This window comes from Fringilla coelebs, assembly GCF_963513975.1.
Source record: "Fringilla coelebs genome assembly, chromosome: 5".
NCBI lineage: Eukaryota > Metazoa > Chordata > Aves > Passeriformes > Fringillidae > Fringilla > Fringilla coelebs.
In genome coordinates, this window is record NC_140033.1 from 13,923,959 (window position 1) to 13,988,347 (window position 64,389).

General features: G+C 43.1%; 1 protein-coding gene across 1 annotated transcript; it reads right to left on the reverse strand.

Moving 5' to 3' along the window:
- Window positions 1-50,911: 50,911 nt before the first annotated feature.
- Window positions 50,912-52,693, reverse strand: CCDC71L (coiled-coil domain containing 71 like). The gene has a single exon (XM_084206386.1). The coding sequence runs from the start codon at window positions 52,515-52,517 to the stop codon at window positions 51,663-51,665; it is 855 nt and encodes a 284-aa protein (XP_084062512.1). The 5' UTR covers window positions 52,518-52,693; the 3' UTR covers window positions 50,912-51,662.
- Window positions 52,694-64,389: the final 11,696 nt, after the last annotated feature.

Consider the following 64,389-nt stretch of genomic DNA (forward strand, 5'->3'; position numbering starts at 1 on the left):
TTACAGCCCCTGTTGCAGGCAGAGTAGAGGAATGGGTCAGATGATCCAAACCAGCACAGCTGTTCTTAGCTGGAGTGAAAATAGGTAAGATAGACTCAAGTAAACACAAGGATCCCAAAGTGAGCTGAGGTGGCAGCATGCAGCACTGCAGGAGGTAAAGTCAGGGGTTTGGGTGAAACTAGCACAGTTAAACTGCAGACCAAAGGTGTAGATGAGGAGGCAGAAGAAAAGTTGCAGTTTCAACTTCATCCATGCTTTGGCTGAGCCTAGACATGCCCCACTATAACCAGGAGCAAAGCTTCCACTGAACAAGCCCTCAAGACATAAAGACAAGCAGTTAAGTGAGGAGTTTCAGGGTCAAAGAGTATCTCCAAGATAACAGGAGACATGGCACAGGTGAGTCTGTACAGGCAGAATATGCAATTTATCTGTGTTAGTTATCTATCAGCCAGATCCAATTATTTCAGTCCTGATTGGATCCAAGAAAATGTTGAATTCAGAGATATTCCTTTGCAGAGTCTCCATGATATCCTACATAATAACTACTATGTAGGTATTGCCCACAGCACAGGGTTTTTTTTTTCAATCTTTTTAATAAGCACTTTGAAATAAGCAGGATTGCCTCCACTTCAAGTGTGATATAATCGAGTAGTGAGATGTTACAGAGTCATGGCCCCAAGGCAAGGTACAAAGCCCCCCAAAAGGCCAAAAGTTACCATTTTTCTTTAAGGGTACTTGGGTTTAAGAAATATCCAAGTGGAAGGAACCCACTATTCATTAGTTACTCAAAGCACTATTCCATCAGCAATAGTCAGCAAAATAAATATGTTTCTTCATGGAACTGAAGAATGTTTCACATTCTAGAGCATATTCCTAAATACCATGATTTTTTCTCATACAGACAAAACTTATTTGGGTAATGATTTTGAAATAAGCCTTTCCTGTTCTGAGGTTGTGTTTTCCTGAAGGGCTGATCTTCATATGTTTGGTTTACAACTCCTCCAAGAAGTTTCTCAATAAGTGCACACATTATGGTCAGTATTTTGAGAGAAGAGTCTTTTATTCTTTCAGCAGAAGTAGACTGCTTTTCCTGGAGTCCTGAAAAAAAAAGCATTTTAAGAAGCTGATCTGATTAACTGGGTTAAACTAGAAATGTGCCAAATTGCTCTGCAGACATGGCATAGCTGCTGACCTGCCCCGAGACTGGAAATCGTTCCAGGCTGTGACGTGCCATGTCTGCTCACGTCAGCTGTGCACTGGGAAATGCACAAGGAAGCAGCTTGCTGAAAATGTCCTTCAGCTTAGGGGTCAAAAAAGATTCCTGTAAAACATACTGCTGATGAGAAAACCAGCCTCTCAGACCCAAGGAATGTAATTTCTCACAAAATTTATTAGTATTTTTCAGTTTTTTTCCAGTGTATCCTGGACAGCATGCACAGATGGACACACAGCCCTTCATGAAGAACTTTACAAATATCTCACCCCACCTGAATCTGTTCTTCAGCCTGATGCCACTTGCCCTCAGCAACTTGAGCTGTTTATTCTTTGCACTATTGAGATTTAAAAAAAAAACCAAGAAAACTTGCAGCTATTTGGTTCTGACACTGCAGTTTGACATCTCTGTGTGAACCTTTATATTATGTTTGTTCCCCTGCATGCTGCTCAGACACACAGTTTGAAAAGTTGGGCCTCTCCACATAGACTAGTCCTTGATCCCCAGTATTCAAGGATGCATTTTGGCAGCAGGATGTCACATCTGTGGGTCTCAACCGCCTTTTCAGAGTCCATCCTCCTGTTTGTCTTCCTTAGCACATCTGCTCCTCTTGCTCATATTCAATGGGGAGAGGAAGCTGGCATGTGAAGACAGATGTTGGAAGAAGAGCCGACCTTCCCCAGTGCAAAGCCTCAGGATTGCTGAAGACATTGCCTAACAGAGCTTTTGTTAACTGTTGGGAAGGAGGAGCCTCAGAGGTCACTCAGGCTGCATCTGGTGAGCATTGTTGGAAGAGTCTCTTCCATCTGTGTCTTCAGTCTATTTTTGTGCTGTCTTCATATCATGCCATCACAACTCAATATGCAGCTGCATCATGGACTGGCCCAGGGAACTGATCTGACTGAAAACTCACCCAGCTGAAAGGAGGAAAAAAAGGAAAAAAAAAATCTTTTCCAGCCAGCTCAGATCTCTGATCTCATTTACCACACAGCAGCACTAACAGTTGTACCACCACCGGGGAGGTAACCTCTTCCCACAGCTGTGGTGTCTGCTGCCAACTCTTCCTCAGGCAGCAACCCAAGCCTTTGCCCTATGGACCTGCTCCTTAGGAATTGAGTTTTCCCATTTCATTCCCACTACTAAGGCAATTCTAGCGTGTGTAGGCAGGCAGTAACATGGATGCCCAACATGGGATTTGAGGAGGTCTGGTTAGAAAGCTCACATGGGAAAGGATCTTCAAGAGCTCTCTCCTTGTAAATACAATGGCAGTAAGAGAAAAATTTCTCTGAATGTTTCTTGCTTCATTTTGAGCTCTCCTACCCCTTGGGGAATTTAAGTAAATAGTTTGTATAGGCAAAATCTTTTGGTCGCTTCCCCCCTCTCCTTCCTGTTCCTGTTAACCAGTGGATGGAAGCAGCATTCTCTGCCTTGAGACCTCTAGTCCCAGAGGAATTGTTTGACACTACAATACTTCCCTTCTAGCATGAATTAGAGTGGAAACAAGAAGCTGGTAACATGTGACCCATTTGCCACACACTTCAGCTCTGTCTGTTAGTAGATGTGACCTTTGTGGCACTGGGAGGGTGCATTAAATCCCTCCCTCCAGCACAGTTGTCATCCTCATCATCTCATCACCTATCCAAGTAAGGAAGCTGCAGTTTCAAAGTCTGCCAATTCCTGCAAGACACACAAAATGCTGGACTGGGTCCAGAAATCAGCCACAGGATGGGGGAATTAGTGTCAGGGGGTGAGAGCAGAAGTCAGACAAGGGCTGCGTTCTCCTCATGCCCGGGACTAGGCCCCCACGGGGGTGGCAGCCTGCCCACAGCCCTTACTGTGCATTCAGCCTCCACCAGTGCCAGGCTGCAGGACACCATCCCACAGCTGCAGGACACAGGGCTGGCAGCTGCAATTGCACCATCCCAACTCTCTGCAGAGCCTCTTCCTGCCCTCTGCCCTCTGCCCGCAGATAACAGCCCCTGGGCTCCAGAACAGACAGGATGGCTTCCTATTTGCAGCATGTGTGGGTGGGTGCCAAGGGCCTTGCAACATCTGAAGTGGCAACTCCCAGTGAAGAAAACTTGTTACAATACATTGAAACTACTCTGCTGCCGGACCAGAGGCCAGGAATTTTTTTCCCTCAGGTCTCTGGCCTGGGTGATTCTGTTACAGACCCTCCTGACATAGCCCCTTTACCCTTCTTGCCCCCCTCAAAGCACCACCGACCCTCCAAATATTCTCACCCATAATGTCCCACACCAACACTCCGCCCTCCAGCCTCTCTCCCCTTCCCCAAAGCCTGTTCTACCCCCGTCATGCCTCAAATCACACCCTTCCCTTGTGACCTTGCCCCAGCCCCTGTCCTTGCCCCGTGTGCTTCCTCTCCTCATTCCCAGAGCTCCTCCCTGTCCCTCCTCCCCATTCTCTGTGGAGCCACATCCTTGGGGCAGTGCGTACCTTGACATGGGCAGATAGGGGACATCTCCCCAAACTCAGCCCCATGTCCAGCTCTGCAGACCCTCGTGATGATGTGCTAAGCTCAGCTGTCTGGCTGTGGCCACCCTTGAGAGCATTTCTGTTTGCGGTGCCTGTGGGCCAGCACCAGGCTGAGGATGCACCACAGACCCCACTTAAAGCAATGGCCCAGTGATCCCTAAAGGTAGAAGAAACATTTGCAATCAGACAGGTCTGGAAAAATCAGCAGACAAGGGAAACTTTTATCTTGGGTATCAAAGTGCATAGTCAATTAATGTTTGCATCTCCTTCAGGGAAACTTGCAGGGAATTAGCAAGCTGTAAATACTGAATTTGGAGCATGTTCTGGGAACTGCGTGTGCAACTGGCAGAGGACACACAAGCCTGCAGAAAGAAACAGGGAGACAGGGCTGTAGCCTTAGCCCTGAACTTCCAGATAATGCTAACAAGACAAACTTGGAGACAGAAGGAAAAATCCCTACAGGAGCAGTGTGCAGGTGACTGCTTCCTGCTGCAGCACCTGGGCCTCTGGCCACACCCAGCACAGGGGCAACACAGGGCTTAGAACGGTTGCCAACAGCAATAAAGCTGTGGTGGGATGACTCCTACCATCCTCGCAGTAAAATCTGCCAGTCATCCTATTGGATTACCTGTCCCTCCAGCATTTCACTCACAGTGAATTCACTGCCCTTCATTGATTTGTGGATGTTTTACCGTCAACCTCGCCATTCCTTAGTCATCATTGTAGCCATTGTCCTCTTGCGACAGCTCTCATGTAATTAGAATGAAAAAATCTCTGGAAAACTGTAGGTAGAAAGTATACAAACCATTTAGCTGCCAGACTCAAAAGTTAAAAGATGTTTATAAAAATTTGAGAAATAAAGATTTTGTCTGATGATGAGCTTTGTGCTTCTTTCCCATGCGCATGAGAGGGACATTAGTTTTCCAGAGCTACTGGCTTTTGCTCTTCAAATGTAGCACCCCCGGGTTACCTCTGTGTGTGTGCAGTGGGCTCAGCTGGGCTCTCCATACTCAACCTGTGCAAGGGCTTCTGCTCTGCTAGCACAGCCTTAGAGCAAATCTGTTCAGATGGTCAATCTGGCTGAAAAATACCTACTGGGTTTAAAAAAGAATAAACAAGAAAAACAAAAAAAAAAAACCCATGAAAACCCAGCCTTTTACTGAGTTTCATCCTCTCATCTGATTCAGCACATGGAGAGCAGCTGCTTTAGCAGAAGGAGAAAATGCAGGAGCAGCAGAGTGATGGAGAGGTGGTGGCAGTGGCCACACCACTGCCTTTTTCATTGTTGCTGGTGAAGGTGAAGCCACTAGATGACTCTGGCCCTTGACAACAGCCGGAGAATGCAATCCAGCCCTTCTCCAAAGCTTTGCTGCTTTGTCCTTCCCCTTCCATGCACACTCTTGCCCTCCAACAAGTAATTATGAACCAACATGACCTACATACATGTTCCTCCCTCATGTGCCTCTCAGCACTGCATGGGATCCTGCTCCCTCCCCTGCCCCCTGACAGCCTGGGCCAGAGGGGCTCCCCCACTTTGCCAGCCAGACCTGGGGCTGATGGTTGAGATTCCCCTCTGCTCCCACACATGGGCTGAATGCAGTGATGAGGAGAGCTGACTACCGCAGCTTTGCAGGTGGGAAAGGCAGAGGTGGTGTGAGTTGCTCTCTGCCCATGTCCCTTTCCATCTGTCTCTGGTGTCCCACTTTGGGCAGCACCCCTGAACTCATCCCCAAGGGATGGAAAAGAGAGATTACAGGCAGGGGTAGGAGTTTTCTCTCAGGCAGGGCTGCCTTTGCAAGAGATGTGGTGCTGTCTTGGGGATTAGCCAGAGAAACTTGTGCTTCACTAGAAACGTGACTAAGAACTTCAGTCATCTCTGAACTTTGTTCACCTCTGAACTTCATCCACCTCCATTCCTAAAGAAAATCTCAGGTCCTTGAGTACCACAAGAATTGTGCTGTTGCCTTCAGTGAGGTCTCATTTCAGCCTTGATTTGGCCTCTATGCAAAACAAGCTTGTGCCACTAGTTTGGGTGTATTAATACACACCACAGCTTTAGGTTGCAAATCTACAAACTCCAGCTGGAAATGCAATTTTTCATCTAAAATTAAGACTTCAGCTCCTTTTGCCCAAACAATTCTGTGTATAGCTTTTTGATTTGCAATTAAAAACTCCAGGGGATAGAAAGCCAGATCCCAGTTTTCCTGAACCACAAACCCACATTTGCTTCATGGAATAAATGTCTTATGGTCTGGCACTGCAAAGACCTCAGTTCCCTCCTCCTGCCATGGTGCTCTGTCTGAGCTGTGCAGTGCTGGGTGTGCCACAGTGCCCCTCTCACAGCAGGAGCTGGGGAAGGCTGGGGGCTCAGTCTGACAAATCAGAGGCTCCATGGGTTGGTTGCTACCTGGAAGGCTCGAGGGAAGGATTATACTGCTCAGCCTAGCACAGGAGTTGAACCAAAGGATGAGCAAAGAGTGGCACAGCCATTAATGTTAGTGTTTCATTCGCTACATTGGACTGTAGTACTAGGAATGGAGAAGAAGCATCATGCAGTTCTCCTTGTTAAGTAAATATCAAAGTAAATACAGCCACGGTTCAAAATAAACTTGGGGGGGGGAAGTATGTATTGACTGCCCGGAATAAACTTTATAAATGAGCTATTAAAATATTTATTTTATGCAAAGGTCTTTGCCATCCTTGAGCCTTAAGGATAATTTTTGAGATTATTATTTTAAATACTAGAGATGAACAAAAATTTCTGATTGGCGTAGTCTATTTTTATTACCTTCAGCAGGCTACATGGGAGCATGATAAAACTGGATTTTGTCCTTGATGCTGAGCTCCTCCTTTTAGTGCCATCAGTAGTTCTCATTATTTGAACACACTGGAATGTTTTTTTGTGGCATACTCAAGGCCAAGGATTAGCTGGGGGAAATGATCTCAAAATGTTGAATTATTTTACTATCGAAAATCTTAAGAGTGAGGTCGTAGAAAGAGATACTGCTGGCATTTTCATTTTTTTACTGCAAATCCAAATAGCATTAATTGAGGAATTTATCTGTGAGAAATATCATTGTTATGAGATGCAATTTGCTTCTGTAACTCCATTTTTAAGCACACGCTAATATTTTTCAGGGTCTATTTTTTGACAGACTTCAAACAGATACATGGGAGAGTCCCATATTGCACATGTGAGCTGCTTAAAAGTTCCTGAAACAACGTTCCTACATGATGGATGCTCAGATCCCAGATCCAACCAGGGCCACTCCAGGGTCAATGTTAGGATCAAACCATGCTGCATCACTTCTCCATATTTCCCACACCTGCTGCTGGACCAGCAGCCCTATTTTCACCAGCTTCTAATTCAGAGTATAAGGGAACTCTGGTGTGACAGGTGTCTGGCCAATGGCTCAGAGTATCTGGAGGTAGCTGTGGTGTCAGAGGTGTGACATGATGCAGATTGGATGAAATTGAGAGATAGGGGTCTTACAAACAGCCATCCTGAAAGAGACAAAGAGGGTCTCTGCTGAGGAGCACTGGAGCAGGACACCAGAACAGCTGCACCCACCCTTCTCAGAGTCCTCACGTCAGTCAAAGATCCAAGAGCTGGGACAGCATTTTTGCTCTTGATACTAATAGTAGTTTAAAAATGTAAGGAAATTATGTTAAAACTCTAATGAGTGTGTAACTGATCCTTCTGGAGGTGGGTGGCTGGGACTGCTTTGGGCTTGCACAGGGCTGCCCCAGCTATAATCCACATATGGAGGAGCTGGTACGAGGCAGACTCCTTCCCACCTCCCAGCTTCTCTGCCAGAACTACAAGGGGTGATGCCCACAGCTTATTCAGCATGTTTTGGAGTTCTCAGAGGTATGAAATGCTGAGAGATGAACCTGTGGGCACAGCTGGCATTTGAGGCAGCCAACCATCCCTTTCAGCTTGCCATTCATGTTAGGGAACATCCCACAGGACTGTACAGGGTGTCTCACACTTGAATCTAGGCTGTCTGTGCAAGCATGCTTTCACCAGCTCTCCAGACTTTATCACAGTTTCACAGTGTTTGCTCTTTCCCTTAAATCTAGTTCACAGAACCACCTGGTGAATATAAACATCATTTAAACATTTCTTGTTTGAAGTAACAAAGGTATAACAACTCACAGCTCCAACAGTTCTAAAAGGTTAACAATATCTTGGAAGATATTTTCAGTGCTCATCAGTTGTGACAGATAATTATGGATTTGAAGAAATTTGCTATTTGTTTATAAATACAACTTCAAAAACTTTCTACTGAGATGTCTTCAGCAAACTGCTCAGCTTCATTGTTGATTAAGAAATCCCATTCACACATGCATTTAAATGTGTCAAGAAATTACAGGAGTACTTCCACTTCCACTTTAGGTGTTAAACTTGATAATCTTCTGGCTGGGGAAAAAAGAGGAACCTTGAGGACTCAGCAAACAAAGAGCATATATACTGTCACACTGGCTGTGTTTTATCTCATTCTTTTGAAATTGCCACAAATTTGTTGTTAAATATATGTTGTATATATCTGACTGAGTGGGTCCAAGGACTGGTTTGCCAATCCTGACTGTATGTCAGCTTTCTACCTTAAAATATATAGTCCAATAATGGCTGATTTCAGTTTTGGATATTGTAGTCTGTTTCTGACCAATACATTATCTGATTAGAGAACCTAATAGAGTGTATGTGGAGGACATCCAGTCTATACCTTCTCTTTCTTCTTTCTTTTTTAAGTACAACAGGCTTTTCAAGACGTACCTGTGGTGTTTCAGCATACACATGGTGAGAAACAGCTCCAAGCCCAGTCTGCCAGCTGCTCATCCCTCTCAGTACCAACTCCCTCCCTGTGTGTTCAGGGCAGATATTTTATTTTGAGGGGCCATCTTCCCAGGCAAGGAGCTGCTCAAGTGGATCAGCATCCTGGAAAGCTGCATCCTAAGTCCTTTCAGGTGTTTCCTATAAAAGGTGCCATTCCTTTGTCGTTGTTAACCAGAGATTCTGCTACATACACTGTATCAGGAATATGTTTCATGCTCCCCAGGCAATGACTGATGGTGCTTCCCTTATCAAAATCCACATTTTGCCTGCAGGGTGGATTCCTTCCCACATTCCTTCCTTTCAGCTCTGATTTTCAAGGTTAGCCTTGTGCAGAAATGTGAGCTTCACCTTTCCATACGTGCAAAAATGCAGATCCCACAAGCACTCATGTAACAGCTCCTCTACAAATCTGTGCAGATGAGGCTGCACCCAGCAACCTCACAGTAAACACAGCTTATTAGAGATCCCCCAGGACAGCCAGTCCCCTTGTGTCAACTCTGCAAAAGGAGTCTAAGGATGTTCAGCTGGAGCACTCTGCACAGAGAAACTATTCAAATCCATGAACACACTGTGCCTGCCTCTTTTGGAAAGCTGGGAACACCCATTCTACGTGTGCTGGAGCTGGAAACAGGGATGAACCCAGAGCTGCACCACACAGTTTCTAACTCCATCAATTATTTTTTCTCTCTTGCATACACATTTTTATCCAAGCCCTTTATCTTCTTCCTTGTTTCAAAGAACTTGTATTTTCAGCCTTGTCCATGACCATGACTGAATATTCAATCCTTGACCATGCAGCGTGGTTTGGGTTACTTTTAAGTTCAAGTTTACATGGGTTTGGAAATCCAGCTCAGATCCATATCTGGTTAGAAACACTTCTGACCATAAACACATAGTAAATTATATCTCAGTATATAATAATTATTCTGTGAGCAGATGGTCTTTTCTAGCTGTTATGCCCCAATCACATTGAAGAGTCCTCCAGAGACCACCTCAAATAGCACACAACTCCCTAACTGGAAAAAACTCCAGAAAATGAAGTAGAGTAAGCAACCAAAATTTCCACCTGGACCCCACCAACCTGCAGCACCCTTAGGGCAGTGCAAGACCACCCTGAGAGCAGCATGCACAGCCTTAGCTGTAACTACTCCTTAGCACAGTTCACATCCCACAGACAGAGAACAAAGTTACATCCAGCTTGAATCAATGCAAGGGAGAAATCTGGATGTTGTTCTGTAAGAGCAAATTTATGGCTTAACATATAGAACAGGGGACTAAAGAGTGCAGCTCAGGGACTGCTGGGTGCTGACCCCCTTTGCTTCATGGTAATTTTTTTTTTCCCCAGTTCTAGGGCCAAAGTCCTTGACACCAAGAAAAGAAACTACTCGAGGTTTTAGGAAGAATTTATGTCTGTATCTAACAGAACAATTTAGCACTCAATGGCTACAAGGCCATCCAGCCCTGAAAGCTCTGTAAATTCAGCAGTACTTCCCAGACAGTTTTCTTACCTGCCCACCCTGCTAAACTCAGCAGAGTGCCACAGCCCATAATTACAGGGGACAGGTGTCTGGAGGTCAAGGCATGGAGAAAGCCCAGCACAGCAGAGCCTGGGCTGTTGGCATGACCCGTGTGTGTGGTCAAAGGCCACTCAACAGAGGACATGCACAGAGAGCACAGATGTGCTTCTTTCCAGCACTTCCAGACTCTGAAGAGTTTAGCATTATAACTTTAATAATGTGCAGGGGCCACAGTTTTTAACCTGTGGGTTTTTTCCTAAGTTTTAAAAGAAAAAAACTCATCCTGAAGTCCCATAAATAACATCACACAGTTGGTATCAGGGTGTCAGGAACAGCATCCATAGGCAGTGCTTGCTGTCCACATGAGCCATGGGAACCCTTTAAAGCTTACATGGCTCTGTTGGGGTTTTTTTCTCATTCAGTATTTCAGGGGTACAAACATTTTTACTTATTTTCACCAAGTTTTCACTTCAGACTTGTCTCCTTCCAGCGCTTTCCTCTCTTCTGTCCCTTCCACTCCACCCCCCTTTTCCCAGTTTGCTTCTCATCTAGGCAATTCTGTATGCTTAAAATAAATCTCCAGGACAAACCTAAAGTTTTACCTGGACCAAATGTTTTAAAATAGATATTTGTCTGGCTGTTTTGACTAAATCCTCTATATTGGCATATGGTAAACAGAGTGATACTTACCTGACTATAGCTGAGTTATATTGGATTTGCTCCAGTTGAATCCATATTATCACTTGCTCCTTTACCCTTAGTTTTGCAATGTAATGGTATCTCAGGGAACAACTGAAACCAGCTGTTATCTGCTGGAAAGCTGTTATCTCCCAGCCTTGAACTTGGACACTTTGGCATCTATCCACACTCACAAGTTACATCCTAGTGCAATTTTCTCACTCTCCAACTACTTCAGCTTCTAAAATGGTTTAGTAACACCCCAGTGGGAACAGGTACAAACCAAGTTGAAAGTAGCTGGTATTGAATCTGCTTTATATGAGAATGTATGAACCAAAGTCAATGTGCTTCCTTAGGAGAAAATTTTGTTGATTTATGCAATCAATTTATAAACTCAGCTTGTGTAATGGGCTGCATTTCTGTAGAGCTGTCCTCACACTGGAGAGGAAGAAATGTCAGGTTTCAGGGAAGGATCAGCTGCTGGTCAGACCCACCCTTGCAAATGCAAGCAATCTTCAGCTGTTTCTCCTGGCTAGCAACTGCTGAGGGTCTTCACCCTCCGACTCCTTCATTGCAAGGTCACACGTGTCTGTTGAGCCTTGACTCAGATGAAGCTGCCTAAAACCCACATCAGGGAAGAAACACATCCCTGGGTAAATTGGGCAGGCTCTTCTGGTGTCTGCTTCAGTGGCTGCCAGGCCCTTCCATTGGGCTTACACCCTGCTGTTGTGACCCTCTGGCACAGGACACAGCAGAGTAAACCTCTGTGCTTGGAGAAGCCTGGTCCTCCATGGCAGGAAGGGACCATTTCAGAGCCCTGACTGCAGTGCCCTACACCCAGGCTGGTGTCTTGCTCCTGTTAGTCCTGATGCTCCTCAGAGCTTAAAAGCAGAGTGCCATATGCTTGAAGAAAATCCATGGGCAGCCTGTAGAGGCACATTCCTGCTTCCCATCAGAGCTGCTTCTTATTTTCACCACCCATCTGCAAGTTAAAGTTTTGGCTAGTTTTGCTTGTTCCTCCCTATGAAATGTCATCACTTTGTTTAATTGCAGAAGTCAACCACTATATTCAAGAGATGAATTATCCTACTGCTGCAAGAAAGTTTGACATTTAGTAGCTTGAAAATATTTATGGCCAAAGTAGTTGTTATTCTGAAATATAACATTAGTTGTAGAAATTCCCTGTTGGGGAAAGAATAATCAATGATACATAGAACGTGCTAAAGCCCCACCAAAACAGCATCTTAACTGTTCCTTAAAATGGTGACTTGTTCACAAATTATGAAAAACAACTCAGAAACTTAACCAGTTTAGTCCTGGAGCAATGTAAGCCTTTAAAGATGGATTTACTGTGCACTGAAAATCTGATTATGTAAACTATCATAAATGGATTCAGTGTGTTAGAGGCTAACACTAAATCTTCATCTGTTAACTGGAAAAAAAAGGCAGTAGGGAGCCATACATTAAAATGAAGATTGATTTCAGAAAGTGTAGAAGAAATGAAATATGCTGACATAATGAGTAAGCAGAAAGAAAGAAAGAAAGCATAAAATTAACAATCGTCAGCTCTTGTTCCAGGATTAGAACTATAAACTAGACAATGACATTTATTGTAATGCTAGTCCTTGAGATGAACTGCAAAAGTTTTGATAGAGCTTCTCGAAACTTTCCAGGTACCTGGTTCAAAATCTGTGCTGCAATTATGCCTGGTCATTAAAACTAAAGGAGACATTCCTGAAAAATTATATGCACAAGCTCCTGCCCTTCCTGTCAGGATGCAGCCCTGGAGGGTATAACTTCAGATGTCAGAAATAAATCTGAGGGCCTTTGGCACCACTCTGCTCTTACCTTGGTGCTTCTCACCCACAGCCTCAGCCAGCCAAAGTACTTGGTCAGTCTCATCACATTGTAAAATGTTATTTTGATGCTATTGAGCAGTGCATCATTAGCAGGCAGGGCTGCAGCTCTTCCAAGGTGCTGTGGAGACAGGAGCAGGGAGGGAAATCCTGTCCTTGGTCACCAGCTGGAGCCGGGAACTTCCACTATCATTGGGAGGCAAACTGCAGTCCATGGATATCCTCATGTCTGAGACTGGATCAAAGAGTGAGGGACACAAGAAGAAAGGTTTTGTTCCAGAGCATGAAGGTGAATAACAACGTTGAGAAGGTTGGATTACGGAACATCTTGTTCTTAAAGGCCTAGAAGGAATAAAGCCTAAATAAATATGCTCATGAAATACACTCAAAAAAATTCATCACAAGTATTTATGATGTAAAAGTAGGTTTTCACAGCTTCTTGCTCAAAGCCAGCATGGCCATAGGTTGGTGGTGTGGCATGGTTCAGAAATGGAGGCTGTTCTCAGCACAGCAGCATCCATTGGGATTCACCACGTTCAGGGTACTTTGTTTGAGAAATCACATCACGTGAGGGATTTTTGGGTGTTCCTCAGTAAACATACCTATTGTTTGGTTTAGCCCAAGGCTTCACAGAAAAGTTCCTGGGAATGCTGTAGAACTTTTAATCTCTCTTGTTTACTACCTATCTAGACTGCACTTTTATGACAGTATTTAAATTGCCATAATCCTTCACTGAAGAAAGTATTCGGTGAAATTTATTTTCACTGAAATTGATTATAATCCTGAAAGGGCTTATGTGTGATTTGATAAATGTTTTTTGTTAAAATTGTATGGCTTTTTATTTGTTACTAGGCTCTTCTTTTTCTCTCTCTTCCTCCCGAAAGGATTGTTCAGCAAAAGCACTTAATTATAGTTATATTTAAAAAGTAGCCAGTGGCATTAGAGTTGGGATTAGATACTATCCTTTCACTGGATGTATACATCAAAATAAATAATGAAAAAGAAAACCAGGGAAACCATCCAATGGAGTACTTCAGATCCTGAAAAGAATATATTATGCTGCCTCTTTTCAAACTAGGTCTCTAAAGCTACAGCTTGGCAAATTAGCAATTACTTTTTGAAAGACCAAATCAGTGCTGGTGGGCACCCAGGTGCACTGCCTGCAGTGCTGGGCTGCTACACCGACGTGGAAGTCACAGCAAATCAGAAGGTCAGATTAGTCTCCAGTCAGTTTTCAGGACAGTTTCTGAAGGTTTTCTGACACCTGCTTGTGCTGCCTCCTGCCACCACAGGGCAGAGCAGACCCTGCCATCTGCAGAGCAGGTGTTCCATACCCTGGGGACTGCCAGGCTCTGCTGTCCTGGGCTCTCCCGGGGTTTTCCCCTCGCACACCGCTATGGGAACAGCCTCGGCACGGAGGACCAGCACAGCTGTATCAGCACAGAGAACCTTTCCAAAGCAACTTGAGGCTGAAGAGTGTCCAGCTTATTCTGATACAAGTACAGATTTTTGATTGTGCATTATTTTAGACTAGAAGACTGTTGATTTGAGGGTGGGGCAGAGAGAAAGTCTGCCTAGGGGATTTTATCTCAACAAATGAGGTGTTCTTTCAAGTGGTTCTTAAAACAACCTAATTTTGTCCTCTATTTGTCATGCCAATTAATCCAGTGATCTGCCCAAATATTATCTATGCAACAAAAAATACAATAAAAGAAAGATCAATAAGTCATATAGAGAGGGGTGGGAGACTATGTCTGGATAACAGAGCAGGTTATTTTATCACATCTCAAAATGCAGATTTCTGACTCACCCGGAGCAGGATGCATCACCCATCACTGCAGGTTTTCTGCAGCGTAGCCATCAATGCTTGAGCATGCCTTGCAGGCTGTCTCAGGAGTCAGCAAGGGAAGCCACACTTTTACAAAAGGAGTCACCTTGTGCTAATGCTGATATTTAATCTAGTGAAGGTGAATCAGGCCTGATTTCCCTCCAGTGACTAAAGGGGAGCCCAAAACAGCCAGCTCTGACACAGATGGGTGCACACTGGCACTGTGGTGAGGTCTGAGCCACTTAATCTGCCTTACAAGGTAATCAGGGGATTGATTTTCCCAGATTTTCCTGGACATACAGAGCAAAATTCAAAGAGGAAGGAAAAAGGAGGATCTAGTGTGAAGAATCTGATGTGACCCAGTACCCCAGAGATGAGTCCCTCCCATCTCTCCCCCATAGCCAGGAGACAGGCAGATGGATCACGTCACTGTCAGCACACAGACACATCCATTAGCTGCAGTGACAAAGTCATGAAACCTCCATTTCTGCTGTAGGTGTATAATTATAGTATGAAAAAAATTTGAGTCATGGGTATAATTCAGCCTCCCTTCAGGTATGTGATGAATAAGGTGTTAATCAGTGGAAGGACTGGAAAATACTGATCACTGTTCAGTACTGGTGAATCAGAAAAGGAAGTTTCTTGGATGTGGCATATAGACAGTGTGTGGTTTGAAAATTAGGAGGGGCAGAACATCAGTGCTGGGTCTTTCAGTGTTTTTTGCTGGAAAACAAGTGTGTCTCTTATTACGTCCCTACACTTTTAACTGGATTCTTCCAGGCATTGTCTGGAGTTGTAGGTTTTCTTCTTTAAAATGTATATCAAAATATCTCAGGGTATGGAAGGACCTGCACAACCTTTCCCAGTCATATAATTGCTTAGTGTACAAGTAGAGTGCAGTTGTAACAGAGGAATTCTAACGTCTACATAAATCCAGTTTAGAATTAAACTGATGCTTAAAGATACTTTAAGGAGGGTATTTAATTTTCTTTCTCACTCCATTGTAATTAGTGGAAAGGCACGGGGTTGTTAATGGAAGGAAGCAGGGTTGTTTAGATACTTTATTTAAGCATTTCTGTCTCCTCATCCTGTGCTGCGATTTGGCTAAAAGCCTTTTGGTTCTTCTTGCAGTTGTGCAGCAACTGATACTCTGCCACTCATGACCCCTTCTTTGGAAAAGCCTCATCAGAAAATGTTCCTGCTGGAGCACGGATCAGCCAGCGCAGGGTAGAATTTGCACCTCATTTCCTGGGAAGACGGCTGCCATGAGGACCACCCAAGCGCTGAAGCTGGTGACATCATCTCTGCATCTTTAGCAAATGCTGGAAAACACCCATAGCTGGGAGCAAGAAAAGCCACAGTCACGGGCAGGGCTGGATAAAAACATAGAAAGAAATTAAATTGTTTTACTGTGCCTTAGTCTTGGCCAGCCTCAGTGGGGTGCTGAGTTTGTATCTGAGTTTGTATCTGAGTTTGTATCTGAGTTTCTTCTCCCCACCACAGTCCAACAGGCAATTTTTTATTCAGCCTTTTAATGACTTTGATCTGATCCATTCCAGGTCTTTTAATGTTTACCTCTTTTCCAATCTTCTGCAGCTTCACAAACCCTCCATGACTTCATCAGCTCCCCACTGGAGCCTCAGGATGCTGAGACAGTCTGGGTGTTGGATACAAGGAACCATGCAGGTGTGTGGGAACACAGAACAGAGATGGTCCAAGGCTTTTTACCAATTTAGCTTGGATCTAGGTAGACTTAGTAGGAAGTCATGTTAGGTGTGGTTAGATGGACCTAACAACTTTAAAATTACCCAAACCACCTCCTTCAGGCTGTGCCTAAGCCTGTGATGAATTTGATGATTCTCCAGGAGCTCAGGAGGGATTATGATATAGGTGCAGGTGTACAATCAGCTCACATCCAGATGGGTTTTCAGAGAGAAAATTTTAGCTTTGCCTTGAATGGAAGTAGTTGGACTGTTTCCAGACCCAGCCTGACTCTGGAATATGCAACCCTTTGTACATGTGGTGCTGGTGCCAACGAGCCATGTCAGACCCTAGCGAGCTCTCTATCTGTGGCACAGATAATCTACAAACTGGGTAATTCAACCACAGATGCCTGAGAGATGGTTTTTAGCTGCAAACACCTTCATGATTGCTTCAGTCATGTGCCTAAATGCTGTAGAGTGATTTTCATTAGACCCAATCAAGTTGAAAAAATCGAATTGAAGGAGCATTCCCTAATCTCTTCCTTATCTTCTAGTTTCAGCTCTTCCCCTTTCAACAGGGCTGTTAATTGCACTAAACATCTGATGGCTGATAGCCTCTGATAGCATCTTTTTAGTGAAGGTGAATACAGGAAAAAAAAAGTCTGTTAAGTAACCTGAGTGATCATGGAAGTCCTGTTAGAATAGAGACTTGCTTTCAAAGGGGTGATTGCATTGGCCAGATCTACCAGTCTTATCCAGGCAAAAGAAATTGATGTTTGCCCTGAAAACCCCCTGCCTTCTGAGTGATTCCTTCTTGGAAAGAGGAAGCTTAAACACTGCTTTGCCAAAGCAGTTCAGGAGCATGGGATTATCTGCACAAACCATCACTGGAGTCTGAGAAGGAGGGTGCAAAGAAAACAAGCAATGGAACAGCTGTGAAAGCCTGAGCTCACTATCTCCTCAGATTATGCTTTCACCCACAGGTGGAGCAGAAAGCAAAAGCAGCAGACACTAGAAAGAGAGAGCAACTCTAAATTCAATGCAAGCTCAATATTTGGTACCTTCCCTGCCTCCCATTCTCTGTCTCTTGTGTCCTGTCTGCTGGTCTTCAGCCCACTCAGCTGTGACAGCACAACAGTTTGCAGGACTCTGTTTTGAAATGGATTAGGGACCTGGTAGAATTTTTAAAAATCCTGCCAAGAAATGTCAGTTGTGTGATGGAAATGAGTGATTGTGAGAAAAAACTGAAATGAGCATTGCCCCTGAACATGTGATGTTAAGAAACCACAGCTCAACTCCATGACCAGCTGGCTCCACATTGTTCAGATTTACAAAAGGAGCTGCCATTAGAAGCAGGGAATCATCTTTCCTGGGATTTGTATTTTTTTTTAATTTGTGTTGTTTTAAATAACTAAGCACTGATGTCTTCCATAACAACAAATATTGTGGCTATCTTATTCAGTGTTTATGTTTGCCATTTATTGTCATGAAAATGAAATTCAAAGATGAAAAAGGGCTGAGAGGTGAAAGTACATACATATCAGCAGTTACAGAGTGTAGAACAATAAGAAAGCAAATTACAGCAAAACAAAGCTTTATAAACCAAATGAAGTCATAGGAAAAGCTATACTTAAAAAAAAAATTTTAAAAGCTGCTCTTTGGCAAAATGCAAAGGTGTCCTCTGGAGGAGGTGAGTGCCCACCCATGCACATGGGCTGTGATTCCTGCCAGCAAGGCTTTCAGGGCAAAGTACACGTCTTACGTGTCCTCACGCTCCCAGCCAGGAACCTAAAAGGGTGGTGTTGCTCCTATTCTTTCTGAGATTTTTCTATTTGTCCATAGCAGTGGTTGAAATTCTCAGGCTTCCTCAAAATCACCACATTTAATAGTACCAGGAACATCCTTCAGCACTCCGTATCCACCTCACCACATATTTTTAGCACCGATCTTGACACATATTGACCAGTGCCAGGTAGCTCTGTCACCACCCTGGGTAGAGTTCATTACCACCATGGGCCAGGGACTGCTCCCAGAACCAGTTTCCATGTGGCCACCCTGTTTTGGAGGGTAAGGCAGTTAAGTGTTATGGATGCAGGCAGCTCCTTGCCAACTGGCCTCAGCATCAGTGAATGGCCACAGGCGCTTTTAATTTGCTGTATAGACACAGCTTCAGTTTCTTTGTGCTGTGGTTCCTCTCTCACTCACTGGTGTTTTAAAACCTTTTTGGTAACATTTTGCTTGTCAACTGATAGGTATTTTGGCCAGCAATTTAAGAACTTAGCAGAATTCCTTGTTTTATTTTCCTACAATGAGTCCCCAGTAAATCTTCAGGTATCCTGAGGCTTTACAGCCACCTCCTGTAGAGCTGGAATAGCTGCTAGCAATGGACACTCATATTGAATATTTTGGTGATGGAAGAGACAAATCCTCTTTGTTTTATCAGCTTGCAAGTGCTTGCCAATACTCTTTCTTTTCTTGTATACTACAAGTCTAGAGATTTACCTGAGCCGGCACTTTGAGGAAGAAACCAAGCACTTCTTGGCAGCTCAAAGCACAGTGGCAAACCATAATCTTAATTTGCTGATACTGTGCTGTTTTAGGGAGTTGCCCTTATGAAACTGTCATCTGGAGAGGAGAAAGCAGGAGTCAGCCCCTAGTGTCCTGCAATTCCTGTGCTTATGGGCTCTGCCTGCACTTTGTCCTCGATGTGTGTGTAGCAGTCAGACCCGCTGTATGTTGGAGAGCCAGGCAAATACTAGTGCCCAATTTAACATGCAGCTCATGTGCCTTTAAATAGCAGCGAGAGCCGAGCCAAGCCATCCACTGCAGCAATTTCTGGACATATGTGCAGAGCTCCCCTCCTCCCCTGAGCCCTCCCTGCCTGGAGCTGCGAGCACACGCGAGCTGCGCGGAGGGGCCGGGGATTGGTGCTGCCGCCTGCCACTTCACAGTCACCCCACTGACGTCTCCTCCACGCTGTTGACTTGATCCCGTTTCTAGCCAATGTAATTATAACATGGAGAAGCAACAACAGTTAACAATTTAGGTTAAATGTAATTTAATGCCCTGAGATTGCTGCACTTAGATGAGATTTTGCTTCACTTGAACCATGCAGAGAATGTGAAGTGCCTGCATACTTCTGCTAAAGTAATTCTGGACAAAGGAAAGATTGACACTGCCTTCTTCAGACTCTATTAAATGCTTGAGCGACTTTGGCATGAGTTTCTAATCTGTCGTTGCTCTTGGAATTCCACATGCGAGAATGGAACCTGTCTGAGAGCAGAGGTTCCAAATCCATCCTTCTTTGGGGGAGGGTGTCCTTCTATGTGGATATATTTTCCTTAAAGAAGTAGAGCTCAAAATCTCTGATCATCTCTAAGCGTTTGCGTAGTCCCTTGAAGCGTGTATGCCTAATACTTCACCTGCAGTGCCATTGTATCCATAAACCGTGGAAGATAGCGTGAAGTGTTGCTGTTACAAGGTCTGAAAAATAAGCAGACAAACCGAGAAACTCAAAGAGCCCATCACAGAGTGCTCTTGTGCTACTGGGATGGCTGCCAAGCAAGGCATGCAGATTGCTGTCGCTGAGCTTTTGAATGATGAGAAAATGACTGTGACTGCTCTGCAGAGCAGGCGCTCCCCAGAGCACCCAGAGAGGTCAGCTACCTTTGGGAGCCAGTTTTAGGTGGATTGTGCTAGATCCTGGTCCCAGAAGTCAGATCCCAAACACACATTTTAATAGGGGTTTCCAGCTCTTTATATCAATCCAAGAGAGGGCTTCCTGAGCAGGGATTATAGCTTTAGAGCTCTTTTGCCTTCTCTGCAGATGCAGAACAGCCATTGTTCTTCCAGCCTTCCAAGCTTCCTCTTCCTGACTAGGAAGGCAAATATTTGTAAGTGAAATTGCCACCTATCCTCTAATTCCTAAGAAACTCAGCAAAAAATAGCCTCAGCAACCTTTTGTGATTTGGTGAAAATGAGCCTTTTGTTAATCTTTAGTACTGAAAGAAAAAGGTTATCATCTGACATGTTCATGTCAGCATGATTATTTTAAGTTATTTATGAGCTTGACTTTGTCAGGATCTATTAATTCATACCTCTGTGTTCCTGAACAGCTGCTTTGATGACAGCATTTGGATTTACTGGCAGAAGCTTGTTGGCCTGTTCATTCACAGCACATAATAAATGGAGGAGCTTCCACATTCTGTGCCTTAGTATCAAAAAGTCAATGCTTACCATGGTCTCAGTGACTTCTGTAGCTGTCCAAGGGCTCAGGAGTAGGTGCATACTGTTTGTAAAGCACTTGGCTCTTGGCTGGCAGGGGACAACTGATTTCCAGGAGCCTGTTGCAAGGGCAGCAGCTCTCCACCATGGTCTCCAAGAGGCTTCAAGGCCCATTTTCATTTGCACCAGCTGGGATCATTACAGTAATTTTCTTGATGATGTCCTAACAGGAATCTCAGTCTTTGCATGGAGGTTTTTAGCAAAGGGCAGATGCCAACCTAAGAAACAGCAACTGCAGCTGACAATCACAAAAAAAGGGTTCTGACTATAAGTAATAAGTTATGAACTAATCTCACAAAGAAGAAAGCCATCATTATCCTGTGACTTACAGTAAAGATCAGTTTAGATGGAGTGCTTTCTAGCCTACCCAAGCTTTTTTAATTGTTTAGGATTTATAGTCTTCCAAAAGTATCCACAGAAACTTCTCCAGCACTGTTCATAGTTTTCATAGCTCATATAGTTTAATACCTATTAACATTGATCATTTGGGCTGTAGTGTTGTAATATTACTAAAACCAGAAAGGAACATTCATCACTTGGTGATTTACAAATGTCTATCACATAAATACCACTTGTTTTATTCACAAATGTATAAAATTGCACAAACTATATTGCTTGAATGGAGTTCCTGAATTCATATTTTACATGTAAAACAGACAGGTAGTTCTGACAGTAGTTCACAAGCAAGAAAAAAATGACCTTTGAACAAGAGCCTTTTATGTGGCTCTCTGGAAGAATGAGAGTGGAAGCATTTTATACAATTGGAGTATTTCCTATTTAGATCCATCTCTTTACTCTTAACTGCAGGATTTGTAGTGTAGTGACAGATTTAGTGGTATGGTTGGGTGCTTTTCTGGCTAGAAATGGTCCCACAGAGTCGATGGCTCAGTTATGCAATAGGAAGGAAGCATCACAGCACTGTTCCCAGCTTCTTCTCTTCAGATGAGTTTTCTGTCCAGAAGGACTTGGAATCCATTTTCAGTCACACAGGCTAGACCTAGAGACCCATGAGAAACACATTCATGGATAGAGCTGAGGATGTGATGGGACTTTCCCAAGAAAGGAAGCAGTAGTGAATCACCGCAGGCACAAAAGCACATAGGGGATGAGGGTAATTCCAACATGGACTATGGACTACTTCTATTCTACACTAAATGGATCCCTGGCCAACCAAAGACTGAACCTGGCAATGTAAGAAAGAGAAAAGATCTGGATAATCACATGGATTACATAGGGTGAACTGGAAGCTTCCAACAGCCAGCTACAGTTATAAAAAGACTCTCAGCAAGGATAGAAAGTGTACATCCACTCAAAGTGAAATAAAGAATGAAATGACAGCAGGGAACAGGGTCAAAAATTCATCTCAAAGGAAAGGAGGAAATCCTCCATGACAGAATTGCATAAGAAAATACCTGGACTATTAATAATGCTCCTGCCCATTATGGAGCTTTGTACAATTATTCTGAACACAAGCCACTAAGTAGAGCTGGCTGGTTTCCTTCCCAGTACTTTGTTCATTGAGCATACCTTTACACTACATAATAGTAATGAACAAAAAATTAGTAGCCAGTAGTAATGTCACACTTCAGTGATTGTAGGAAAGCATTTGACACCAATGGTCAAATTGATGTCAAAGGCACCAAAAATTTATGGATTTCTTTGCAAAATTGTTTGTATTTTCCGAAACCTTTCTTAGTGCACAGGTAATCAAATTGTTGCTTTGATGTCACTGCCAGCATAGGCGAAGGGACATCATCTCCCTGCAGTGTCTCGTACTGCTGTGTAACAAGAATCTGCACAGAAACTGGAGTCTCAGGGGTGTTTGGCAGTCTTGGTTCGCTGAGGGTATCTATTCATCACCAGATGAGATACAACAAAGGACAAACAGCTTAGTCAGAACAGGAAAACAAAAAAGTCTTATAATCAACAGGTCAGAAAACAAAGGCTATGAAAATAAATATGACCTTACGTGGCAGTGCTGTTACAGAAGGAGTAACTGCAAGCATTGTTGTCACATTTATTTACCCAGGCAGTGTATCTCACAGCCCCTGTGAGCAAGGGAAAGCGTCCTGGTGACAATACAGAGTCTCACATAAATAGTGTTTTCACTAAACTGTAGATGAGGAAGAAGCAAAAGGTTCTTCAAGCACTGTTTGAAAAACTTCCAGTTTGAGATGTGTATCAGATGTTCATAATAAAAGCATGGGATAAAGAGCAATGAAAATCGGAGGTGTTTACAATCACCAGTAGATGACCAAAAGCAGAGAGAAGGAAGGTAGAAACTGTTGGCAGTATCCTGACCATACTGAACAGACTTAGTGATCTGAGGGCCAGAGGAGACGATGCTGACTTGAGGACAGCTTGCAGGGTGAGAAAGATTAGCAGATGGATAAAATTAAAAGTATTGGTCTATAATAGGATTACTTAGGGGTAAGTGACATCTGTGAGCTTTGGAGCATCCTTCAGTATGCTAAAATTTTCTTCATATAGAGACCAAGCATACAGTCTTCCTCCATTGTCAAGACAATAGATATATTCACAGTGACTGCTGTAGGCAGCCTGGAGTTTGCTGTCGTGACCAGTTTTTCCTACTTTACACACTACAAGCCTGTAAACCTGCCAATGGTTTGAATATCTCATTTCCAATACAACCATGTGTGGTGGTGGGCTGACCCTGTTTGGATGTCAGGTGCCCACCAAGCCAATCTATTACTCTCCCTCTCAGCTGAGCAGGGGAGAAAAAATATAATGAAAGGTTTGTGGGTCGAGATATGGACAGGGAGAAATCAGTCACCAGTTACTGTCACAGTCAAAACAGACTCACTTTGGGAAATTATTACAAATCAAATCAGAGTAGCATGATGAGAAGTAAAACCAGATCTTAAAACACCTTTCCCCTCCATCCCTTCCTTCTTCCTGGACCTAACTTCTTTCTCAATTTCTCTACCTCCTCCTCCCCCCAGCAGTGCAGGAAGAGGGGAAATTGGAGTTGTAGTCAGTACATCACATGTTCTCTCTGTTTTGCTCCTTGTGCTCTTCCCCTGCTCCAGCGTGGGGTTTGTCACATGAGACAATGGGACACAGTCCTGGCCTTTCCCATCGGCTGCAGCTCCTCACGTCGTGCTCCAGCCCTGCATCCCATATGGGCCCCTCGTATGGGATGCAGTCCTTCAGGAACAGGCTACTCCAGCAGTTTATGTTTTAGCAGTATAAAAAATTTATTCCTCAAACATTTCAAGGAACTCAGGTCTCTTAGTACTATAACCCAATAGAACCTATTTCCAACAAACAAGAAAGCTTTTTCTTAACTCATCAAATGTTTACATTGAACAATGTTAAAAGAAGTGTTCATCACACAGGAATACAGTCATAGGACAGTAATAGGGATACAGTCATAGGACAGTAATAATTATACCAAGAAGTTTTGCAAGTTCCAGCATGGCTGTTTACATACCTATTTTTAAAAACAAATACCTACAGGAGGTGTGTGCATGCTGAGGTATTTATTCCTTCATCTCCTTAGGAATATTAATGTAGGCTTTTCTATAGGTCCACTGAAGACCATGGGCAATTTTTGGAGAACACACCACTCAAATCTCATCCACAACTCAAAAGATGCATACATAAAGATAAGTCAAAAGGAAGGAAGAAGGATTGGATGGATTCAGGATTCTTGTTCTATCTTGAATTTAAAAGGGCATGCTTCACTGAAAGTTTTTAACAGCAGTGGAGAAAAAGTGTATTTCAGGCAAAAAACAAAGAAAAATTAGTTTCCATGGTATCCAAGTTTGGGCCAGCCAATTTTTTAAATCCCTCCCATAAAACTTAGAATGATTTGGGATTCTTTTCTCTTTCTGACCACTTTTGATTCTGAGAACTTAATGTCCCCAACAGGAGAGAGAGAGCAGGCTGCTGCCACCTCACCCAGGGTTTTGTTGTCAGTGGCTCACCCCAAAGGCAGTGCTGAGGGGGCTTGGGGGCAATTCTTTTTAAAGAAAAACCAGCTTGTTTAAAGCCAGATGAGTTCCCAGAGCCAATTTATTGCCTGGTCACATAAAGTGTGTGTGTTGGCAAACGGGAGGACAGGTGGCAGGTGTGCAGGAGCTGCGGGAAGCAGGACTTATCTCCAGCAGGATGTGAAGCTTCTCATGGATGGGACCATGAAACAAGAGCCTAAGTTGTTGTTAAGGCAATGGAGTCATTGTAATTAAAGCTTTGTGTTTTCATATTGCAGGTCTGGTTTGTCACTGGACTTCAGCACACAGAAACAATTATTTAGATGTCCTGTTCAACTCAGTTTCAGAGGTGAATCATGGGTCTGGGCCAAAGGGCAATGTATCAAATTTTGTCAGCCTGAGTTCAGTGGGTATTTGCACTTCACCTTTCAGATATCTGTTTCTTGCACTTCCCCAAGAGGAAACATTGTCATTTATGCCCCTCCTACATTTTGGGTCTCTCCTGTTCATTTTGACCCATGAAAGCAGACAAATTTTATGATAGCAGAACTTGTCCAGAAGGGATACACTGGTCATGAGGCTCTGATGGATGTGGCCCCTTAGGTTAATATCTTCCTCTTCCCTTCACCATGTGTCTGGAAACCTACTGGCATGGGCTGGCCTACAATAGAGTAGCTATTCTGTTTCTTCAACTGGTGTCCTTTTTGTAATCACATAGGAATTCAGTAACAGCTTTGTACCCTTCCTTTTGGACTACAGCCCCATCCTCATTTACTTTTAGAGATTTCTGCATTGCAATTTGCATATATAATGCACAGTTAATTACTGTTAAATTAAGCACAGAAAAATCAAGATGTGATGATCTGTATTATCAAATCAGGTATAAGATTAACAGCTATTATAAAATAAATAGAATATATAGATAACTCTTACCATTTCAGTGGCTCACTTAAAGAACCATTAATTCTCTGTGATGCAGAGAAGAAACAAATGGAGAACAAGTTGCTCATACTAAAGATTCAGTCCCATCCTTTGTCTTCTTTTCCATCAGGCTGCTGCCTAAGCACAAGAGAAATTTCCCATGGTTTATGACAATCTGGTATTTTACACCTTAAATTTTGTCATTTCTTTTGCTTACCTAAATACAATTTTTAGTAACAATCTTTGCCAGGAAAAAAAAAAAGGACAGATCAATCAAAAATTTTAGTTTTATTACCAATTCATATATTGTTATAGTGTCTGTCTCTCTTTTCTATCCCTGAAGCAAAATAACAGCAAAATTAGTAAGGTTATTGTCATATCCCATCCCCAGCAGGACTGCTGAAGTCTGTGGTCAGCCCTTTTACATAAACACTTCTCAGGCTGCTGCTCAGACTCTCTGGGGAAGCAGGGTTTAGGTCCCACATGAAGAAATGGGGATTACATGTAAGACTTTTACTGCCTAGATAATACTGAGTGTAGCAGAAATTGTGGATATCTTCTCTTCAATAAAGAGCCAAAACTACTTGGTACACTTTTCTCATATATACAAATAGTTTGTGAATAACTAAAACAAGATTTAGGAGCAAATTCACTATCTGTAGTAAAAAAAGAAAAATTGCAATTTACAAGCTGCAGCTGTAAATGTGTTGTGTTTTGTATGCCATGCTCAGTGAGAGAAAGTGAAGATGTTTTCTAAGAACAAAGTTAATTATTCAGTAGCAGTTCTTAAAGTGATCAAAAAGAAAGGTGTAAGAGACTTCAGGTTTTTAATACAAAAGAGCTGTTCTTTGAGGTACTGATCAAAGTAAAAAGAAAAACAAATTAATTAGGGATTGGTTTCAATGCTATTCATAGGCTTTTGCTGAGACAGAATGGAATATTTTCCCAAGCAACAGCTGTGCCCACCAAGACAAATTATTTTATTAAAAACACCTCCCTGTTGCTTGGTTTTGTATTCAGTATTTTTAACTTTGGGAAAAATCCCTAACTGAATTACCAATTTTTTTATCCTTGGGAAGATAAAAACCAAGCAGTGTCTGAGTGGTTCTTTTATTTAAATAAAATAAATGTAGATGTAAGAGTGAATAAAAAAAAAAAAACAAAAACAAAGAAATAAAAAAAGAAAGACAAAAGGAAGTAAGGAAAGGCTTTTAGTAGTACTAATATTATGTGTTTGCTTTGTGTCCATGCTGAAGAGCACAAGCCATGAAGCAATATCCCATTTTATGAGGCACAGTGCAATCACAAAAGAAAAGGACAGGGTGTGCTCCAAGTAGTTTACTGTTTAAATATAGCACTGCAGACAGCAGGCAAGTATTGAGTCACGGAGGAGGACAAGGACAAGCAGCCCTGCACACCTAATGCCTGCTGTGGCTGTACCTAAGGATACTCCAGAGAGACTCCTACAAGGGCTTTGGGGAGCTCCCCTTGGCAGTGCTGGCCATGAGCTCACACTCAGAAGTTTTTGCCAGAAGATGTGACAAAAGGATGGCAGGGGGTGAACATCTTTCAGGCCAGAAGAGAGGTGATAAGAAGCCCTGGTCTTGAGGAAGGGCTTGTGAGTGAAGATAAGGTTTATGAAACAGGAAAGAAGGAGGCAATGGAGAGGTCCTAGGAACACGGCTGTGAGAGCTGGAAACTGTTTCTGTGCTCCTGAGCGATGAATGGAGAGCTCTCCCAGGTCAGATATTACTCCCTCAGGTGAATGAATTTTCTTGGGGGGATCAACCAACCAGCTTGACATGAAGTTGAAACCTTATTGAAAGGAAGAAAATGGCAGGAGAACAGCCATGGATTTTGCTTTCTTGCCAACATATTTGGTGCCATAAAACCTGACATTCCCAATTACCATTCTGTGTATGAACCCATTACACACACAAGGATATAAATAACACCAAAATACGCAGCTAACACTGTGCAGCTCCATTTTCCATCCAAACAGAAAGTGTTTCCAGGATGAGCTGGCCTCTGGAGGGGAGTGGCCCCCATTTGGGATCTCCCTCATACCCCACACTGCTCACAGGTCCAGGAACCAGCTCACATGCAGGGGCAGTTGGTTGTCCTTAGAGGACTGCTAAAATGAGCGCCTTGAAGCAGAAGGCAGGACCTGGCCTGCAGGCTACCTGTTGGGACTGATTCAGAAGTTCTGTGTGTGGTGTGTTTCCTCATTAGATCCAGAAGGTATTTAGCAAAATTATCTTTATTCTTGTTACATTTTTGGAAATGCAGAGGGTGAAAATTTAGGTAATGTGTCCATGTCCACATGGGAATTGCTGGAAAAGCTAATAAACAGCTCAGTGCTCCCTTGCACTGAGTCCCACCTCTAGAAAATGTCCACAGCTGGTGACCACTCACAAGAGCAGGAATTGGCTGAGCAGCTCTGCCCTGTCTTGCCTTCAAGTTAGATTTGGATCAACATGCTTATGCCAAAAGAAATTGGTGTCTTTGAAGGCATCCTTTGAAAGGAACATGAAGCAGATGCCTTGTACATAAAAAAGGCCTAATTAATAAAATCATTCAACTGTTTATGTCTGCTATCTCCCTTCAGCTGTGATGGAATGAAGACCTCAACTGGTAATTGTTAAGAGTCCAAGAGAAGATCAAAGGAGTAGAGGAAAGGTATAACCCCAGGATGGGTCTTCCTACTACCTGTGCTGACACTGCTTATGGTTATGTTTGGCTTTGGCTGGTGCAGTGCTGTCTCCTCTCCCTGTGAGATCTGAGGCAATCTGCTCCTTCACAGTTCAGGTGGGACAGCCATCCCATTGTCAGCTCCCTCTGCATCTGCTGAGGTTTGGAAAGGAGGCATCTGCAGGGCATTGGCATCTCCCTGCTCCAGCTCACAAGTAAGTCAACACAAGTGATCAATAATCCCCCACTGCTTTAACAGAAAAGGGGTTGCTGCATCTCTCCAGTGCTGGTGTGCAGGAAGACACCAGTTCTCTGGTTAAATTGAGCCCAGGGAAGGAAGGAAGGAAGGAAGGAAGGAAGGAAGGAAGGAAGGAAGGAAGGAAGGAAGGAAGGAAGGAAGGAAGGAAGGAAGGAAGGAAGGAAGGAAGGAAGGAAGGAAGGAAGGAAGGAAGGAAGGAAGGAAGGAAGGAAGGAAGGAAGGAAGGAAGGAAGGAAGGAAGGAAGGAAGGAAGGAAGGAAGGAAGGAAGGAAGGAAGGAAGGAAGGAAGGAAGGAAGGAAGGAAGGAAGGAAGGAAGGAAGGAAGGAAGGAAGGAAGGAAGGAAGGAAGGAAGGAAGGAAGGAAGGAAGGAAGGAAGGAAGGAAGGAAGGAAGGAAGGAAGGAAGGAAGGAAGGAAGGAAGGAAGGAAGGAAGGAAGGAAGGAAGGAAGGAAGGAAGGAAGGAAGGAAGGAAGGAAGGAAGGAAGGAAGGAAGGAAGGAAGGAAGGAAGGAAGGAAGGAAGGAAGGAAGGAAGGAAGGAAGGAAGGAAGGAAGGAAGGAAGGAAGGAAGGAAGGAAGGAAGGAAGGAAGGAAGGAAGGAAGGAAGGAAGGAAGGAAGGAAGGAAGGAAGGAAGGAAGGAAGGAAGGAAGGAAGGAAGGAAGGAAGGAAGGAAGGAAGGAAGGAAGGAAGGAAGGAACAGGATACAAGTGTGTTTGCAGCCGCCAGGTGGGCTGACTTCAGCTTACATTCATTTTGAGTTATTTTTAGTTGCATATTCATTCCTGGGACAGGGGTGTTCCTAAAACAACTTCACTAAGTATAAAAAATAGCCCAAACAGTGAGACACATCAGAGCTCAGTGTCTCCTGCTATGTTAATTCCCTCTCAGCCTCTCCCTCTGTCCCCAACCCTCTAAACCCACAACAAAAGCCATTTCTGAGGCTCCTCTGCCAGTACAGCAATTTTTCTGTGGACAAGGTGGCCCTGGTTAATGGCTCTGTGTTCATGTTTCTTTACACACTGTTTACACGGCATTAACAACGTGGATTTATCATGCATTGATGAGCAAAGGTTGAGCCAAGAGCTTCCTTTGGCTCTAGCACCCCTCTGGGTTTGATGCCTGGAGTCTGCATTGCTTTTAAGGTTATCAGAAAATCTCAGGGCTTTCTTCTGCTGTGATTCTTTTAAAGGTTGAAAACATTTCCAAGTTTCAGTTGTACAAAAGCCACTCCCCAAACCAAGGCAGTTGTGAGGAGGTAACATAGCATATGGAGGGGGTAAAGGAAAGTCTAAAGCAGCGCATCCAAGAGCTAATTAATGGGGACATTGGCCTTTACTGAGATTGTTGTCAAAACAGCAGTACATTTATTTGTACTTTTATGAAGAATCACCTGTTTAAATTGTCTCATTATAAATTATTATGTACCCATTTACATAGGAATATTTTTTTTTCTTAAGACAATCTGCCTTTGAGCAAACAGATAAAACTGTTTCCTTTGAGTAATCATAAATCACCCCTCCACCATCCTTCTTTCTCCAATTACAGAGATCCTGACTCTGTCCTCTTTGTTATTAATAGATGTTTGCTGACTACTCCCAGTGCCACAGAAATCATAGAGATATAAAATCAACTGTAAATTACAAAGTCTCTCCGTCAGCCATAAATGGACAATAATCTATTCATGGTAACATCTGTGTAAAGTGGCTTTCAGGAGATTTTTTTTCAGATTCCTCATAATATTTACACATTGAGTGCAGACAAGTATTAAACAGACCTCTCTTCAGCAGCAAGAGCACGCCCTGCTCTAAGCCAGTGCCAGCTGAGTCCCACTGCGGGCAGGCTCGGCGTCAGCCGGGGCAGCAGGAGAGGTAACCCTGAGCTCCACTGATCTGAGATGGTGCTGAGAGCCAGGGAGCTCAAACCTTCATACCAACAAATGGCATCACTGGCCAAGAGCTTCTCCCTCTCCAGCCTCTCTGGGTGTGGAGTTTGCAGCTGGGATAAGGGAAGCCTACAGCAGACTCAGCAAATGGTGGGAAAACTTTGGCACTGGGCACATGCACTTTATCCAGGCCAGAGAGGAACAGCAAAAACCAAGGCTTCACACACGGTGAAGTGCTTGGCAAGTCTACACACTCCTGCCCAAAGCACCCCATGGAATGCACCATGTTTGAAGAGCAATAGCTGTGTTGGGGAACACGGTTGGGTCTTGGAAGGATGGTGCAAGATCCCTGGTACTGGCCAGGGGGACTCCTCAGCAAGCAGGGCTGCTGGTGTGCTCTGTAGGGATTGGAGCCCAGCACCTCTGTGCTGCTGGCAGCCAACAGCCATGGAGAGGAATGAATACTGTTTTTCTGCTGAGCAGACTGCCTGTGCAAGGGCTTTCACAGTCTCAGCACAGAGAGGAAGGCATGGCACAGAGCACGACTGAGGATCTCCCTTAATTTCTTCTTTTCTGAGGACCACATTTATGCTCAAGCATGTATGTTTGCTGCCCCAAAAGCACCATGAGCTCAGCAAATCATAGACTAATAGAAAAGATCTGTTTAGGCTGGAAAAGGTCTCTAAGATCATTGAGTCCAATTGCTAAGTCCATGACTAAACCATGTCTGTAAGTGCCATATCTACATGTCTTTTAAATAGCTCCAGCAATGGTGAATCAACTACTTTTCTGAGCAGCCAGCACTTGACAGCCCTTTTGGTGAAGAAACTTTTCCTAATATCCAATTGAAACCTCTCCTGGCACAACTTGAAGCAATATCCTCTCATCTTGTCACTAGTTTCTTGGGAGAAGAGACCAACACCTACCTTGCTACAACCTCCTTTCTGGTAGCTGTAGAGAGTGATGCCTGCCCTGAGCCTCCTTTTCTCCAGGCCGAGCACCCCCAGCTCCCTGAGCCGCTTCTCATCAGATTTATGCTTTAGAACTAATGAACCAACCCTTGCTGGTAAGAGTTTCTCAGAGGGAGACACCAATCCCCACCAACCAAGTGCTCCCTTAGACGCTTTCATTTCCTCCAAACATTGCTAACTGCACACTCCAGTCACCTTCCAGCATCCACTGGACTTGGTGTGAAAGCTGTGCCTCTCCTGTGCCTCTCTCATGATGGCTGCTTATGTTTGATCATCCCAAATAATTATGCTCCCTTAGAAAAAATCAACTCATCCTTAACAAATATCTCGTGTTTCCCTGGTCTTCAAATTTTACTCCAGTCTCAGGCCACAAAGACATTCACCTTCTCTCTTTTTGCCCCAGCAACTCTGCTCTGGAGCACCTTTGGCTACCAGCAGGGAGGGCAGATAACCCCACAACATCGCCCTGCAGTGTCTGCTTGTGAAAGATGGAGGAATTTAATTAACAACCACAACCTGCACTGGGCAGCCAGTGGGTGTGAACCTGCCATGTCCCTCCAGAGAGGAGAACAGCCCAGGGAGGTGACCCACACCAGTCCCAGCTGGTGACACTTTGTGCCTTGTACAAAGAGTGACAGGCAAACGACTCATCAGCCCAGCCCTTAGGGAGTCACCAGAGAGAGGTGGAGTCAAATTCCTGTTGGCAGGAGTGAAGTACAGCTCCTTGGAGTGTGCTCTGTGCTCTCCCCTGGGGGACAGTGAGGCTGCAGCTCCTGCTGTAGCAGTAGCAGAAAAAATTTGCCACTTTGTTCTTGGGCATTCCTTATGAAGACCTGAAATTAGATATTTGTCTTCACATCAGATGCAGAGAATTTTGTTTCTGCTCTTATTTGTTCACCCCCAAAAGGAAAAAAAAATTAAAAAAAAAAAAGGTAATGGGAAACTATAAGCTTTGTTTGGGACCATATTGCTTAGGTTTTTTAGGGATTTTTTAAAATTTTGGCCAGTGACCCATAAATCAATTTTTCCTATAGGCTCTATATGTTCCTGAGGGCTATGCATCAGCACCCACCCACCACCTGGATAATGAGATCAACTGCTTAATTTAATCAAATTGACAGAAACATGTTCAGACATAATGGGAAGAGGCTTTGTATGAGGATGCATTACCAAACCTCTTTCCTGCCTTGTTCCCACTGCAATCCACTGCTCCAGTTGTGATTCTGTAGCTCGTGTCCCCACACCCGCCTTGTGCTTCTTCTCAGCTTTTCACTAACCATTTTTTCCTGGGTTTCTTTCCTTCTCCCTGCGAGCCTAGGAGGCTTTAGCAGCCTGCCCAGCTCCACCTCCTTTTCTGCGTGCTGCTTGCTCTCCCTCCTCCCCCTCATCTCCAGGCTTCTCAAACCTCAAGGCTTCTGCTTCTAGTATTTTGATTTCCTTTTCTTCCTCTTACCAGCTTCTCTCTCCATTGGGCATAAAAGCCTCCACCTCTTTCTTAAGAGCAAGAGTTGCTTTTTTATTTTTCTCTACTTCTCCCTCACCTTCAACAGCCAAGTGTATCCTTTGCTCAGTGAGATTTTCTTCCTGTTTTTTTCCTTTGTCTTCCTCTTATCTTTAGTGGAGGTGCTACCCTGCTTTCCTTTTATATCTGCTTATTTACTTTCTTTTCTCCAGTAAAAATGATAACATTTGCACCAACAACTGTGAGTGACCAGTCAGATCCACATATTTTCCTTGCTCTCTTCTCCTGCAAGGTCCATTGATATCTCGAAAATTAATTAATACTTTTTCTCTTTCCCTTTTTTTTTCATATCTATTAAAATTTCTCTAAAATATTTTTCAATGCCACTTTTAACCAGGATTTTATTTCTGGCTCCTCCACCGCCTTCTCTGTGCTCAGACAAAGGCTGTTCCATGATTGCAGTAATACTTCTGTAAATTCCTGGTAATTATCCTGTTTACTCATCCTTGCTGCTCAGGCAGTGTTTCCTTCTCGTTCAGAACAATTGTACATCTTCCTCCCCAACTGCTCATCTCCCATCTTTGACCACAGCTCTCCCCACTCAAAATCCTGCCCTGGATTTGCCTTTCATGTCATGATCATAGCTGCTGTCCTTGTCTGCAGAGCAGTTCCCATTGCTCTGTGTGCTGCAGCCGCCTGCCAAAGCGCTCAGCCCTGGCACAGAGCTGTGCTCAGGGGTCCAAGGATCCCTTTTTGGTATTACAATGCATTTGTAGACAGTCTAGTATAAATACAGGGAAAACTGTGTTTATATTTTCAGAGAGGCATGTATAGTTAAATCTCTCTTTTATCATACCACCTTCTCTTCCATATGTAAATTCAGATAAATGCAGTTTATGGGTTCTTAATTAACACTGAGGTTGATTTTTTACAGTTTTCTCTTTAGGAATTCAGCTGGAAGATAAATCTTCAGATACCAGAGAGGGAGTGTTAGTTTATGTCTCACATCCTTTTATAAACATGGGTTTCACACTGCTTCCTCCAGCTCTCCCGAAGAAGGATACAATACACAGGCTCTGTAACACCAGCAGCCTGAAAGGAGAGTGTGGTTGTTTTTAACCTTGGATACCAGAGTCAGACATGCTGCACAGGAGGCAGGGCATGGGCAGCAGTATCTCCACTGCTTCAGGGAGAGCTCCTTCCCAATCTGTGGAGGCGCTCTGGCCTTGTCCTGCATCCTTGGGGACCACAGGCTGAGGTGCAAAGGAAAAACTGGTCTTGTGCAGCCACAGAACCTGGACCCATCAGAGAGAGTGAATTGGCACAATCCATAGCCCAGGCTCCCCAAAGGCTCTGGGGAAAGCTGGAGACAAAACCTCTTTAGCTGCCATTCAGTGAAGAGAAGACAGGAGAAACTGGGAATTATATACAAAAATTAATTTCTAACCTGGAAATACGAAAGCAGAGAGAAATTTTTTTCTTCCATTAGTAGCAGATGCACCCAGATATGAGAATGTTTCAAGAAGCTAGCTGCCACCTCTGAGAGCCTTGGAAATACTAGTAGTAATTAAAAATGTATTTTAACTATGTCTGCGATTTATAGCTGAATAGCTCCTGAAATGTGGAATGAACAACAATAAATGCAGGTTTCCCTGCAGGGAAAAGGTCTCTTCATCAAGGGATGATGAGCACATTTGATGGTTCAGCTTCCTTCTTTTAAAATGCCCAGTTGGGAAATTTGCCCAGATTGCTTTGTAAAACCAAAATAGTTCATCCACTTCAGGTAGAATTAATCTAAACACATACTTGAGTATGAGAATAAAATCTAATTTGGAACAAATATACCTCTCTAACCTTTACAGTAATTATAAAGAATGAAAATAGATGGTAATTAATCTCAATAGTTTCACATACAAAAACAGAATTACTACATATCAGAATTTTAAAATATGCATTTTGAAAGCTTATGCATGTGTTTACAAAAGTAGCCACTATCCTCAAGATACTGACTATCCCCTCCTCCCCGAGCGCTGCCTGAATATTCCGTGTGTCTGGCACCCAATTAACCAGGGTGCCAGTGCTTTAATCGCAACTGGAACCGTGTATCACTGAGGTCTTGGTAACCATGTATCACTGAGGTCTTGGTAACCATGTATCACTGAGGTCTTGGTAGCCATGTATCACTAGGGTCTTGGTAACCATGTATCACTGAGGTCTTGTTAGCTTGTATCGCTAGGGTCTTGGTAACCATGTATCACTGAGGTCTTGAGAACTCCCGTAATTCTCAATTTCCCAGCCTCTCTTTATGCTATTTTACTACCACTTCAGCATAGAAAATGAAGCCTGCTGACATCCTGTGTGAAGGAAACACTCTGCTGATCAACACACCAAGAAAGACAAGAGCTACACAGGTGCTTAAGGCAGCCTCTTGGGGTTTAAGTTAAGCTGTATTGCTGGGGAAAAAAAAAAAAAGCTAAAATAATCGAAAAATCATGCAAATCTAATCTCATGTGAAATGCAAACCAGTCTTAGATTTTGTGCATTTAAATTAGGAGCAGACATCCGACTCCCCTACAATGGATCCTGCATTTGAAAGTACTGCTGGAACACTGGCCTTGTGGCAGAGTAAGCACCAGAGCCCAAAAGACATTGCTGACACCCAACAGCAAACATACACACTGGAGCTGTAAATCCAAAAGCCACAGTCCTAATGAGCCAGAGGAAGTGAGCACAAAGAAGAAAGGCATCACCAGCATCCCAGACCCCTGCAATGCTGAACAATGCTGCCTTTGTTATGAGTCGCTGTTTCATCCCTCCTTCCACTGAATTCAGAGGGATTTTCAGTAGGAGAAGAACAGCGTTCTGTGAGGAGCAGAACCAAAATCATCCTCCTTCTTGCCCAGAAACCACGGCTGTGTTGTGGTTAAGATAACAATTAGAACCTGAAGACAATGTATTACTTGCAAGATGGGTTCAAATCTAACTCTTGTCTCTAGAAGCAGACAATTTGCTTATGCAGGAGAAACATGACACACTAGGTGGAAAAAAAAAATCAAAAAAACAGATACTGAAAATCTTGTGCTTGATTTAAAACATATAAAAACCAGAATTGTCTTTTATTTTAAGAGGTTGGAGTTCACATGCTCCATGGTTCTAAGGGTTAGGCATGAACGTCCCCCCCTCCCTCTTTTAATGAAAATTTATTCTCATATAATATAGAGCTCTTGGTGCTACAATGTGAAAAAAATATTTTGAGGTGCAAGGTGGTATTACTGGAAGCAGCAACATGACGATCATCCACACAGACCTGGTCGCTGAAGTTGCTATGTGATTCACTGAAAGTGTTGATCATGATTTCCTTGGATAACCAGAGTTCCTTGTGAGACTTCAAGGGAAGTCTTCCCTCTCTCACCAGACCCTTGCCCACAATTGGGAGTTTGTTAGTATATCACAATTTGAGTTTTGAGTTTCTGTGCTGAACTAATAATAAAAAAATAACCCTCTATTTTTACTAAAGTGAGTAAGAATTTCTCCTGGAATGAAATGCAGGCCCTATTTCCAAGAAATGCACTCTTCTCCAGAAAGAGGAAAACACTGACAGGGACTTGTTCCAAGAAGTCTTATCCTTTGCACATCCAATGAAAGGATAAAATACTGAAAATGCCTCATATTAGAGCCAAATTTGTTTGAAGTATTTGTTGCCAAGAATACTCAGACTGAGTGCATCCCTTTTATTGTTCTTGGCACAAAGGGTACTTCCATTCTATTGCTATTGTTATTTGAGCAGTCTGAAACAAGACATAAAGTAATACCAAGTCTATCTCCATGTTAATTCTCCTCAGCAATGCTGTTGCCATAGCAAGGTTATACTTGGATTTCAGTGGGCACACAAATTGAAACCTACTGGCTTTTGAAGTCAGTTCAGCATGGTTACAAGTCCTGTGTCTGCCTTCTGGATTCCTTGCAAACTTCAGGAATTACACAATCTCATTTTTCTGTATAATCAATGTTTTTCTGATTGTATAAGAAAATAAGATATTTATTCACTATTTGCTTTCTAATAGAGACTAAAGAGTGAAAATTACAATGTCTAACATCTTGTCAAATATGTAAAAAAATCCAAAACCTGATTTTTTTTACCCATTTGTAACATTAATTTCTTAAAACAGTATGCTATTTTCAGAGACTAGGTAGACCATGACTTGTAATTAAGATATTTGATTAAAGAGGTGTTACAGTCACCACAAATCAAATCTGTCTTTATACACACACACACATATATCTCTACAGCTATTCATCACCAACTATTTAAGTCAAAACATTTCACACATTACAAGGATTCTACAATGTGTTTTGTTTGTGCCCTGGTATGTGAAATATATACTTAAGATTTCAGGCTTTCATTATGTGAAAAATTGCTACTTTTTCAACTTTAAAAATTTTCAGAGAGGGATTTTATCCAAATTGTAACGTTTTATAATTAAAAGCTGAAAATATCAAATTAGCAAATGGAAGACTATACATGGTTAGATTTTAGATTATTGTATACTTAAAAAATAAAATCTTGACAAGCTCCTAAAATACTTTTAAGCAATGTAGGCCATTAGTGTTTCAACTATAGCAGACTTTCAAAATCTTAATGAAAAAAAATTTGCTAAAAGGTGTTGGGGTTTGTACTCTCTAGTTTATGAATCAAGAAATTCATTCTTGTTCAGCCTTGTGTCCAAGCTTCCCACTGCACAATGATTCCTTTTCTCTGAAGTTAAGAAAACAGAAGAATTCTCTCACAAACAAAACCAAACATAAATTCTGAAGATAAATCCTATTGCTTTGGAACTTAAGTCTTCAGAGAAAGAACACTATCAATTAGATGTGAGTGGGAGAGCGATGGCTAGTCCTTTCCTCTCCAAGATTTATGGAGGATATAAACATGGACATGCCATAAATTACACAGAATTTTCACTCCCAGTTTCTGTAATTTTGTTCTTTTAGATTGGAAAACCTTTTCTCATCTTGCTAAGGGATTCCTGAAATGCAGATCACACCACTGTCTGAGTGCCAAATACAATACTGTCTCATAGGATTATCATCACTGGAGCCTGCCTTTCACCACTCTGAGCACTGGCACATACTGTACTGTTGTGGTTGTTTTCCCATGGATTTTTTTCCCTTGTTCCAAGTTATTGCATCTAAAACCATACTCTTGAAGGGCAGGTTTGGCTTTGTCATATCTAATAATGACTTCCCAGTAAGGCATTGCACAGGCGAGGGCCAGCGACCAAGGACACCTTATCTCCAGTGCTGAGGAATTTGGCCTTGAACAGATGGAGATGATGTGCAGCAGCAGCAGCAGTGGGGATCAGACTGCAGAGATGGACAAGGACTGGGAATCAAAACAGGAAAGAATTGTGTTCTTTGACACCACAATTGCATAAATCCATTGTGTCTCTATTTTGTTTAAACTGTCTGAGAAGTGTAGTCAAGTGTTAGGGTGACAAATTATGGGGAAGTACTGCTGTAGCCATGAACCCTTCCTCACCCCCTCCTTGCCTCACCCTCAAACCTCAGAGCTTGGGCAGTGACCACAGTGGCTTCCCCGTGTTTAGCTCAGAGATACAAGGAGCACTCAATCAGGTGAACATCTCAAGCCTCCTTCCTGAGCCACTGCCACCCCTGGGTGTCACACTGTCATTAGTGTGCAGAGAGAAGGCAATGCCTCTCACTGAGAGCCCCTAAATTCATTGCAAGTGTGGAAAAGGAAAAGGCACATACAGCACAATATAAGCATGCAAGAAACTGGGTATCTACAGACTGACAGCCAAGGAGGACGCAAGAGCGATGAATCATTCAGTGATACATCTTCTGAAGAACAGTCTTTGGGAGTGTGGCAACACCCAGAAAACCTCCTGAACAAATACCAGTGCCACCTCAGCTGAAAGTAGTCTGGCAACTGAAAAACTCAAGAGACATAGGGACCCAAGTGTCAAATCTTGAAGAAACAGACCCACAGGCTACATTTGATTTTCTCTTTCAGAACCTTTGGAAAGACAGCTCACCAAAACTGCAGTTGCACAGAATGAAATTGAAAACACCAAGATTTATGTATGGTACTGGACAGGATTTTAGGAAAAAAGGAATAGGATGTGGGCTCTACTGTCTGTATTGCATTATGCATCCCACCACCATGGTCCAGATGCAGGGCAGACTGAAGGAAAATATACATCCCAACAGCTGTTACTAAAATCCCAGACAATGTAACAGCCTGGAAAAAAGTCTGGGATAGGAGGAAATCTGTTTTTCTGGGAATGCTTTGTTACCACAGTATAAACATGTTGGCTTTGGGTTATATGAAAGGAAATAGATTTAAGGTGAACCCAGAGGGGACTGGAATTGGCAGTTTAAACCAAGAGGGGTTTTGGAGTTTCCACCATCACATCATCATTTGTGGAGAAGACAGGGGTGCTGAGTGACAACCCAATAGTCCAACCTTAATACAGATTCCAAGGGCTTGCTCTGCACAAGGATAGCAGAGCAATGACTGAACTGGAGCCTCCAGCTAAGAAGAAAGGATCCCAAGTGAGAGATACCAAGTCACTAAAAATGTCCCTTGTTGTTAAGTGTTTAGGATTTAGAGCCATGTCTACTGAATAATTTTGCTTCCAATCTTGAAGCTTGATGCCATGACTTCAGCTGACACTAAAAGTGAGGTCAGCAAAGATTCAAAACATTTAAACCTGCTCTGTTAAGAAGCAATTTATTCTGTAAAGCTGTGCATCCATGCCATGAGGTGCATCCTATTTGCTTGTCAGATATGATGCACCTGGGTGGGAGCACATTTGGTTGAGTTCAGAGGGGAAAACCCTTCAAGCATTCTGCACCCAGCACACTTCTGGATATTGGCAGACAGCAGAGGCACATGGCAATGGAGAAAGAGCTGGGCAAACCTCTGAGCACCTCACCAGGCTGCCTCTGAGTCCTCGCAGGATTTTTGTAGCAATGTTTTGCACCTTCTGCACAAGAATGAGATGAGCAAAAGTTCATATCCAGCGATCAAAGCTTTTATGTGTGACTGCAAAATTTTGACAACTAAACTGAATATATCCACAGCTCCCACTAGCTAACTTTGTAGGTTGAAGTGGGAATTATGTCACTGCTACGTTTTTAAGTCCTGCTTTAGTTAAGGTTCTCCAGCAGTGCTTAGAAATTCAGTGTATTCCAACAGCCATCTTTAAAATTTTGGGCTATTTGAAACTGTACCCAAACAACTGGGCTTCAGTTTTCTTGTAGGAGGTATTACGGGAGGCAAGAAATTAAAAAGTCTGTGGGAAGCCACACATGAGCATATAATCTCCTCATAATACAGCCTTCCAGCTGTTCTCACATCACATTAGATGGTGGGTTTTGGTCTTTCTGGTCTGTGAACTATAAATGGGTCAAAACTTTCTCACAAGATGCCCTATACCCAGTGCTTTATGGATGCAAGCCCAGAGGGGTGTGAGTGCTGAGGAAATACTTGCCTATTCTGACAAAAAAAAAAAAAAAAGATGTACTGGAAAAGCAAAAATTGTTGCTCTTTGTTTCTGATAGATGCATCCACAGACCATCTAGGTATATTCAAAGGTATTTGGTTTATCATTGAATTGTACTTCTTTGGTTATTTGTTCTGCTGCTCAGTGCTTTTCTCTTGAGAACATCTCTCTAGGATCTGTCCCTAGAAAACAGCAAGCTATTTTTATCTCTGAGCTAGACAAAATAATTCTGCTGGGGGAAAATGAGGATGGCTGAGAGGCCACTTAACAGAAGGTAGAAGAGATGGGGCTCACATTGCACATTTGGACAGCCTGTGAGCTCCACTGTGCTTACAGGTACCAGCATGGGGAAATCTGGGTTATGGCAGATGTCTTGAAAAGCCTCTGCACCAGAGGCTGCTGAGGGGATAATTCACTGGCTGTGCTGAGGTCTGCAAAACCAGAAAAGGGGAGGCTGACCTGCGCAGGAATGTAAAGGACACTGGGGCTTCCCAAGCAAACAAGAAATGCTATTTTACCCCTTCCCATTCTTTGAAAGCAGAAGAAAAAAATTAGACTAGCAGAAAATGGTTGCCACTAGTAACAAGGTGTTTTAACATGCTGGTGGTTTCAGTAGTAGTGAGAGCTGTTGAGCACAGTTTTATGGGGACATATATTCTGTCTGGAATACAGCCACAGCCCCAGCATCAGCTCTGTGGGATTTGTAAAGACAAAAGGAAAGCCCATGCCTTTAGTTGCTGTGTGAGAGAATTTGCATTTATCACCAAGGAAGGAAGGAAGGAAGGAAGGAAGGAAGGAAGGAAGAGGTGTTGTGGATCACCAGAGCTGGTCACCAGCACACACCTGTGGCTGGAAGTTGGCCCACTAACGTTGTTCCCCTGATTCCCGCTGGGCTGGGGAAGACAACCAAAGACATATCCCTTGATATTTCCTTGCGTGACTCCTCAGTGAAGGCCAGGAGCCCCAAAGGAGTGCCAGAAGAAGTGTGCCCCTCCATACTGTTCAGGTAGGTTGCTTTACTCCCACCAAAGATTGATTTGAGCTGTCTGCATTGGAGACACTTGAGCCATGCCTATCCCAGGAATTTGTCTGGATCTTCAAGAGCAAGGCCATAACCTTCCCAGTTAACTGAGGCATCATTCAGCAGCTGGCAGCCTCCTGGTACTGCCATGGGTTATGTTACTTCTGGGTACAATGACAGCCCTCTTGAAGCACTGCTAATGGGTTGCATCAATTTCTCAGTTGCAAACCCACTGGTCTTCTGGGATGCTGATGTCCTCAGAAGAGAACCATAGGAAAGGGAAAAAAATAGAGAAGAACAGCAAAAGCTGGGGAAAGCAGGAGAAGTCAGGGTTTCCAAGAAAGATGATGACGTAGGTGACTGAGAAGGAACAAAATAGTCACAAAGAACTGAGGTCTGGCAGTTGCAGGGAAATCTGAAAATGCAGCAGGTCCCTTGTACAGCAGGAGACCCATTTGGGATGTTGCAGTATTGTTGCACATGCTGAAGTAGGTCACTACACGAACAGCAGTCATTGCCTTTGGGCCCAACTCTGCTATTTGCACTGGCACAAGGAGCAGGCACCAGTGAGTAAGGGGGTGCAATATACTGTCAAAACTATCACACCCTCAGATGCTGTCCTCATCTCCAAGATCAGCCAGCCTTTTCTCTGGCTATGCCTGCACTGTTCATCAGTTCTGGGTCTGAGTTTGTGCTCAAGCCCAGCCAGCACTCCCTACCACCTATGCTGGTTTGGGAATACTGAACTCCAGACCTTCCTGGAGTGTTGAAACCTTAAATACTTGCATTATGCTATCACATGCTTCCAAATTTTCCTTTACATAGTCTAGACAGACTGACTCGAGCTAGATTGAATTAAAGTGGTCTACCATGAGACGTCCTAAAACTTGGGTCTTCATAAGCGTAGTCCAGATGATTTGTGTCTAAACTGCAGCTACCAAGATGAAAAGAAAGTGGATGGCAAATATGGTTGAAACTCAGTAACATGTCCTCAAATTCATGTTCCAACTAGCCCCAAAATAATCACTGGTGTGTGAGATGGAATTTCTGTGCACAAGAAGCCTAGAGCCAGAAACGGGATGTACTGTGGGCTTTGCAAACCCAAACAATTTAAAATGAATTTTCATAAGCATTCCCAGCTTTCATGGGAGTAGTAGAAGACTGCTTTGTTACCAAAGGTCATCTGCACTTCCCCACATGTTCTAACATCTGGGGAATCCTGATCTGACCTAATTTCAATTGTTCAAAACTGTGTATAGAGAAAAGCAAATTGTGTCTCCCTACATTGTTCCTGCGCCTTCTCCCTTTCCTTTAGCCTTGCTCCTCATAAAAAAAAAAACAACAAACCAACCAAACCACACACCCATTCTCAAACTCTATAACCATGTCAATGAATCCTCTAATATAGATGTTTTTATACATGCAGTAACTCCCTTCTTCTCATGTAATTCTATTCTGGGAAGCTGCCTAGCTTTCATCTTCATGGGCAGGGTTTGCTGGTTGCAGTTCTAACAGGAACCCCCTTTAAGTGGAAACAAGCTCCAATGTTCAGCTCCCATAGCAGCAAAAAGCTGCTTCTCTGCATGACTCTCTCATCTCCTGGGGTGCCTGCTGCCCAGACAGATTCCAGACAACTGTCTCCAGCCTGCTGCTCCTGTTCACAGGCAGGGTCTGGCTCCCTCCCAAGCCTTGTCTTGTCTGACCCACGACTGCCAACTCGGGGATTTTATTGCCAGGATCATGGTATTTGTTGTTTTTCTTACTGTCCATGTTCCTAGACTGAGAAAACCTATTTGTCATTCAAAATTAAAATGAGATTTCATTCCTCCTGAAGGCAAAGTAAATCTTGAAAAGCATGGTATTTTGTGACTTGTATAAGTTGCAGGTACATATATATTTTTAAATAATTTGGGTTTTTTTAAGCCTATCTTGTGATGGTGAAAAGTGAGCAAAATTATTTACACATTAATTAACAATACTGCTGACATGAAATATTATTTCCTTGTCTGGCACTCCAGATATTCTGTAGCATTTTGGCAAGGCAGGAGCTGCAAGTCAGCGTGGTGGTATTTCACATTCCACGCCCATGAAAAAGCCCTACACATGTAGGAGGGCAACAGCCCTGCAGACCCACATTTCAGTCACCTTCTCTCAGGGAAGGAGTGTAATGGGAGAGGGGGAAGGCTAAGCATCAGCAGGGAGGCCACAGCAATCCTAATATCCTATCACGTGTGCCAGAGTTGTGCCCAACACAAGGACCCTCCTGCACAGCTGACCTGTTCACGTTTCACGATCCCTTTAGGTAGGTACTTATGCAGCCCTGCACTAGCAAGAAAACCATGGAGATAATAATTAAAAATAAATTATTTCCAGTGCTCATTGATACATTGTTCTGCATTTAAAAAAACAAGTTACTCAAATAATGAGCAAAAAAGTCTAAGTGGCTTTCACCTCCATTATCTTTTCTGGAATGGAAGCTTTCAAACATTTAGTTTAATGAAAGACTGTTTGCAAAAATAAAAGATGGTTTTATAAAAATGTCAACAAAATAAGTCATGCAAAAACAAAAGGCTGCTTTGTGCTTTTCTTTCAATGGGACATTTTCCATTAAGACAAACTTATTTTTCAAGATCATTTCAGGCAGCTCTCCAAATTCCAGGAGGTTTTGTTTCATTCAAATTGTTTCAAGTAGTCAATGATCTCGGAAATTATGCTTTTTATTTTTTATTTTAAATAGGAAAGGGACTTTTACATACAGTGAAAATATGGAAGAGGAAGCTGGACATGAGTTAACAGAAAATTATATAAGTGTCGAGCCAAATCAGAAGGGTACAAAAACACCAGGGAATTATTAAGACACCTGGTGTGATAGAAAGATTTCCATTAGATACTGGACAATGAGGTGAAATTTATGTGTAGATGGAAGTAATTTATGCACATTTGTTACACAGAAGATCATTATTTATCGCTAATAAATGAGCACACTTGATGTATCTAGTCAGTATTCAAATACTTAATATGTTTTAAGAGCACCTAGGGTATATTCTCTGTAGCACAACTCACTGCACTCAGGAATTCTGTCAAATTACGTGGAGCTGCAGTGAAAGGCTGGATCATAAAGCAAAGGTAGTAGTAAAGCAGATGGAACAACTAAAAAAAAAAATTGACAAAAATTTCCGCCACTTTCTCCTCTACCTCTTTCCACTTGTCCAGAAATAAGTATTGGGATTTTTCTGTTCAGCATCATGAATTTTATCATACAAGATGAGAGGATAAAAAGCTCCAAATGACATTATGGTCACAATGTACAGATTTTACAATATCAAAGATTAGCACCATCTTTTTTTCATTGTAGATTTCATAAAGTTATAGAATTGCTTGGGTTGGAATGGACCTTAAATGTCATCTAGTTCCAATCCCCCTGCCATGGACAGAGACAACTTTCACTACACCAGGTTGCTCAAAGCCCCATCCAACCTGTCCTTGACCATAGCTCTCTGGCTGCATCCATCTGGCCAATTCTTTATTCACCAATCAGCCCACCCCTTTGAATTCACATCTCTCCAATTAAGAGATGAGGATGTCATGTGGGACTGTGTTGGAAGCATTACAGAATTCTAGGCAGATGGCATTGGTTGGTCTTCCCTTGACCATTGCAGTTACTCCATCACAGCAGTCACCAGACAGGTCAGGCATGATTTGCCCTTAGTGATTCCTCAGATCACCCCTTTGTCATGCATTGCTTCCATGAGGACTTGCTCCTTGCTCTTTCCAGGCACAGGGAAAAGGCTCACCAGTCTGCAGTTCCCTGAGTCTTCCTTTCTCCCCTTTTTAAAAATAGGACTAATGTTTCCTTTTTCCCAGTCTCCAAGACTGGCCTGACTGCCATGACTTTTCAAATTTGACAGAGTGACTCAGCAATGCCATCAGCCAGTTCCCTCAGGACCCTGGGATACATTTCAATACAGGAGAATTTGCCCCCATATTGTTTCTAATTAATTCTCTCCCTATTCCTTCTCTTTTTATGAGGAGTTAGGATGCCTTTAAAGGGCCACTTTTCAAAACATCTTTTATCTGTGCTTGCTTGTGGAGGATGTTGTTCGACACGGCTAACCTCTGTAAATCCCTTCCAACCTAAGTTATTTTGTGTTCCACAGGCACAACTTCCTGAGCAACTGGTATATCTTAGGGGGAAAAAAATAGGCTGGACAGCTCTTAAAAGATTTAAACGTTGAGTTTCTTGAAAGATCTAGGAATGAAAAGAAAATCTGACTATTCCTTTAGTATAGCCTAAGCTACAAAGTACTGAGAATTTCTATGAAAAACCACACCTGACATTTACAACCACATTAAAGCCCACTCAGAATCAGCACTGCACTGTTTCTGCCTGTTCACAGGATAAAGTGCTCTGTGTTTTTTCCTGGGAAAAGTACTTAACTGGAAGGCATTTTGTGACTGCACTGTGTGACCCTTGCTGCTGAAGGCCACTCAACAGCAGGAACTGCACTTCAGTATTTCTCTTAAGAAAAAAGATTGGGTTTAAGATTTTCTGCCTCTTGTTGCTTCCTCTCTCAAACTGTCACGGTGAAAGTAAAAGAAAAACTTGATACCCATTCTTCTGGAAGAGATGAATTCCCCTCACAACCTCCCAAGACCACAAGTGCTATGTGATTATGCCACAACTTTTTAGTATTAGTGGATTTACCATGAGGCAGAAGTCTATAGAAACCTTACTGGAAATGGGTTTCTGGATGGGATAACCATTAGGAAGTACACAAGGTAAATTCCAGGAGGGATTTCTGTGGCCTTGGGACAGTTTTGTTGACCTATGAAAATATGGGGCATTTTTAGAATATATGTTCCAATGGCATTGGACAGATAAAACCTCTTTAGGAGAACTGCTTTGGGGGCTGAGTGCATGTATGCATGAATACATACATACACTATTATTAATTACAAGCTTCCATAAGTATATATACTATCTGTAAAATTTAGCCTTTGCTATACATAATTATATATGTATACTTAGGAAATCATTGCTATTTGAAACTTTAATGCTTTGAATTCTGTAATGCTTCCAACACAGTCCCACATGACATCCTTACACCAGAGCTTGTGAAGAATGAAGGGTAAGGATAGGATAGGATATAGGATAGGATATAGGATAGGATAGGGGACTATTCCCTAACCCACACTTTCTACTCCATTTCAAGAAAACTTGCATCGCTGGTCCCAACTGTGGCACAAATTCCCTTTAGCTGAGTAGACACATAGCCTTAGAGGGGGAAATTGTATTGCGCCAGCTTCCTACATAATCTGACATGCACAGTTAATTCAGAAAGGTATGTTCTTTTTTCACCATTTACCTTACAGAGACATGGGATAAGTTCAGTTATAAACAACTTTAACAGTTCTGGCATGTATAAGGCGGATGGTTGTTATTTCAACCACTCAACTGAAAAGGAAAAAAAATAATAATAACATAGTATCTTCATTTTAGAATTTTTAGGAATTCACGGGGAGATGGAAAAAAACTTCTTTTTCTAAAACACTTTGAAAAGGCATCTTGGATCCCACAGACTCAAACACAAGAAACCCAGAACAATGAGAGCAGTTCAAGAGACTGGGCTTTCCTTTGACACTATCATCTCACAACTTCAACACTATCAATGCTAATATTCTATAGTCTCAAATAAGGAGGCTAAAAGAAAGCCAAAATGGAGGCTTTCTTAAAGCCCAGCAGAAAGTACAGGGAACACAGACTTTTCTGTTGGGCTGCACACCTGTTTGAGTAAAAATGCATGAATGAAGGCCCACTTCTTCCATCTCCTATAATGTTGAGTACGACTAAGCAGTTTCATGAGGAGTCTTACAGTAAATAAATGGATAAATAAGACACTATTCTTGGAATCAACCCTGGAAAACATTTTAAAAAATACTGACAAGAAATTTTTTGTAATTTTATGAAGATATTTAACACTGATTATATATATATATGTGTGTGTGTGCGCGCTTTATTTTTACAGTATGAAAAAATTGCTTTGCCTTGATTAGGGATAAGACATGATCCAAAATGTTCCTACATAGTCCAACCACCACATCTGGATGCCTCATTATAGTTCAGGAATAAACCATCAGGAACACTCCAACATTTGGAATCACCATCTGAGCAGATTCCCTGCCACAGAATACTCTGGGATGGGTTTGCCTCAGTCTTTTTGGTTAAGGCAGTTATGCTCACCTAAAATAAATAGTGGATGAAGAAGAAAGGTGTTCCCTAAAAACTGTGATATTCAGTAATCTTTTCTCACTTAGGGAGTATTTATTGTACACAGTTAAATGATTGAAACCCTTATAACACGGTTCTCCATAACACAGAACTTCAAAGTTCACCCTTACAAGTGTAACAAAGGGGGCACTGAAATTTGTGTCTTTGAAGTCTAGGATTTCTAGGATCTACCTTCTTTCTTGATATTAATTGCTTCATTTCCATGAGGTATTTCCATTCACTCTTGTCACTCCAGTCCTTTGTTTCCAGATTTCCTGTGTTTATAGACTCAAGCAAAACCTGAGCATTTCAAATTAAAAGCTTTTGTTCAACGCCAAATCACTGGTTTTCACTCATACATACAAATCAAAATTTTTGTGTCGGTCCATTGGGCCAAAAGGAAATAGAGACACCTTCTGTATTACTGGGTTTATAGGCATGCAAACTTTGGGCTTGAAGTACAGCATTGAGCCAACACATATTACCATAAGTCAACTATTTTAAAGAACATAAAGAGCCCAGGACTCCACCCTGCTGAAGAAGCAGTAAGTGAACAATTATTTGGGATCAATGCTGAAATATTCAAACCAGATTCACTCTGTCTTTTGCTTCTGATAGGCAAGGAAACACAGGTACACACAATATTCCCTACCCCTTCAATGCAAAATCCAAGTACTAGAATTGCCTTCTGCAAATGCAATGATGCTCTGCACAGGGTTTGGGCATATTAAGACTTTTTGTTGTTTAAAGACCAGCAACAGAGGGTTTCAGGGACCAGTTGTACACTTTGATCCTTTTGATGCAAAAACTTTTATGTAACAATAGAGTTCAGGAGGACTCTTGCACTGCATTCTCCTTTTATTAGCTTAGCCCTGAACAATATATTTGTGCAATGACTCAGAGGAAGGCACTGCCTCTTGAATGTAAAGACTACATCAGACAACAAGCTAGACCAATGGCTGCCTCAACTGACATCTGGAGCCATTGACCAACTCTTTTTGGCTCTGTGACATTTTGAAGTTCAGTAACCTTTGAGTGACTGGTTGAAAATTCAGATCTAGTAAAGAAAATCGCTCATATTTTATTCTATAAAGAGAGCTCATAAGGGAGGGAACCAGCAACAGAGGCTACCACAAAATTCCTGTTTAATATGAGACTATCTGTGCTGACTAAAGTAGAAGGGACATTGTACACTGGATTTATTCTGGGCCTGAATTTTGTCAGTGTCAGAATTAGCCCCATGTGACAGGATGTTGAAACCATTGAGTTAAATCAAGCATTTCACACTTCTCACACTGCTCAGAGTGGGTGCAGGAACAGCCACATGGAGTCAGACCAGAGGTTTGTCTAATCCATTATGCTAACTCCAACTCCACACATATATGTAGAATACAAAAATAGTATCATCCCTTTTCATAAAAAAACCCTACTGCTATCATGTTTAAAATTGTCTAACTCAATATTGTGGCAATACTGCATACCCCTTCCCAACCTTCCTCAGATCTGGTCTACAGCTAGAAGTTTGAACAGAAGCCAAACCTAAACTGAAGCCTGCTTGCTTAGTTTCCTCAGATGAACACAGAGAGGTAGGTGTGAACAGCACCTTTGAGAAGGAAAAAGATGGGGGGAAACTGGATCACAAACAATCCTGACCTGGATTGCCATAAACTGCCATGAATACGACCATGAAATAAGCTGGTCTAGTTTCCCTGTGACCTGCTGGCTTTCACACCCCATCCTGTACTCAGAACCTTTGCTGAGCCATTTCAGCTCATTACATCGCCAGAAACCCCAACTAAAGATTTCCCGTTCTTAACTGACTTCACAGACTGAAATAGTTCCATTAATAATCTGTAAATGCAGCTGTCAGAGGAGTTCAGACATCAGTGAAACTTCAACCCAACCTGCTAACGGGATATCAGCAAAACACACTATACCCCCAATAAAGCTCCCACTTCCAAACCAAGAAGTCCAAGCACAAGCAAGAGAAAAATCAGCAAATCTTACTCATAGAGCCCCCAGAGCAAGAGCCACTCAACAGTAATAAGTTACTTCACTATATCTTGTTCTTATACAGAACATTTCAGGATATGCCTCCAAACAAGGCAGCACAAATTCAATACAGTGTCTCCCATATGATACTTCTAGCAGCCTTAACTCTCACCTTTGAAATCTGATATAGCCTGTCCTGCGCCTGTTAAGGAGTTAAGAATCTGCGCAAGTCAAATCCTTAATTTTATCATCTTTCGACAGAATTAAAAATAATTCTAAAAAAACCCCTCAACCTGACAATAGGAGCACTGAAATCACCTATACACTTTAAGAACTAGTAACAACACTCTTGTGCTTCTGCAGTAGAATTTCAAAATTTAAATACCTGGAGCCTCAGCACCTGGTAACTCTGCAGCTTGCCTTACTGGGTTTTAAATCAACCCAATTTGCTTTTACAGTTAAGCAGGTATTACACCCAGAGTAACAGCACAACAACATGCACCCTTGAACTTTCATTTAATTCACTTCTGAAATGCAACGTGGCACTACTGCAGCCATCAGCAGACAGTCTAACGTTATGCAAACAATTTCAAAAGCCCAATGGATGTAGAATAGATTAAGCATTTGTTTGGAAGAACAAGGAGTTTGCAGTTTCACTAAGTAAGAAAAAAACCAACAAAATATACAGGATTTTAGAAGAAACTGGCTGCTTTATGTTAATACTAGCAAGTTCTTACAAGCAGCCCCTACATCATCAAGATGTCTCACTGCCTTTGTTGAAGGCAGGCGACAAGGAGTCAAGAGACATCAGAAATTTTAAATCGCCAAATGATTCTACAAGCAAGTTGTGAAGTTGTTCATTCCACCATGAAAACTGGTTAGTCCCATCTGCCAGGATAGTTGGAACATAAGCTTATTACCCATATTACCCAGCATTTCTTAACCCTCTTGCAAGCATAAAAAAATTGATGCAAAAAGAGAATAATCAATCACTTTCTCCCTCACACACACCTTTGCTCCTCACACACCAACTGTAAAGCACAAGAGCTAAAAAAACCTTTAATAAATCAGTTTAAAGAGAGACTGCCTATCATATATAATGACTACATTATATTTTTCAGTCAAAATAATCAAGCTACAAAATGAATTTTTCATCAGTCCACTGTGGAACCCATGAAAGGTTTATAAAAATAATTACGTGCAAGTAATTATATTAAACACTATTATCCATCATTAACCATCTCACAACCACAGGACAACAAGTGTTAGTTTGTTATCGAGTGACCAGATATCAAGTCTTACTCTTTCTGCAGAGAGAGGCACTTCAGTGACATGTTTGTGTCATGCAAGCTCCTCAGGGCTGTACTCCAGTACCAATGCTGGATCATAGTTAACCTCCAGACACCTATATATTGCTTTGATGAGCAGTTACATTCTTCTCAAAGCCAGAGCTCAGTGACACAGAGCACCTCAGCGGTGGTGTACTTCACCAGGAACCCATCCCTGTGCAGTTTCATTGAACTGAAACACCATTTGTTCTTTGACTTTTATTAAGTTCACTTAGGTTGACCAAATGAGCTTCCCTAAAGCAAACAGGGTTATAAAATATCAGGATGATTCTATCTTTAGGTGCTCCATAGAAACAAATACTTAGTTCAACTAGAAAACTTTAAAAATGACTTTAGATACAAAAGTGTAACAATTGTACTGCGCGATACATCTTTATATATCACTAAACTCATGAAATTAAAATTTAAAAAGTTTTTGCACCATCAAGAACAGCCACAAGTCCTGAACCTCCATTCTTTACGCATCCTTTATCAGAGTAAACTGAAACTTGGGAATGCTTGGGATTCAAAATACCCTGAGCACATACTAGTGCAACACCACAAAGCATACATAATCCATCGGAAAAGGGGAAGGGGGGAAAGGAAAAAAAAATAGCAAGAATCAGATGGTGCTTTATTATACAAGCATGAAAGTAAGTTCCTTTGGAAAATAACTTCTTGGGTGGACTTCTGGACCAGTGAGGTAGCCCAATGGGAGAGAAAAAAAAAGTGGAAGTGGAACTTGGTCCCCACGCGTGATACCTGTCAGGAGGTCCCACCTCGGGGCGAGGCCGGGGCCCGGCAGGCCGCCCCCCGTGCGGCGGGGGGCCCGGCGCCGCCCGAGCGGCCCATAAAGTGCAGCAGCAGAACACGATCCAGACAAAAGCAATGTAAACAGGTGACTGATACCGGTCTCTTTGTCCGCACCGCGGCCAAGGTGAGGCGCGGGGAGCGGAGCCCCCGCAGGCTCAGGACGGTGCCACGGGGAAGCGGCGCACCCGCACCACGGGGGACAGGTCCACGCCGAGGATCCGCTGCGCGCGCCGCCGCGCCGCCGCCAGGCTCCGCTGGCTCCACATGCTGCCCCGCACACGGATGGTGGGGAACGTGGTGAGGCGAGGGGTGGCCGCCTTCCAGATCTCCTCCAGCGACTTGCCGCCGAACGGCTCCCAGGCGGCCGCCGCCGGGCTGCCCTGCTCGCTGTCCGCCTGCTGGCCCGACGGCTCAGGCGCCTTCGCCGCCGCCTCCTCCTCCTCCTCCTGGGCGCGGGGGCCACCGGCCGCGGGCCGCTGCTTGCCCCGCTCCCTCCTGCGGCGCCGCCGCCGCCGCCGCCGCTTGGCGCTGCCGCCCGCCGCCCCGGCCCGGCGCTTGGCGTCGGCGGCCGGGAAGCGCCGCTTGCCGGCGCGGCGGCGGGGCCGCTCCGAGGGCGGCGGCGGGTCGGGGACGACGGCGCGGCAGGAGGAGTATCCGTAGACGTCCTTACTGCGGAGGATGACCGGGGAGAACTCGTGCTTGAGGCTGCAGAGGAAGTTCCACAGCTCCGAGTCGGAGCTCATGAACTCCGTGGACTTGGGCATGAAGAGCCTGAGGGCGTCGCCCAGCGCCTTGGTGCCGGCGAAGGAGACCTGCGAGCGCGAGTACACAACTTTCTCCGCCTCCCCCTCCAGCCCCCAGGCGGCGGCCGCCGGTTCGCCGCCGGCTGCCCCTGCCCCTGCTGCCGTTGCCGCCCGGGCTCCCGCGGCCGCCGCCGCGGCGCTCCCCGCCTCTGTGTTCATCTTCCCGGCTCCTCTCTCCAGCGCCGCCTGCTTCCTACTGCGGGTCATGGAGGCAGCGGGACGCGGTGGCGGGACAGACGCCGAGAAGGCAGAGCGGAGGCAGCGCCGAAGGCAGGCTCCGGCCGCCGCCGGGCGCCCGCCGGGTGTGAGCAGCGATCGATGTCCTGCGCCCAGCACAAAATGGCGCTTTAAAGTCCCGGGCGGGGCCTGCGCGCGCCCGCCCCCCCTGCGCCGCCCGTTGGCCCGTTCGAAACGCGTCGGACGAGCCGGGCCCCGCCCCGCCGGGGGCGGCGGCCGTGAGGGCGGGGGGCCGGAGCCCCCCCTGTCCCCGGAGCCCCCCTGACCCCGGAGCCCCCTGCCCCAATAACCCCCCGCCCCCGGAGCGGTGTCCGGCGGGGTCCAGCAGCCCGGCCCCCGGCGCGACACCGCGCCGCGGTCCCCGCGTCTGCAGAGGGTGACCCCTTCCCTCAGGGCGAGGCCCCCGCATGGCGGCGAGAGCGCGTGTCCGCGTCGCGCCTCGCTGAGAGGTGAGGATCCTCACAGGGCGGTGGATAAAGGTGGCTTGTAGTGTGAAATGTCTTGGAGTAAGGGTTTGGTTGGATACTTCGATGGGCAAACTCCCCCAAGGAGCAGCCATGAGAGAACTGAGTCAAATAAAAATGTGCCAGCAGACATGATACAGTGAAGTGCTTTCCGTGATACTAAATATCATCCTGTTGCAGAGAAGTTTTTCAGCATGAACCTGTAGGTTGGTCAGTCAACAGCATCATAAGTCATGGAATTGCAGAACAGTTGGAGTTAGAAGGAACCTCTAGAGGTATCTTGTCCAACCTCTGTGCTCAATTATAGCCGCCTAAACCAGGTTACCCAAGACTGTATCTGGATGGATTTTGAATATCTCCAAGGATGGAGGCTCCTCTCTCAGCTGACCACTGATAGGACATGACAAATCAGAATGAAACTGTTTGACAGGAAGCTCAGATTTGATATTAGGAAAAAGTTCTCTGAGAGGGTGGTCAGTCAGTGAACTGGCTCCCTGCTGAAATGGTCACAGCACCAACCCTGACAGAGTTCAATGAGCATCTCAATGACACTCTTCATTATATGGTTTAGCTTTAGTTATGACGGTGAGGAGCACAGTTGGACTTGATCTTTATGAATGCTTCCAACCTCTCTGGACAGCCTGTGCCAGTGCTCAGCTACCTTCAGAGTGAAAAGGTGTTTCCTGGTGTTCAGAGGGAACCTCCTGTGTTTCAGTTTGTGCCCATGGCCTCTAGTCCTGTCACTGGGCACTGCTGAGGAGAGCATGGCTCTGTCCTCCCTGCACCCTCCCTTCAGGTATCTGTATTACCTGATGAGATCCCCCTGAGCCTCCTCTTTTCCAGGCTGAACAGTCCCAGCTCACTCAGCCTTTCCTTACAGCAGAGGTGCTTCAGCCTCTTAATCTTTGCAGCCCTTTGTTGGACTCTCTCCAGTGTATCCATGTGTCTCTTGTACTGAGGAACCCAGAGCTGGACAGTGCTCCAGGTGTGGCCTCACCAGCGCTGAATTAAGGGGGAGGATCTCTCTCTCAAGCTGCAGGCAACACTTTGCCTAGTGCAGCCCAAGATAATATTCACCTTCCTTGTGACAAGGGCATGTTGCTAGCTCTTGTTTAGCCTGGTATCCACCAAGACCCCAGATCCTTTTCTCCCAAGCTGCTTTCTGTCAACACTGAGATACTTACTGCATCATTGGGATTGACTTCATATCCCACCAAAGCATATCCCAAATGAAGCAGTAAAAACTTGGGTTGGTTGAGCCCATTGTGAGAGTCACCACCTTGCCCAGTCCACAGCAAGGCATTACCTGCATGGCACTGCTACACTTGCAGATTTTGCAGCACAGTTTTGTCAGCTGTTGTGAAGTTCCATGTCCCTCTGGATCATGCTTTCCAGTACTTCAGCTTGCTGTCACACGCAGAGTGTCTTGTTATGTTCCTGGATTGCTGCAATTATACCAGAGCTCTTTCCACCATGCAGAACAGCAAGGTGCCAGCAAAGGCAGAGGTGGTTTAACCTACTGTACAAATCCTATTTGGAGTTTGATTAGACCCCTAACTAATTACTTTCTCTCAGCATGGGTAAAGGAAGAGGAATAACATTTTTCTTCATAGACAGTCTTTGTTCTGTAATTAATCTTTCAGATTAGAATAGGGAAATCTTTTATTCTCAACTCATCAAGAACCTAAATTGGAATGTCTAGAAATCCAGTCAAGTAAGAGGCAGAAATTCTGCATAAGAAATTATTCCTTACTGCCAGTAGAAATGAATTAATTTTCTTCACAGGATAATTCAACTTGTGTTCGTGGGAAACTCAAGAATATTAATCCAAATAGCCATTTAAAGTGGATATTAAAAAAGCTATTTTAAATCTTCATGGGGACAGTCTCGAGGTACAGCCATATTCTAAACCAGCTTTGTAAATGACCCATTTTTAAAAAAGAAACCTTTCCCAAAATGATGGCGTTAGAGCCGTTTTTAATGGAATCCATTTCACAGTGAACTTTAGCATGCAGTCATGTAGCCAGATTGATTTAACTGAAGGAGGTCTCCTACAGAGCAGAGGACAAGAGCTCGGAGCTGGCAGCACCAGGGATAGGCATCTCCTGACCCAGCTGTGCTGCTGTTGGTCACACTCTGGCTATGGGGTCACCATGGCTTAGGAGAGGTTCATCATCTGCTGGACCACAGAAGCTGCCCTGGGCTCACATTCTCGGTGGAGGCAGCTATAATTCAGCAGCTCAGCTGACAAGTGGGCCCTCGTTAATCTGCAGAAACCCAGTTGCCCATTGACCATAACATTTTCCCAAAATTACAAACATTTCTGGCATATGACTCAAAAATCATTGAGGTGGGGGGAAAGCTTCTCAAGCAAGCAGTAAATGAGTCACTAGAACTGCAAGTGAAAAGAAAGATCAGCACTTTTTATCATGTAGTATTTATTCATTATTTTTACTTTGTAGCTTAATGCGTGGACAATACCCTTTTAAGGCATGGGATGTAATCTCACTTTTACAACTTCATTATGAGTTTTCTGCAGTGTAACACTCTTCTTTTAATACCCTACAAAGTAATCTCAAGAAAATCCATGGTAATTGCCTATCTTTTAGTAATTTCCAATAGCTCAGTACAGTAATAACACTAATAATAAAATTAATAATCCTTTGGAAGTGCATAGCTCTTCATTTCAACCGTACTACTTCTTGTAAGCATTAATTATCACTCACAGTACTCTTGAGTTATGTAAGTAAATATTGCCTTTCCTTAATAAATGAATAAAATGAAGAAGTGGCTCAAAATGGCTTGACTAAGATGTATAGACTTAATTTCTGTAGATCTTCTAACAATCATTATTCTAAAAATACAGGAAATGTCCACATGGAACAGAGAAGAGTAAAAAAAAAACAAACCTGTAATCTTTGTTTCCAATTATTTGTTAGAATTTCTTTTCTGTATTGAATTCTCAAGAAGGAAGAACAAAGTATCAATTGAGAAAGTGGTACGCTAACTGCTGCACAATAGAGACCTTTATTTTCTTTAATGTTGCCTGCCTGGTACCAAAAAATCCCACTGATAACTGCTAATTATTTTAAGTGCTAACAATCAAATGATCACACAGTTTTGAGTCTTGCTGATGAGCTCTTAAATCCTGGATATTAAGTCACATCACTTCTGCTGACAGGACCTTTCCTTCAACATACTCAAGCTCGTCTACCCAGGTTAGCAAGAGCTATCTTACTGCCCAATGTCTTCAAAGATAAATACTCTTTTCTAGTATCTTTACTTTTGCTCTTGAGAGGTTGCATTAACTGGCAGCCTGCTTCAGTTGATTTGGTTCCCAAATGCCTTTAGCATATTTTCAGGAAAGTTTGTGTGGTGATGCAAGAATGACTCCACATTCCATTCACAGCTAAATTTCACATGGTACCCAATAGTCATTAAATTCCTAGGCCTGAGAAATGCCCAGACAAGTATTGGTAAAATTTCTGAAAATACTTTCAAAGAGAGAAAAAAGCAAATAATTTACAATAATTATTTCTCAATCAGTTATAAGGGAGGAAAAAATTGTGGAATCACTGTCTGTAGAAATCACAGCTGCAGTAATAAAGGAAAGGGTGTTAGGAATCACTATGAAAGGGATAGAAAAAAACCCAGAAGACAGCATTCTGTTGAGTGTGAGTCCATTGTGCCTCCACAAATCTTGAATACTGTGCATTTCTAGTCTTACCATCTCGAAAAGAAAACAGTAATGATACAAAGAAGGGCAACCAGCATGAGCAGAAATATGGAACAGCTTCTCTATGAAAAGAGATTAAATAGGCTAAGACTTCAGCTTGAAAAAACAGATGGCTGAAGAAGAATATGATAAAGGTTTATAAAATTGTCATAGTATGAAGAAAGCAGATAAGAAATTATTATGTCTTAGTTTTCATAATCCAAGAATGACAGGGAAGAACATGAAGCTATAAAGCAGAAAATTTTAAATTACCAAAAAGGCATGTGTTGGTTTGTTGGTTTTTTGTGTTTGGTTTTTTGGGTTTTTTTTGGCGGGGGGGGGGGTGGTATTTCCCCCCATATGACTCATAATTAGTTTGTGGAGCTCGTTTTTTGGCAAAGCTGTGGATCCCAAAATGGAAAAATATACCCCAGTACATTTACAGTCATTAGAGAGCACACTATTCAAAAGTATTAGACATGATTGGAAGAAAATATCCATCAATAGCTCTTGTACATGAAAACTGTGGGATCAGAAAGGCTGTAAGCCAAAGGCTAGGAAAGGAAGGAAGGAAGGAAGGAAGGAAGGAAGGAAGGAAGGAAGGAAGGAAGGAAGGAAGGAAGGAAGGAAGGAAGGAAGGAAGGAAGGAAGGAAGGAAGGAAGGAAGGAAGGAAGGAAGGAAGGAAGGAAGGAAGGAAGGAAGGAAGGAAGGAAGGAAGGAAGGAAGGAAGGAAGGAAGGAAGGAAGGAAGGAAGGAAGGAAGGAAGGAAGGAAGGAAGGAAGGAAGGAAGGAAGGAAGGAAGGAAGGAAGGAAGGAAGGAAGGAAGGAAGGAAGGAAGGAAGGAAGGAAGGAAGGAAGGAAGGAAGGAAGGAAGGAAGGAAGGAAGGAAGGAAGGAAGGAAGGAAGGAAGGAAGGAAGGAAGGAAGGAAGGAAGGAAGGAAGGAAGGAAGGAAGGAAGGAAGGAAGGAAGGAAGGAAGGAAGGAAGGAAGGAAGGAAGGAAGGAAGGAAGGAAGGAAGGAAGGAAGGAAGGAAGGAAGGAAGGAAGGAAGGAAGGAAGGAAGGAAGGAAGGAAGGAAGGAAGGAAGGAAGGAAGGAAGGAAGGAAGGAAGGAAGGAAGGAAGGAAGGAAGGAAGGAAGGAAGGAAGGAAGGAAGGAAGGAAGGAAGGAAGGAAGGAAGGAAGGAAGGAAGGAAGGAAGGAAGGAAGGAAGGAAGGAAGGAAGGAAGGAAGGAAGGAAGGAAGGAAGGAAGGAAGGAAGGAAGGAAGGAAGGAAGGAAGGAAGGAAGGAAGGAAGGAAGGAAGGAAGGAAGGAAGGAAGGAAGGAAGGAAGGAAGGAAGGAAGGAAGGAAGGAAGGAAGGAAGGAAGGAAGGAAGGAAGGAAGGAAGGAAGGAAGGAAGGAAGGAAGGAAGGAAGGAAGGAAGGAATGTAACTGGGGAAGTAACTATCAGTGTTTGCATCATTCTCACATTCTTTCCCCAACCTTCCTCAGATTCTTGGATATAATTCCAGCATAAGAAATATGTTGCTCAAGAACATGGTTCTCGCACATGACAGATCATGTCATTTTGTACTATTGATTACATTGTTTCCCGAGGCACTCTAAAGTCCCATCACTGTTAAAACAAGTGTGAATTTCATTCTCATGTCTCAAACCAGACAATTTTTAAAGCCTACTACCAATTATTTTAAAACCTTATTAATTAAATCTTATTTCTTGATACCATGTGGCTGAGTGTGTCAATTAATGAATTCTTTTTGTGATACCCTTCGGCCTGTGCTGCCATTTTCCTTCCTACCAGATTTGTGCATTACCAGATGAGCTGATAAGACAAATTCACTCCAGAACAGAGAGAGTCACAATTGATTTTTTTTTTTTTTTTGGTTGAACTTGCCACAGGATACAATGCAATGTTTATATTGGATTCATGTTTTACGCCGGCCTAGGGAGCACACAATACGTGATCCAGCATAAAGTCCATGGAGAAAATGGTTTGAGTGAATTAGGGTGAGGGAGTTGATATATATACTTGTATGTCATATGGATATGGCTTTATTAAATAGTTACAGCAGCTTTACTGTGTCATTGGACTACGTCTTAGGCTCGTTCTTATTTGTTCTCTTTGTCCAAATGAATCTTGCAAAACCTACTGCCCGCTGTGTTTGTTTTAATGGAAAGAGACAGAACCCGGTTTTTTTTTATTTTTTCATGTCGTCTTCACAGGCACTTTCACAGGGCAGAGGAGAGAGAGCTTTAGACACTTTAGGTGGAAAAGGTCTTGATCTCTCTGTTTCAGTGAAAGTTGCAAGCAGCCAATTATTATGTAGATTTAGCTGTTAGCATTAACACCTCCTTTTGAATCGCTCTTTTGTTCTCCGAGTTAGGCATGGGCTTCAAAAGCCTGGAAGGCTTATCTCCGCCCAGCTCCCTTACTCCTGGAAGGGCCCTCTGTCCCCGCCGCGGGGGGCTTCGGTGGCCCCTGCGGTGGGCATGCGGCGCTGGGAGCCGGCGCAGACCCGGCGGAGCGAGCGCGGAGTTTGCCGCCTCACCTCCCATCACACTGAATATCTTCACTGCACTGAGATCCCGCCCCGACTTACACCTGCTAGAAGTCTGCCATATTAGTTTTGGCGGTATCATTTTATTTTCCTTGAAAGTATTTTTAATGTTATTCAACGTAGATTCAGTTCAAAACGCCTCAAGTGTGATTTATATAAATTTCCCCAAATATTCTAATTATTTATAGTTCCATAGCACTTGGTTCACGGTATTTCTTATAATAATTTTAAAATTCTTGTGAATTCATGCCAGCACACAATAAATATCAAAACTGGATCATCTGAAGACGTTAATTATTTTGACCATTTTCGGTAACATTGCTACAAAGAAAGAATAAAAATAGATCGATAATATCTTGAGAACCGGGCTTTTAGATTGCACATTTTAAAATCAAAGATTCTCTGTAGCTATAGATACCCTTCATTTTAATACAGGCACAACGACAGATACTAGCTGAGGTTCTGACCCTGCACATGATCTGCATTATTATAAAGGCTCTCCACAAAAGAGGCGAGTTCATTCATCCTCGGCGAACCTGCAATGGCTCCAGGTGGATGAGTAGCTTATTTAGCAGAATTTTAAGATTATCTTTCAGAAATGTAGTGATGTTTTAATGTGTTTGTTGTCACAGAGACATATACAGACGTTATCAACCAGCAATTTAATTAAATATTTTCCAAAATATACAAGTGACCCAAATTTTCATTGTAAAGTCAAAAAGTAGTCGAAGTTAACAAATCATCTATATATAATCCCCATTTCCCTCAGCTATCTTTGGAAGGCTCCTCCTTTCAAAGAAGAAATAAGAAACGCTAGTGGTTCAATCTTTTACTGACTTAATTAAACCCATGGTAAGCCCTAGTGTGGTCACTTACTCCAGCTTGTTTGGTTTAGTTTATACAGCTCAGTGAGCCATTGTTGCTCCCATTTAAGAGAATCCACATACGGGTTACTATTGGTTTAATTAAAGCCATATAATTAAGCCAGAATTTTCACTGTCTATTAGCATTCTCTTACATCTGCATTTTGAGTCGTGAGCTTTCAACACTGGGAACTCAAAGTTAAAGTCCCAGTGCATTGTCTGGAGGGAGCTGCTTAGTGCTCGGCATTTGCAATTCATGGCCTGAGCCATTCATTTTTCCCTTGCAGGCAGTGAGAACTGCAAATGGCCCATCACTTTGGAAAAAGTGATCATTATTTAGAAGTGTAAATGAAGATGCCAGAGGCTAACCTCAGGTTTTGTCTGAAACAAAGACTGGTGTCTCTGGTCTGTAGCAATGGATTGGATGTGTCATGTCAAAGAAATACCACATTTATCCCCAACATTACATGCACCGGAATAATCTTCTTTTTCATATTCTTTATATTCTCCATTCCTTTTCTAGCTTCTTCCTAATCCGGATTCTTCCTGGTTGTCCCTCCCTGTCTGAAAGCTGAATCACTGAAATTCCTGCCCATTTGCTTCCTCCCAATACAAGATGGTATTTCCAAAATCACCACTTCCTCCCGCTGACTAATACAGTACAATATCCTGCAACACAAGTTTGCTTTGCTTGCTGTGTGTTCTGCTTTATCCCACAATGTTTGTAGAATTAAACTATTTAGATACAAAGTGGATAAGATGTAGATCTTGTTATGTACAGGCCACATACAATAGCAAATTAAAAATAAATTAAAAACAATAGAGAAAACTGAAAGGATGAGACTCCAGGACTGATGTAAGAATTATTGATAATAAACCGTTGCTGGAAATGGTTGCCAGGCATAATCTCTATTTGCATATAATTTGAACCAACGGCAAAACAAAAAGAACAACAATAAAAAAGTCCAGCTCACCAACGCAGAGACTGTAGAATGACTTTCCCCAGTGACAGGCATTTCCTAGCAGACTGTTGTGGTGCCAGGAGAGGTTTAACCACGTGTAGATGGAGAGTTTTCCAGTTTTCCATACAGAAGTGGAAAGATTAGATAGGGATTAAAATATTAACAGAGGATGACAAGTGGATTGCAAGAAAATGCTTCACCTGATGGCAAATTGAATCAGACATATTTTATATCACTGAAGTCTAATGTAGGCTATCTGTCAGCATGGATATGGGCATTTCACCCACTTATCTCCACTGATTTCAGAAAAATGTTATGCTTAGTTTAGATAGGAATCCTCTTGGAATCTTGATTACACTGAAATTAAATCGGTCACAGTTGTAGATATATTTTCAGTCAAAAATTATAATTTGATTACACCAACCTCTTCTTTAAGTTAACCTACAGTTATGTGACATCTAGAGCAGAAGTGGGGAAATGTGACAAGTCATTGTTAAGTCAGTTTAACTCCTATGCAGCCTCCCCCCCTCCTTATGGGCTATCTTCCAGTACATTAGCTTTCCTATAAGTTACTCACCACTTCATATTTGGAATCAAATCCCTAGTTACTTCCACTTCCAACAGCATCCCCAGGTTCTGATCCAAAGATGCACCATTTAGTTACTGCTGGTAAAAAGGTATTATTTTCAGCAGTACTTCATGTGCTGATATTAAAGATGAACAAAGCTAGTGAAACTAGGTTAAAGAATTTTCATTGGGAAACCATTTGGATATAGAGCTACTGGTTATCTGGCACATCCATGCTTGTCTTCAACTCTCTCAATATCACTCAACCCAGTTGTCTCAAACTATGGCTAATGCAGTGTAGGATTCCTTTAGTGTAATTCATTAACACTACTGACTTCCGTAGAAAAACATGAGCCATAGTCTCCCAAAAGTGTTGTAAGTTCTGAGCTGTTGCTTGCTTTAATTTTTTCACCAAAATAACTATTCTGAAAATTCTGACATCTATGGCAGGATAAAGTGTTCTGGAGTTTTGAAAATATCTTCAGGGCAAAACCCCTCTTTCCTGTCCAGGCTTAGCTGACATGGAGATACACTTCACCAAGCCCAACAGTTCCTGCATTTGAAATGCAGAGCTCTGTAAGGTGACAGGAACAATACTGGGAGCAGCACAGTCAGGCTGGTCCACCAGGGAAGGCACAGACCACAGGAGCTGAGGGTTACAACACAGGCAGGAGTACTGCCTCACCCACGGGTGTCAGGAAGTTGTGTTGGTGAGTCCAGATCAGGAGCAGGTCTGGAAGCAGTGATCAGGGCCAGCCTCAGGCCACTGATCAGCCAGGAGGTCTGTCATGATGAATCAGGGCTGAGGCCAAGCCAGGAAGTCAAGTCAAACCAGGGTGGCACAGTCCAGGTCGGAAGAAGAAGGTTTGAGAGGAAGCGCAGACTCAGCTGCAGGCAGAAGAGTTTTAACTTAAAAGCAGCTCCAAGGGAAGGAGAGGCAGGCCCACTCTCTTCCTTTCCTTTGCAACAGCTCTTACCAGCAAAGAAGGTGAGCTGGACTCAAACAGCCAAATTTTTTTGAGCTGGAAGAAGCACTGAATAAATAGTCTGAATAGAATGAAGGTGGCCAGCTGTAGAATTGGTGTCATGCTCTTGGTTTTGCCCTGTAGGCCAGGTACTTTGAATGAGTAAGTTGTGCTCCGAGCTGCCTTCTGTATGTTCTTCTCCTCTAACACCCAGGTAAAGAGAGGCAGAAAAAAGAAGAACCAGCACCACTATGGCTGCAGCACTCAAATCCTGTCCCTCCCTCCCCCCATCAACAGTGTGAGAATCACCAACTTCTAAAGTTTCACCTCATTATTTTTGGGAAGAGACACTGACTGGAACTACTGCTGCACCCAAAACTTTAGTACAGCTACCTCCACAAATCATCATGAAGAAATTGATCCCACCATTCCTGTTGGGGTCATCCTTATTTCATTATGTGCATCACTACCCTTTTCAGCTACTACTTCTCTCTGTCAAGCTAATGCCTCATTTTTTAACCCAAACAACCACCATTCATCTTTCATTTCCTGTCCCTATAATGTTCCTCTCTCATGCGGTTCCTTCTGCTTTCAATCCATTTTCATTTTCTTCTTTGTCCCCTTTTTAGTTTTCTTTCACCTGCCACCAAACCATGCCATTTCTCTCTACCTAGACCTAGAAAAGTTGTGAGTATGATATTTAACATGGTAAAGAAACAATTTAGCATAGTAAAGAAACAATTCTGTACAAGGATTGAGTGCTTAGACTTCTAGCCTTGAAAAACATGCTTACAGGAAGAAAAATGGGGAATGATTGTCTGCTCTTTCTTGTAATACAAGATCTAGAAAGCGAAAAATCGAATTCTCAGGTGGCAAACAACAGACACTCTCTATGCAGTACATAATTGAGCTGTGGAAGTAATTGCAAGATACCATGGGTTTCAAAAGCTTACATGATCCAAAGAATAATTAGACAAATTCATGGTTAAAAATAATTTAACAAGTACTATTAAAAGAAATCCTACCACAGGATCAGGCCTTGGCCTGTATGTGCTAGTGAGAAGCTTGGTTGTCTCCCCAGGATTAAACCCAGAGGATAGCCTGGAGATGCTAGTCCTCCTCCAGGTACATAAGTGGCACTTGCTGTATGTGGGATGATGAAAATAATAATTAACATTACAAGGCTAAATAAAATTATAGTTTTGAAGGATACTGCAGCAAGGTGACCTAGTTTGAGAGTGGGAAGCATGGTGGAGACAGAGGCCCAGAGTTCCCCTCTGGCATGTGAAAACTAAATCCTATAAAGGAACTTGTGATTTTTGTTTACAAATTTTGCACTTATTAATTTTAAAAGGAAAAAAATACTGGAAAAAGACACCTGTCATCACTTATGTAACCCATAAGCAGGCCTCAAAGACTATAATTAGAAAAGGGGAAAAAAGAAGAAAATTAGAATCTTACCATAACCAGTTTCAACTGGGAATATGTTAATATAAGGTGGTACCTGCTGAACAAAGTAGTTTAGCATGAGAAAATAGAAATCTATAAGGCTAAGAAAAACATCCAACTTGTCCTGTCCTATTGCAGCAAGTGAAGGATGTAATCACATGCTATCTAAGTGAGATCTGAAACGCCTATAGAGAATTCATGAATTTTCAGTTAAAGAGAAAAGGGGCATTCTGGTTTCAGATGCGCTGAATTTGTACTAAAGCTGATAGTGTGCACGGTCCTGGATTGCATTCTTGGAT

What these genes read in the sequence shown, in the direction of transcription:
- CCDC71L (XM_084206386.1), bottom strand. Translation starts at nt 52,517, where the DNA reads ATGACCCGCAGTAGGAAGCAGGCGGCGCTGGAGAGAGGAGCCGGGAAG.